Raw genomic sequence first — 72,089 nt, 5'->3', positions numbered from 1 at the left:
AGTAATATTCCATTGTATATATGTGCCACATCTTCTTTATCCATTCGTCTGTCGATGGACATTTAGGTTGCTTCCAGGTCCTGGCTATTGTAAATAGAGCTGCAATGAACATTGTGGTACATGACACTTTTTGACCTATGGTTTTCTCAGGGTATATGCCCAGTAGTGGGATTGCTGGGTCGTATGGTAGTTCTATTTTTAGTTTTAGTGTATAGAAATGCAAGCGATTTCTGTGCATTAATTTTGTATCCTGCTACTTTACCAAATTCATTGATTAGCTCTAGGAGTTTTCTGGTAGCCTCTTTAGGATTCTCTATGTATAGTATCATGTTATCTGCAAATAGTGACAGCTTTACTTCTTCTTTTCCGATTTGGATTCCTTTTATTTCTTTTTCTTCTCTGATTGCTGTGGCTAACACTTCCAAAACTATGTTGAATAATAGTGGTGAGAGTGGGCAACCTTGTCTTGTTCCTGATCTTAGTGGAAATGGTTTCAGTTTTTCACCATTGAGGACAATGTTGGCTGTGGGTTTGTCATATATGGCCTTTATTATGTTGAGGAAAGTTCCCTCTATGCCTACTTTCTGCAGGGCTTTTATCATAAATGGGTGTTGAATTTTGTCGAAAGCTTTCTCTGCATCTATTGAGATGATCATATGGTTTTTCTCCTTCAATTTGTTAATATGGTGTATCACATTGATTGATTTGCGTATATTGAAGAATCCTTGCATTCCTGGGATAAACCCCACTTGATCATGGTGTATGATCCTTTTAATGTGCTGTTGGATTCTGTTTGCTAGTATTTTGTTGAGGATTTTTGCATCTATGTTCATCAGTGATATTGGCCTGTAGTTTTCTTTCTTTGTGACATCTTTGTCTGGTTTTGGTATCAGGGTGATGGTGGCCTCGTAGAATGAGTTTGGGAGTGTTCCTCCCTCTGCAATATTTTGGAAGAGTTTGAGAAGGATAGGTGTTAGCTCTTCTCTAAATGTTTGATAGAATTCACCTGTGAAGCCATCTGGTCCTGGGCTTTTGTTTGTTGGAAGGTTTTTAATCACAGTTTCAATTTCAGTGCTTGTGATTGGTCTGTTCATATTTTCTATTTCTTCCTGGTTCAGTCTCTGCAGTTTGTGCATTTCTAAGAATCTGTCCATTTCTTCCAGGTTGTCCATTTTATAGGCATAGAGTTGCTTGTAGTAATCTCTCATGATCTTTTGTACTTCTGCAGTGTCAGTGGTTATTTCTCCTTTTTCATTTCTAATTCTATTGATCTGAGTCTTCTCCCTTTTTCTCTTGATGAGTCTGGCTAATGGTTTATCAATTTTGTTTATCTTCTCAAAGAACCAGCTTTTAGTTTCATTGATTTTTGCTATTGTTTCCTTCATTTCTTTTTCATTTATTTCTGACCTGATCTTTATGATTTCTTTCCTTCTGCTGGCTTTGGGGTTTTTTTGTTCTTCTTTCTCTAATTGCTTTAGGTGCAAGGTTAGGTTGTTTATTCGAGATGTTTCCTGTTTCTTGAGGTAGGCTTGTATTGCTATAAACTTCCCTCTTAGCACTGCTTTTGCTGCGTCCCATAGGTTTTGGGTCGTCGTATCTCCATTGTCATTTATTTCTAGGTATTTTTTGATTTCCCCTTTGATTTCTTCAGTAATCACTTCATTATTAAGTAATGTATTGTGTAGCCTCCATGTGTTTGTATTTTTTACAGATCTTTTCCTGTAATTGATATCTAGTCTCATAGCGTTGTGGTTGGAAAAGATACTTGATACGATTTCAATTTTCTTAAATTTACCAAGGTTTGATTTGTGACCCAAGATATGATCTATCCTGGAGAATGTTCCATGAGCACTTGAGAAAAATGTGTATTCTGTTTTTTTTGGGTGGAATGTCCTATAAATATCAATTAAGTCCATCTTGTTTAATGTATCATTTAAAGCTTGTGTTTCCTTATTTATTTTCATTTTGGATGATCTGTCCATTGGTGAAAGTGGGGTGTTAAAGTCCCCTACTATGATTGTGTTGCTGTCGATTTCCCCTTTTATGGCTGTTTGTTTACTGTTTTTGACATCATCTATTACATCTTTTTGTTTTGTGCATCCCTTAACCACTTGTGAATATAGATTATTTTACTACTTTTGTCTTTTACCCTTTTACTACCTTTACTGTATATTTGCCTTTACCAATGATCTTTTGCCTTTTGTAATTTTCATGTTTCTAGTTGTAGCCTTTTCTTCTTCATTTAGAGAAGCCCTTTAACATTTCTTATAAAGCTGGTTTGGTGGTGCTGAACTCTTTTAGCTTTTGCTGTTGATAAAACTTTTATTTTATCCACAAATCTGAATTAAAGCTTTGCTGGGTAGAGTATTCTTGGTTGTAGGTTTTTGACCTCACCATCTTAAATACCTCATGCCTCTCTCTTCTGGCCTGCAGTTTCTGCTGAAGAGTCAGCCATATGGGATTTCCCTTGTATGTAATTTGTTGCTTTCCCTTGCTGTTTTTAAAATTCTCTTTATTTTTAAATTTTTGCCATTTTAATTACAATGTGTCTTGGTGTGATCCTCTTTGGGTTGATACTGTATGGGACTCTCTGTGTTTTCTGGACTTAGATGGGTGTTACCATTCCCAGGTTAGGGAACTTTTCAGCTATTATGTCTTCAATTATATTCTCAGCCCCTTTTCCTCTCTCTTCTTCTGGGACCCCCGTAACGTGAATATTAGTACACTTAATGGTATCTCTGAGTTCTCTTAAGCTGTCTTCATTTCTGTTTATTCTTTTTTTCCCCCCTGTTCAGCCTCAGCGATTTCCCCTCTCTCTTCTAGCTCACTGATCATTTCTCTGCATTATCTAATCTACTGTTGATTCTTTCTAGTGTATTTTTTATTTCACTTATTGTATTCTTCATCTCTGTTTGGTTCTTCTTTACATTTTCTAACTCTTTGTTAAAAACTTCTAACTTCTTACTCTGTTCATTCAATCGTCTCCTGAGTTCTTTGAACATCTTTTTGACCATTACCTTTAATCTGTATCAGGAAGATTGCTTACCTCCACTTCAGGTAGTTCTTCTCCTGGAGTTTGATCTTGTTCTTTTGTTTGAAACATATTCCTCTGTTGTCTCATTTTGCCTAATTTGCTGTTTTTATTTCTATGTATTTGGTAGGTTGTTTATGTTTCCTGACCTTGGATAAGTGGGCTTTTGTAGATGTCCTATGTGTCTCAGTAACACACTCCCATCTGTCATCAGAGCTATATGCTATGGGGGTGCTCCCAATGTGGGTTCTGTTGTTCCATCTGTTGTGATGGGCTGACTACTGTGGGCACTATGGTCCAGTTGGTTGTCAGGCTGTGCTTTCTGCAGAGGCTGCAGGCTCATGAGGTGTCTGGCAACAGGGCCATGTGTGGGCCCTGGGGCTAGTGCTGGCTCACTGGTGGGAAGAGCCAGGTTCTAGCATAGGTAGTTGCAGGGCTGAGGGTCCTGGATCTAGTCTTGGCCTGCTGGTGGGTCAGGCCGTTTCCTGACTTGACTGGCTGCAGGTTTCAGGATGTCTCAAAGCTGGTGTTGGTCCCACGGTGAATGGAGCTGGATCCTGGGGTGGCTGGCTGAGGGTTCCATGGTGGCTCAGAGCTGGTGTGGGCCTGCTGGTGGGTGGGGCTAGGGCCCATTGGGTCCTGAGGCTAGTTCTGGCCCCTGATGGGTGGAACCAGGACATGAGGCCTCTGACTGCAGGGCACTGGGTGTCCCAGAGCTGGTGTTGGCCTGATCATGGCGGGGGCTGAATCCCAGGGTGTCTGACTGAGGGTCACAGTGTGTCCACAAGACTGTGTTTGCCTGCTGGTGAGTATAGCTGGGGCCCAGGTGGTCCTGGGTCTGGTGCCAACCTGCTGGTGGGTGGTCTGGGTTTGACATGGCAGACTGTGGTGCTGTGGTGGTTCTGGAGCTGCTGTCCACGCATTGGTGAGCAGCACCAGGGCTCAGGAAATCCCAGGGCTGGTGCCCACCTGCTGGATTGTGAGGGAGGGTACTGGGGCTAGTGCTGGCCCATTGGTGGGCAAAGCTGTATCTTGTGTTCTCTGGCTGAAGTGCCCAAGTGTCCTGGAGCTGTTGTGCCCTTACTGATAAGCAGGGCTGGGCAGAGGGGGTCATGGGGTTGGTGACTGCCTACTGGCAGGTGAGGATGGTTTCAGGTCTCAGGCAGGCCCACTCATGGGTGAGGCTGGTTTCCAATGGCTGGCTGTGGGGGCCCAGGGTATCTGTGGGCCAGTGCTGGAGCACTTATGGGTGGGACTGGGTCCTGGACCCTTTGGTGGGTAAGGTCAGGTCCTGGGTAGCTGTGGGCTCAGGGCATCTTAAGGCAGCTGGCTTGCTGGTAGGTGGCACTGTGTTACCCACTTGGCTAGTGCTTGGTCTGAGGTGTCCTAGTACTGGTGCTAACAGGCTGGTGGGTGGGGCCTGGGCTGGGTCTCAAGCCTAGTAATCTAAATGGAAGATTCCAAAGTGGCACTTGCAAGCACTAGTGTCCTAATGGTAGAACAAGCTCCCCAAAATGGCTGCCATCAGTGTCTGTGTCCCCAGAGTGAGCTCCAGTCTCCTCCTGTCTCTCCAGGAGCCTCTCCAACATCAGCAGGTGGGTCTGACCCAGGCTCCTTTCAAATTACTGCTTCTGCCCTGGGTCCTGGAGTGTGTGAGATTTTGTGTTCACACTTTAAGAGTGGAGTCTCTCTTTCCCACAGCCTTCTGGCTCTCCTGAAAGGAAGTCCCATAGGCCTTCAAAACCAAAATTTCTGAGGACTCAACTTTCTGGTGCAGGGCCCCCAGGCTGGGGAGCTTGTTGTGGGACTCAGACACCTCATTTTGGGGGAGAATCTCTGTATTGTAATTATCCTCCACCTTTTGTATGTAGCCCACTTTGTATACAAGTGGGTACAATATACCTTGTCTCCATCCATCCTACCCATCTCACTGTGTTTCCTTCTTTATATCTTTAGTTGTAGAAGATCTTTTCTGCTAGTCTTCCAGTCTTACTCATCAATAATTGCTCTGTAAATAGCTGTAATTTTGGTTTGCCCATGGGAGGAGGTGAGCTCAGAGTCTTCCTACTCCACCGTCTTGGCAACGCTCCCTAAATGGAAAGTATTGATTAAGAGAAGTGAGGTTGGAGAATATTTTTGTTCCTTAGGTTTCAAGTAGTACTCTTGGGTGCTTGTTATTTGCATTGCTCTTTACCAAAATCCCTAAGGGGGTCTTTTCAGAGGTGCTCTGTGGTCTTCCCTTAGTAACAAGCCCTTTGGTTAAGTAAAAAAGAAAGAGAAAGCTTCTCTTCTGTCTTTGAGGAGTGTATAAATGGTTAGAGAAGAAATACCCCCAAAATTCAAGCACAATTAGAAAGCAGCAAGGAAATATGGCAAGATAATCTGGCAAAGTAGCATCTATGGATTATGGAATCATACATTGTGGAGAGAGCAGAGTACACTGTTTTAGATCATGGGATGTGGACTACTTGGGTTTGAATCTCATGGTTGTTATTTATATTTAATGTGTGACTTTAGGAAAGTTACTTAATTTCTAGGCAAAATCAGATTAAATAGAAAGTGATTATCATGTTACCTAGAACATAGTACATGCTCAAAAATGTTAGCTATTGTTATTAATATCATAGGCAATATTGTTGATCAGGGTATTATCTCACTTAGAGGGGGTAATTTTCTACCCACTTTAAATTGCTATCCTTCTCTCTTCTTTTTTCTTATTTTGTTTCCAAACAGCATTTTCTATACCATTTAAAAATTTATCAAAGTTGATTAATGTTAATACTCATCAAAATAATGTATCAGTCAAGTAGAGTGTCTTAAATGTATTACCTATTTAATCTTCCCAACAACTTATAAAGTAGGCACTACATACAGACTACTATATATAACCACACAAATGAGTGTTTGTATATTTTGTTTCATGTATCAATCTAAAGAACCTGAATAAAAATCTATCCATGATCCAGGTTTTCCTTGTAATTTCAATGGAGAGTAGTAGTAATATTTGGAAATAAAATCACAATGATTACTATATAATAATATAAATATAAATATATAATAATAGCTAATACTTGTATAGCTGTTGCCAAACATTCTTCTAACATGTGTATTCATTTAGCACAATTTCAGAAAGTCTATACTAACACAAGGACCACCAATGATGTATTCTTTTAGCCACTTCACAGTGTTTTGTATTGAGTTTGGGCACATTTAACCCAATTTAAAAACTTTTTTTCTAGAACTCCTTAATTACTAGCATTTGTATCTCTGGGTCACCTTAATGGTTAAAAAGAAAAACTAAATTATTATTTCTCAGTAACATGTCTTCTTATTGTGCCAGAAAATCCACAATAATATCAATAGCAATGATAGAGCCTTATAACTTTAGCAAAATGGGTGTCAACTCTTTGAAATAAAATGCCAGAGAAAATGCTGGAGGTCCATTAAAACAATTTTATTTTGAAATTATTTCAGACTTTTAGAAAAATAGTATAAAGAATTCCTATATAAGCTTGATCCTGATTCCAAAAAGGTTAACATTTTACCACATTTGTTTTACCATTCTATCTCTAAGTAATTATATATATCTTTCTTTAAGTAATTTGGTATATATGTGTGTTTGTGTGTACACATATCTCAAAGGTCATTCTTTTATATAACTACAATATAGCTATCAAAATAAGTCAATTAGCATTGATAAAATACTCTAAAGATATTTACATTTTGTCAATAGTTCCACTGATGTCCTTTATAGCAAAATAAATCGTAATTCTGGTTCAGGATACAGACCAAGATCACATACTGTGTTTAAATTTACTCTCTTTTAACCTGAAAAACTCTTCAGTTTTTCCTTGTAGTTCATGACTTGACATTTTTGAAGATGACAGGCCCGTTATTTTGTAGAATATACCTTAATTTGAGTTAGTTCTGATGTTTTTTCATGATTAGATTTAAGCTAATCTTTTCTTTTTCTTTCTTTCTTTTTTTGGCAGAAATATCACAGATATTCCTTTCCAGTGTATCAAGGAGTTACCTGTCTCATTACTGATGCTAACTTTGATCACTTAGTGAAGGTACTGTCACCGGGTTCCTGCATCATGGTAACTATTTCCCCATTTGTAATTAGCACATACCATGTAGGAAGAAATTTTGTGATGATGTAAATATCCTTTCTCGCATCATAATTTCTCAGTAGAGCACTCTTTTAAACCATAGGAACAAAATGGTTGTGGGGAAGAGGTATGGAAAGTGGTGAGTCACATGTTTGCTACACTCTTGAAATGCGAGTCGAAGGTGTGCCAACTCTACATAATCTCAAGGCAATACAGAGCCTTGTGCCAATGGCTTTGGTTCTTTGGTGGGTTATTTCATGAAACGCTGCATCACCAGTGCAGTTGATGGAATGGAGGATGAGATTATGTAGAAAAAATATGAAAGCACAGACATTGGTGAATCTGAGCCCAAAAGACTTTGAATGTAGAAAATTTGTAGGAAAAAAATGTAACCAATTTGTTTTGGTGTATGCACAAAAATGATGTGTAATAAAAATTTACATATAATCAAGTCCAAAAGAGCTCTTTTAATAAGAATAAATAAATTAATTAGTGTTTAAAAAACTTTCTGTCATTGTTTAATTGGCAGTTTTTTTTTCATTCTTATTAGTATGTAATGCTGTGTTTTTCAATTCATGGTGTCTTAGATTCCGTATAGTAGAGGTTTTGAAATTACAGGACAAGGACTTTGCTCATCTATTCCTTCTATTTTATTCTTTACTGTTATTCCTCTCTAAATTGTATTCTTATATGTCCTAAAAGAAACTCAGATAAAAAAAATTTACAATGTACCATCAGCATGATAAGCCCTAGTTAAAACTGATGTATAACCAATTCTTTGCTATTCTCAACCTGAATTTAGAAAATGCCCTTGGTCATATCTAACCATTTCTTTTGTCTCTCTTTTAATTACTCACTTCCCAACATTTAACATAAAGCTGCTCTTAGGAAAAAACGTCTGATCAACTAAATTAAAGTGAATTGAGTTAGGAAAAACAGTGCCCTCTCTCAGCATATTTGCATTTTTATGGGAACAAAACCATTGGTTAGCTTGACAAAAAAAAAAAGAGAGAGAAAGAAAAGAAAAGAAAAAAGAAACTTGATTGAAGACTTTCTCGCATCTTGGCACTTGGTGGGGTATTGTTTTTAAAGAGCTGGAAAGATTTTTCTGATTCTGCCACATAGTCAACTACCTACTGTGTCTGGGACTGAGAGCTGACTTTCTGGGGTCCCCTGGATGTTGTAACCCCAGAGGACTGTTTTATTCACAGTATCTCTATAGTATCTCTTTTGCGTGATAAATATAACAGGGGTAGTAGCATAACTAGAGACATTTAGTCACAAAATTGCCTATTCATCTTCATGAGTTACATATATATAACTTCTGAAGTCAACAACTTTAGGAAGATGCAGGCTGGAGAAGATTCTGCAGACATCAGTTAGCATAAGCATAGATTAAAGGACTGTATCATGAAAAGTGAAAAGATTTGGGAATACTATATTTACTCTGCAAAAGAAAAGATTAAGGGAAAATGTTTTTGGTGCTGTAAAAATATGAACTAGGAATAAGAAGTTCTTTAACAAAACTACTCTTGGGTTTCTATTTTTCTCTCAACACCACCATCACCCTGGACATGAGATATTACATTGTTCAATTCAGGAAATGAAAGGGCCAAAAGTCATTAGCATTGGATTATAGCAATACAAATCATTCCATATTTGGCTAGTACATCTTTACACCAATAAAACATCTATTGTTTTGAATACTGGTTCTCATTTACAGGTGAATGTAGAAAAAAAATTTAGTGACTACTTCAGCAGCTGCAGTGAACAGAGGATTATTGTTTTCTTCCCATTTTTGGCTCTTTTGAGTTCTCAGGAGGTAGAGCAGAAAAATCAACACCAGATGGCTCTAAAGGAGATTACATGGAATTTTAATTTATGCCCTATTTCTAAAAAGAATTTGAGGAAGCTCAAAGTCTCAAATAATTTTCAGAGTAGAAACTTCTAATTGTTCTGGATCTAAGTCTCCCTAGGGGGAAGTATTATTTCCATTGGTTTACAAAGTAAATCTCTTGGTTCAGTGGTTTACAGATATTGTTTGGTCTTTGCATGACCAGGCCCTATGACTTTAATTGCTGTGCCAGGGACCCACCTTAGTCCTGCTCCAGACAACCTAGAAAATAGAAATTATTGAAAGAAAAGCATCCATATCTGATCTAGATTATCCTCTAATTTCTTAGATAAGTCTGAATATATCCATTAGTATTTTAACAACTTGCGTTATTGAAAGGTATTCATTGAAAGAGATGAAGAGAATGAACTATTGGCAAATGTGTTAGCCTTTCCACTCCAACAGAACCAATTTATTGTCTCATGTTTTCTTTCTAATGTTTGCACAAAAAATATGTATGATAAAAATCAGTATCTCACAAGCAGGGTTAGTCATATAATTTGCAGGATCCAATGAGAAATGAAAATGCAGACTCCTTGTTCCAAAAGAAGGAAAAATACATTTATTTCCTCCAAGATTTCTTTCTCTATATGTCATATCTTCTGTATTTGCTATTTAGTAACTTGCTCCTTTGCCAAAGAGTTACTTGTAGGGCAAGTGCAGACCCTCACAGGAGCCCACGGCCCTGCCCTCTGACTTGGCAAGCAGGGCATTTGTATCTGACCCCAAACCATGCCCAGGCTCAATGGGGGGGGGTGGGGGTGGAAAGCAACAGTGGTTACTGGTCGGTGAAGAGAACATCCTTGAGAACTCACCCTGGGGATGTGGATAGGCAGGACCCCATGTGGGCTTCCAAGACTCCAGTGCCTACTCCATTGTTCCATAAGAACTCACATACATAATTCAAAATAAAAGTAATAAGAATTTCAAGACAGTGACCACAAAGCACTAAATTGAAAACATAAAGCCCATTTGAGTGTGGAACCTTGTGCTTCTCTGTGGGTTGCAAGGCCCTGCTCATAAGTCCTTTTGAGGTAGGTTTTATTATTCTTAGATAAGACAGGGACCACGCCAACACATCTTGTTGGTTACTCTCTACTGGAATCCCTTCAGGGCACCCAGAACAGTTCACTCCACCTTTGCAATGTGACTTCTTACTTGAGGGGAATGTCACACAGTATTAAGGTTCGAATATCTTTATCACAAGCTGAAATAATTGCATTTCCACTATCACAAGTGATACTTTCTATAAATCTTTATATCATAAATACCTGGAAGAGAAATATGATTCTTGCCTCTTTTTCTAGAGCCATTTTGAGGACTCTTTTCCTATTTAAAAAAAAAATTTTTGTTTTTACATCTTTATTGGAGTATAATTGCTTTACAATGTTGTGTTAGCTTCTGCTGTATAAAAAAGTGAATAAGCTATACGTATACATATATTGCCATATCTCCTCCCTCTTGCATCTCCTTCCCACCCTCCTTATCCCACCCCTCTAGGTGGTCACAAAGCACGCAGCTGATCTCCCTGTGCTATGTGGCTTCTTCCCACTAGCTATCTATTTTAGGTTTGGTAGTGTATATATGTCAATGCCACTCTCTCACTTAGTCCCAGCTTCCCCTTCCCCTTCCCTCTGTCCTCAAGTCGATTCTCTTCGTCTACGTCATTATTCCTGTCCTGTCCCTAGGTTCTTCAGAACCTTTTCTTTTAGATTCCATATATATGTGTTAGCATACGGTATTTGTTTATCTCTGACATACATCACTCTGTATGAGAGACTCTAGGTCCATCCACCTCACTACCAATAACTCAATTCCATTTCTTTTTATGGCTGAGTAATATTCCATTGTACATATGTGCCACATCTTCTTTATCCATTCATCTGTCGATGGACATTTAGGTTGCTTCCATGTCCTGGCTACTGTAAATAGTGCTGCAATGAACATTGTGGTACATGACTTTTTTTGAATTATGGTTTTCTCAGGGTATATGCCCAGTAGTGGGATTGCTGGGTCATATGGTAGTTCTCTTTCCAGTTTTCTAGGGAACCTCTGTACTGTTCTCCATAGTGGCTGTATCAATTTACATTCGCACCAACAGTGCAGGAGGGTTCCCTTTTCTCCACACCCTCTCCAGCATTTATTGTTTGTAGATTTGTTTATGATGGCCATTCTGACTGGTGTGAGGTGACACCTCATTTTGGTTTTGATTTGCATTTCTCTAATGATTAGTGATGTTGAGCATATTGTCATGTATTTGTTGGCAATCTGTATATCTTTGGAGAAATGTCTATTTAGGTCTTCTGCCCATTTTAGGATTGGGTTATTTGTTTTTAGGATATTGAGCTGCATGAGCTGCTTGTGTATTTTGGAGATTAATCCTACGTCAGTTGCTTCCTTTGCAAATATTTTCTCCCATTCTGAGGGTTGTCTTGTTTATGATTTCCTTTGCTGTGCAAAAGCTTTTAAGTTTCATTAGGTTCCATTTGTTTATTTTTGTTTTTATTCCCATTTCTCTAGGAAGGGGGTCAAAAAGGATCTTGCTGTGATTTATGTCAAGGAGTGTTCTGCCTATATTTTCCTCTAAGAGCTATATAGTCTGTGGCCTTACACTTAGGTCTTTAATCCATTTTGAGGTTATTTTTGTAGGATGTTGGGGAGTGTTCTAATTTCATTCTTTTACATGTAGCTGTCCAATTTTCCCAGCGCCACTTATTGAAGAGGCTGTCTTTTCTCCAGTTTATATTCCTGACACCTTTAGCAGAGATAAGGTGACCATATGTGCGTGGGTTTATCTTTGAGCTTTCTATCCTGCTCCATTGATCTATATTTCTGTTTTTGTGCCAGTACCATACTGTCTAGATTACTGTAGCTGTGTAGTAGAGTCTGAAGTCAGGGAGCCTCATTCCTCCAGCTCCGTTTTTCTTTCTCAAGATTGCTTTGGCTATTCGGGTGTTTTGTGTTTCCATACAAATGGTGACATTTTCCTTTCTAGTTCTGTGGAAAATGCTATTGGTAAGTTGATAGGGATTGCATTGAATCTGTAGATTGCTTTGGGTAGTAGAGTCATTTTCACAATGTTGATTCTTCCAATCCAAGAACATGGTATATCTCTCCATCTGTTGGTATCATCTTTAATTTCATTCCTCACTGTCTTATAGTTTTCTGCATACAGGTCTGTTGTCTCCTTGGGTAGGTTTATTCCTAGGTATTTTATTCTTTTTGTTGCAATGGTAAATGGGAGTGTTTTCTTAATTTCTCTTTCAGATTTTTCATCATTAGTGTATAGGAATGCAAGAGATTTCTGTGCATTAATTTTGTATCCTGCTACTTTACCAAATTCATTGATTAGCTCTGGTAGTTTTCTGGTAGCATTTTTAGGATTCTCTATGTATAATATCATGACATCTGCAAACAGTGAGAGTTTTACTTCTTCTTTTCTGATTTGTATTCCTTTTATTTCTTTTTCTTCTCTGATTGCTGTGGCTAAAACTTCCAAAGCTATGTTGAATAATAGTGGTAAGAGTGGTAAGAGTGGGCAACTCTTAGTGGATCTTAGTGATCTTAGTGGAAATGGTTTCATGTTTTCACCATTGAGAATGATGTTGGCTGTGGGTTTGTCATATATGGTCTTTATTATGTTAAGGTAAATTCCCTCTATGCCTTCTTTCTGGAGGGTTTTTAGCATAAATGTGTGTTGAATTTTGTTTTAAGCTTTTTCTGCCTCTACTGAGATTATCATATGGTTTTTATCTTTCAGTTTGTTAATATGGCGTATCACCTTGATTGATTTGCGTATATTGAAGAATCCTTGCATTCCTGGGATAAACCCCAGTTGATGATGGTGTATGGCCCTTTTAATGTGCTGGTGGATTCTGTTAGCTAGTATTTTGTTGAGGGTTTTTGCATCTATGTTCATCAGTGATATTAGCCTCTAGTTTTCTTTTTTTGTGACATCTCTCTCGGGTTTGGTATCAGGGTGATGGTGGCCTTGTAGAATTAGTTTGGGAGTGTTCCTTCCTCTACTATATTTTGGAAGAGTTTGAGAAGGATAGGTGTTAGCTCTTCTCTAAATGTTTGATAGAATTTGCCTTTGAAGCCATCTGGTCCTTGGCTTTTGTTTGTTGGAAGAATTTTAATCACAGTTTCAATTTCAATGCTTGTGATTGGTCTGTTTATATTTTCTATTTCTTCGTGGTTCAGTCTCAGAATGTTGTGTTTTTCTAAGAATTTGTCCATTTCTTCCAGATTGTCCATTTTATTGGCATAGAGTTGCTTCTAGTAATCTCTAATGATCCTTTGTATTTCTGCAGGGTCAGTTGTTACTTCTCCTTTTTCTTTTATAATTCTGTTGATTTGAGTCTTTTCCCTTTTTTCCTTGATGAGTCTGGCTAATGGTTTATAAATTTTGTTTATCTTCTCAAAGAATCAGCTTTTAGTTTTATTGAGCTTTACTATCATTGCCTTCATTTCTTTTCCTTTATTTCTGATGTGATCTTTATGATTTCTTTCCTTCTGCTGACTTTGTGTTTTTGTTGTTGTTGCTCTTCTTCTTTCTCTAATTGCTTTAGGGGTAGGGTGAGGTTGTTTATTTGAGATGTTTCTTGTTTCTAGAGGTAGGATTGTATTGCTATAAACTTCCCTCTTAGAACTGCCTTTGCTGCTTTCCATAGGTTTTGAGCATCGAGTTTTCATTGCCATTTGTTTCCAGGTATTTTTTGATTTCCTCTTTGATTTCTTCAATGGTCTCTTGGTTATTTATTAGTGTATTGTTTAGCCTCCATTTCTTTGCATATTTTACAGTTTTTTTTCCTGTAATTGATATTTAGTCTCATAGTTTTGTTGTTGGAAAAGATACTTGATATGATTTCAATTTTCTTAAATTTACCAAGGCTTCATTTGTGACCCAAGGTGTGATCTATCCTGCAGAGTGTTCCATGAGCACTTGAGAAGAAATTGTATTCTTTTCTTTTTGTATGGAATGTCCTATAAATTTCAATTAAGTCCATCTTATTTAATGTATCATTTAAAACTTGTGTTTCCTTATTTATTTTCATTTTGGTTGATCTGTCCATTGGTGAAAGTTGGGTGTTAAAATCCCCTACTATGATTGTGTTACTGTTGATTTCCCCTTTTATGGCTGTTAGCATTTGCCTTATGTATTGAGGTTCTCCTATGTTGCGTGCATAAATATTTACACTTGCTATATCTTCTTTGATTCATCCCTTGATCATTATGTAGTGTCCCTCTTTGTTTCTTGTAACAGTCTTTACTTTAAAATCTATGTTGTCTGATATGAGAATTGCTACTCCAGCTTCCTTTTGATTTCCATTTGCATAGAATACCTTTTCTATTCCCTCACTTTTTGTCTGTATGTGTCTCTAGGTCTGAAGTCATTCCCTTGTAGACAGCATATATATGCATCTTGTTTGTGTATCCATTCAGCCAGTCTATGTCTTTTGGTTGGAGCATTTAATCCATTTACATTTAAGGTAGTTATCAATATGTATGTTTCTATTCCCATTTTCTTAAATGTTTTGGGTTTGTTATTGTAGGTGTTTTCTTTCTCTTCTGTTTCCCGCCTATAGAATTTCCTTTAATATTTGTTGTAAAGCTCGTTTGATGGTGCTGAATTCTCTTAGGTTTTGATTGTCTGTAAAGGTTTTATTTTCTCCATCAAATCTGAATGAGATCCTTGCTGGGTAGAGTAATCTTGGTTGTAGGTTTTTTCCTTTCATCACTTTAAATATGTCCTGCCACTCCCTTCTGGCCTGCAGAGTTTCTGCTGAAAGATCAGCTGTTAACCTTATGGGGATTCCCTTGTATGTTATTTGTTGCTTTTCCTTGCTGCTTTTAATTTTTTTTTTTTGTATTTAATTTTTGATGGTTTCATTAACATGTGTCTTGGTGTGTTTCTCCTTGGATTTATCATATATGGGACTCTCTGCGCTTCCTGGACTTGACCAACTATTTCCTTTCCCATGCTAGGGAAGTTTTCAACTATAATGTCTTCAAATATTTTCTCAGACCCTTTCTTTTTCTCTTCTTCTTCTGGGACCTCTATAATGCGAATGTTGGTGTGTTTAATGTCATCCCAGAGGTCTCTGAGACTGTACTCAATTCTTTTCATTCTTTTTTCTTTATTCTGCTCTGAGGTAGTTATTTCCACTCTTTTATCTTCCAGGTCACTTATCCGTTCTTCTGCCTCAGTTATTCTGCTATTGATTCCTTCTAGAGAATTTTAAATTTTATTTATTGTCTTGTTCATCATTGTTTGTTTGCTCTGTAGTTCTTCTAGGTCCTTGTTAATCGTTTCTTGTATTTTCTCCATTCTATTTCCAAGATTTTGGATCATCTTAATATCATTACTCTGAATTCTTTTTCAGGTAGACTGCCTATTTCCTCTTCATTTGTTTGGTCTGATGGGTTTTTACCTTGCTCTTTCATCTGCTTCATATGTCTGTGTTTTCTCATTTTGTTTAACTTACTGTGTTTGGGATCTTCTTTTTGCAGGATGCAGGTTCATAGTTCCTGTTGTTTTTCATGTCTGTCTGCAGTGGGTAAGGTTGGTTCAATGGGTTATGTAGGCTTCCTGGTGGAGGGAACTGGTGCATGTGTTCTGGTGGATGAATCTGGATCTGTCTTTCTTGTGGGCAGAACCACATCCAGTGGTGTGTGTTGGGTGTCTGTGAAGTTATTATGATTTTAGGTGGCCTCTCTGCTAATGGGTGGGGTTGTATTCCTGTCTTGCTCATTGTTTGGCATGAGGTGTCCAGCACTGGAGCTTGCTGGTCGTTGACTGGAGCTGGGTCATTTAACGTTGAGATGGAGATCTCTGGGAGAGCTCTCATTGATTGATATTATGTGGTGCCAGGAGGTCTCTGGTGGTCCAATGTCCTGAATTCGGCTCTCCCACTTCAGAGGCTCGGACCTGACACCCGGCTGGAGCACCAAGACCCTGTCAGACTGGTACGTGGGGAGTTTCTTGCCTTTTGGGAAGTCTGAGGTCTTCTGCCAGTGTTCAGTAGGTGTTCTGTTGGAGTTGTTCCACATGTAGATGTATTTTCGATATATTTGTGAGGTGGTTGGTAATGTCCACATCTTACTCCTCTGCCATCTTAAAGGTCCTCTTCTTTTCCTATTAATGTTACTAAAGAGTTTCACTTACCTGACATGCAGCAAACCTAATGTTGAGATGCTGGAGGTTTGCAGCAGAAAAAGAGTTTATTCACAAGGCAACTGAGAGGGGAGATGCGAGAACAAATCTCAAGTCTACCTCTGCAAAAGTGGGAAGTGGGGATATTTATAGATGAAGAGCATAGGGTGGCCAGAGGTTAGGGAAGGTGACTGGAGGGAGGGAAATGTGCAGCAATTGTCAGTCTGCACAGGACGGACACGCTTCCTCATGGGACACATGTGCAAAGTCCAGGAGGGTTGGTATGAAACATGCAGGGGAATTTGGGTCCATGATGTCCAAATGTCACCTACTGGACAAGCAAGTCCATTCTGAGCAGACCCCAATCAGCCATGTTGGTTCCATGCAGTCTCAGCCAGTTTTGTTTTGTTACAAGCAGAGGGGTTTTTAACAAGCTGTTCCCTTATCTGGTCTTTTGTAAGATAATCTCAAGACTTTCTGTTAGTTTCCAGTTTCTGTTAACCTTGTGGGGCATGGTTTCAGGATGGGTTTTTTTTTTAACTCTATGGGGTATGGTTTCATTAGGACAGTGCACTTCTGGAATAATTCTGTAAACTCAATACACATGTTCTTTAACTTATGATGAGCTTATGTCCCAGTAAACCCGTTGTAATTTGAAAAGTTAATACACCCCTTGTAAGATGAAATGTAATGCACCTAACCTACTAAACATCATAGCTTAGCCTCGCCTACCTTAAATGTGCTCAGAACACTTACATTAGCCTACAGTTGGCCAAAATCATGTAACACAAGGTCTGGTTTATAGTAAAGTGTTGAATATCTCAGGTAATTTATTGAATACTGTACTGAAAGTGAAAAACAGAATGGTTGTCTGGGTACTGAATGGTTGTAAGTTGTTACCCTCATGATTGTGTGGCTGACTGGGAGATGTGGCTCACTGCCATGGCCCAGCATCATGAGAGAGAGGATTGTACAGCATAGCACTAGCCTGGGAAAAGATCAAAATTCAAAATTCCAAGCATGGTTTCTACTGGTGTTGCTTTTGTACTATCATAAAATGGAAAAACCATAAACCAAACCATTGTGAGTCAGGGACCATCTGTGTACACTTTCCTTGGTCATTTCTTAGAGGATATTGAGTTATTTTACTGCATTAGATCTTCACCTACCTCCACATTAGAATCACCTAGGAAGCTTAAGAAACTATTGGCCCCATCTTTCACTATTTAAAGCAGAATTCTGGAGGGGTGAGGACTAGGCAGCAGTGCTTACAAATCTTCCCAGGTGATTTTAATTTGAGTCTAGAAGCACTGCTCCACCTACAATTCTGAGTATCCTGACAGGGACTACATTCTTGTACAATAGGAACCTTTTTATTATCAGAGTAAATTTCAAGTCACCTAACATTGTTTCCATCTAATATTTAATATCTGCATATGAATGCAGCCAAGCTAATGCAGAATTATTTCTCCTGTATGTATTTATTAATCATAATGGACTTCTACCTACATTTGAAAAGGTAGCACATATATGGGCAAGTCACATGACTTATTCCATCAAGATCATGCTGAGTGTTTGGTGGAATAACTGTAGGAACTTCCTGGGCCAAGTTCTCCAGGTTTTATCTGTATATGAGTTAGTTCATCATAAAATAGCACACCTGAACAGGTCTCCCCTTCCTTAAGATAAAGATTTAAAGACATTCTCACTATTTATAAAGAGAAATATGAGCAACATCAATTTCAAGGAATGTCTCTAAATTGCCTACGACTGTCATTGAAGAGACAGTGTCAATGTTCAGATGTGGCCCACCTGGGAAAAGTTGACGGCTTGCAGTCAACTCTCCTTTAACACAAATAGACGGTCTGCAGATTATGTTTAAACGATCATTCTTTAAACACATACTTATTTTGTGCCAGGCATGCTTCTCACTCCAGGGAACATAGCAGTAAAAAACAAAAGGATAAAAATCTTTGTCTTCATGGAGTTTATGTTTCAATATGAAGAAGCAGACAATGAACAAAATCTGTGAGTTAAAAAATTGATGGTTATATATATTTTGGAGAAAAATATGCAGGGAAGGGGAATAAGGACAGTTGAAGTGGCAGAGGGTTAATTTTAAATGGGTAGACCAGAAAAGACTTACAGAGAGAAGGTGACATTTTAGGAAAGACTTGGAAGTGAAGCACCTAGCCAGGAAGGTATTATCTGGAGAGCAGCAAGTGCAGAGCCTGGTGTTTTCCGGGAAAAGCAGCAGGACTGTATTTTTGGAACAGAGGGAGCAAGGGTGAAAGAAGTTCCTGTGGATGGTGGGTTTGGGGGGATTGTGAACTTCTGTTGCTGATGGTGTTGCCAAACAAGTTAGTGCCATTTGAAGGAGAGTCTATAAAGTGTTCCCCATCCAATGAATACTTGGAACAGTTAAGTTTATGGGTCCTCATGAGACCTCATGATTCTTGATAGCTGCAAAGACACACTTTACTCTTACTGGGCAGGTGTCTTCAATTTCCAAACCAGTGGGGGAGAAACAGTGAAAAGTCAAATTCAGTTCCCCCTTCTTGAAATATAAACTCCATGAAGGCAAAGAGTTTTACATTTTTTATTCCCTTTTTCCCCAGGAGCTAGAAGTGTGCAAAATGAATAGTTGCTACAAAATGAATATTTGTTTAGAGAATCATCATTTAAGCTTACAATCAATCAGTATCCCCTCTATTCTTGCTAAGGATGAGTTAAAGGAAAATGAATCAATTTGTTTAGAGTTAAAAAAGAATGATTTTGGATTGTGATGTTAATACGCCTTTCTTTATAATCATGAAAATATTTTAAAGAGTGAAGACAATTGGTTGTATTACAATTTTCGCACTTAAAAGTCATGTATTTTCAGGAGCAGATATCTCTTCTCTCAGTTATCTGCATGCCCCAATTCCTCAGTTCTCTGTTCAGATTTTACTTTCTCTATTCAAATGTCATTTTTCTTGACTACCTTATCTCAGTGTGCCTTCCCTCCCCTTGCCTGTTACTCTCTATTTCCTTTACTCTGCTTCAGTTTTTCATAATATGGGTTATGAGTTAAATTTTGCCCCCCCCCCAAAATATATTTTGAAGCTCTAACCTCCAGTACTTCAGACTGTGACCTTATTTGTAAATAGGTTCTTTGCAGACGTAGCTAAGTTAAGATGAGTTTATTGGGGTGGGTCCTAGTCCAGTCTGACTGGTGTTCTTATAAAAAGGAGAAATTTGGACACAAACATAGACATATATAAAGGAGTCTGTGAAGAGACACGGAGAATGCCATGTGAAGATGGAGGATTGGAGTGACACATCTATCAATACAAGCCAAGCATTCCTGGCAAAGCCCCAGAAGCTAAGAAAAGGCAAGGGAGATTTCCCTACAGGTTTCAGAGGGATCATGGCCCTGCAGATACCTCAATTTTGGATTTCTAGCCTCCACAACTATGAGATAATAAATTTCTGTTGTTTTATGTCACGCAGTTTGTGGCACTTTGTTGTGGCAGCTCTAGAAAACAAATACACCACTTGACATGTGATATACCATTTCTTTGTTCAGTTTCTGCCTGCTCCTACCAGACTCTTTAAGTTCCATGAGGAAAAGGATGTAATGTATTTTGTTTACTTTTGTACCCGAGTACTTAGAACAGTGTCTGATACTCAAAAATTTTTGTTGAAAGATGTAGAGCTAAACTATTTTATTTTTCCCATTCTTTTTTTGTTGTTGTTGGGGGGGGGGGTAGATGTTATTTGTTCTTTCTAAAGATTGATCCACATCCAGAATTGGAGAGGTAGGAAAAATTTCAATAACTGTAAAAGCATATAGTGGAAATTTTCACTCTATATTTTATTATGGTTCCCTAAATATATACTCTTTGGTAGGAACTAATTCTCTCTGCAGAGAGTCTTAAACATCTCTGAGCATGTCCAGGAAAGCACTGTGACCAGGATAGAGCCACTGCTTGCCCAGGAGATCCTATTGGGTACTTAGGATTAGGTTATCCTTCGTTTGTGTCAGCCTCTTGCCTGCTGATTGTCAAAGAAAGTGGGAGCAGGTTCTGGCTGGATGGCTCCATCCCCTTCCCTTTTTCTCTTAGTGACCTCTGCTGTTGTAAAGGCAACACTGCTGCTCGCCAGCAGAGCTGCTCTCTGATTTCTGACCAGGAAAACCGTCAATAATAAATCTCATCATTCTGGAAAATAAAAATACCCCCAGGCATCAAAGTCCACAGTGACTTCCATGGTTTTCTTAGGTTTGAAAGTGGTTTGTGAGAATGTCTTCAGACTTCAGCGTTACTAACAGAGGCAGGTGGGGGCTGTATGAGCTCAAAAGAGAAAAGGAAACTTGATAGATGCATCTTGCACCTTCCCTTGACCACCAGATGTGCCTCCTGCCGCAGCTTGCTGCAACTCCAATTATTGAGGTCACGTCAGAGATTTATTTATTTGTTACTTTTCATTAAAGAAGGTATCCGTGGTTCCATTAATCCTCATCCGTATCTAATTCAACCACCTCATCCGGCCAACTCATATGAGGAAAAACAATACTGTTCCTTTGTTTAGATGAGCAATCTAATGTGACTCACAAATAAAACATTTTTTAGGTTAATGATCTTAGTGAAGTCCTTCTAATAAGGTAGAAGCATGATATTGTAAAATAGGAAGCATAAAAACAAAATGTGTATGTGCATAAATATCTTTTCTAATACATGAGTTTTGGAAAGTCCCATATTTCATGAATCATTAGCCTGATTTATATTGATGTTATATAATCCTTTCAAAAACAAGACTGTGTAGATGTTGCCATCTACTGTTTGCCTAGATACATACTAGTACATATAATTCACTTTATGTAACAATATTCTTCCCTCTAACTGCATTTCTTTTTCTGCAAAGATCATTTTAACCTCAATGCCTTCTTCTTTTGAAGTGATTTATTTACTTACTTACTTTTAAATACTCTACCCAAAGGGTCATTACAAGAAATTCTTCCACTGATATTGGAAAAATCCTGAGAAAGTGACCTAATGTTCCTTAAATCTTCTCCAATATGTTGACATCATTTTGAAGTCTGAAAAGAGATAGAGTATCTATAATTGAAACCCCACTTTAATAATGCTTTAGTGTCTAATCTAATTCAAAGAGGTTAAGATTACTGGACTGCTGTTATTTTATTTTCAGATTCAAATTCAAGACATGTATAAAATAAATATCTGGTTGTTGTTTTTTTTTTTTTTTCTGTAAATACATTTAGATGTCAGTGATTGTGTCAGATTCTTTTTATTACGATAAAATACCAATTAGTTTACTTAACAATTGGTTTTTTGAATTGTTTACTTTGTAGTTTTTTGATGTGTATGCAGCACTTTTTAAGTATGCTGTTGATTCAATCTGGAAATAAAGAAAAATTTTTAAAATCTGTGCACTTACAGTTCAGACTAATTTTAGTGCTCTGAGATAATCTATGGTCTTCAAACCTATAACTATGACTAGACCCAGTAACAATCATAAGTAAAATCTGTGAACTGTTTTACAGTTTATAAATTTCTTCAAATATTTTAGTTAATTTGGTACTAGTAATAATACTGTGAAGTAATTAGTACAGTAATTGGTTTTTTATAGGTATATTCAGCTTTATGAAGAAAACATATTGAAATATTAGGGGAAAACAGAATTATTTTTCTGACTCCATTAAATACTATAAAAACCATTAATCCTTTTACAGAAAATAATGCTTTTTTTGAAAACAGAAATATTTTTTCTGACTCCACTAAATACTATAAAATCTGTTGATACTTTTACAGAAACTAATCCTTTTTTTCAGGAGAATATCCAAGGAAAAAAACCATTATCATTCTTTTCAATGCCATAATGACTGGGAAAGAAAAGCCATGAACATATGTAAGCTAGTATTTAGATGCTGAACTTGCACAAGGACCCCAAGTGGGAATAGAAGCATTGTGTTTAATGCAGGCCAATAATCTTTTATATAGAATTGTTCCATGATACTCTTTTTTATTTTAATTTTATTTTTTTTAGGTTCAGATGTACAGTGTAGTGATTCAATAGTTTTATAAATTATACTCTATTTAAAGTTGTATTAAAATAATGGCTATATTTCCCTGTGTTTCTTCTCTATTTTATACATAATAGTTTGTACCTCTTAATCCCATACCCTTATCTCACTCCTCTCACCTTACCTCTCCCCATTGGTAACCACTTCTTTGCTCTGTCTGTGACTTTGTTTCTGTTTTGTTATATAGAATTTTTTGCTTCAGTTTTTTAGATTCTTCATATAACTTATAACATACAGTATTTGTCTTTCTGTCTGACTTATTTCACTAAGCATAATACTCTCTAGGTCCAATCACATTGCAGCAAATGGCAGAATTTCATTCTTTTTTATGGCTGAGTAATATATATATATATATATATATATATATATATATATATATACCACATCTTCTTTATCCATTTATCTGTTTATGGACACTTGGGTTGCTTCAATATCTTGGTTATGGTAAATAAGCTGCTGTGAAAATTGGGGTGCTTGTCTCTTTTTGAATTAGTGTTTTCAGTTTCTTTGGATGTATACCAGCAGTGGAACTGGTATCATATGGTACTTCTATTTTTAGTTTTGAGGAATTGCCATACTGCTTTCCATAGTAGCTGCAACAATCCCACCTACAGTGTACAAGGGTTCCCTTTTCTTCACATCCTCACCAACATTTGTTATTTATGGACTTTTTGATGACAGCCATTTTGACAGGTGTGAGGCGATATCTCATTGTGATATTGACTTGCTGTCTCTGATGATTAGCAATGTTGAGCACTTTTTCATGTCTCTGTTGGCCATCTGTATATCTTCCTTGGGAGAATGTCTATGCTTGCCTTCTGTTCATTTATTAATTGGGTTGTTGGTTTTTGTGATTTTGGATTGTATGAACAGTTTATATATTTGGATAGTAATCCCTTATCAGACATATCATTTGCAAAGCCTTGGTTGTACAGGAGTCTTTCTGCTAGTCTCCAGTTAGTTTTCAGGGAGAATTGTTCCATGTGTAGATGTATCTTTTTTTTTTTTTTAACATCTTTATTGAAGTATAATTGCTTTACAATGGTGTGTTAGTTTCTGCTTTAAAACAAAGTGAATCAGTTATACATATACATATGTTCCCATTTCTCTTCCCTCTTGCATCTCCCTCCCTCCCACTTTCCCCATCCCACCCCTCTAGGTGGTCACAAAGCACCGAGCTGATCTCCCTGTGCTATTCGGCTGCTTCCCACTAGCTATCTATTTTACATTTGGTAGTGTATATATGTCCATGACACTCTCTCACCCTGTCACATCTTACCCCTCCCCCTCCACATATCCTCAAGTCCATTCTTTAGTAGGTCTGTGTCTTTATTCCCATCTTGCCCCTAGGTTCTTCATGTCTTTTTTTTTTTTTTTCTTAGATTCCATATATATGTGTTAGCATACTGTATTTGTTTTGCTCTTTCTGACTTACTTCACTCTGTATGACAGACTCTAACTCCACCACCTCATTACAAATGCCTCCATTTCATTTCTTTTTATGGCTGAGTAATATTCCATTGTATATATGTGCCACATCTTCTTTATCCATTCATCCGATGATGGACACTTTGGTTGCTTCCATGTCCTGGCTATTGTAAATAGAGCTGCAATGAACATTTTGGTACATGACTCTTTTTGAATTATGGTTTTCTCAGGGTATATGCCCAGTAGTGGGATTGCTGGGTCATATGGTAGTTCTATTTTTAGTTTTTTAAGGAACCTCCATACTGTTGTCCATAGTGGCTGTATCAATTTACATTCCCACCAACAGTGCAAGAGTGTTCCCTTTTCTCCACACCCTCTCCAGCATTTATTGTTTCTAGATTTTTTGATGATGGCCATTCTGACCGGTGTGAGATGATACCTCATTGTAGTTTTGATTTGCATTTCTCTAATGATTAAGGATATTGGGCATTCTTTCATGTGTCTGTTGGCCATCTGTATATCTTCTTTGGAGAAATGTCTGTTCAGGTCTTCTGCCCATTTTTGGATTGGGTTGTTTGTTTTTTTGTTATTGAGCTGCATGAGCTGCTTGTAAATCTTGGAGATTAATCCTTTGTCAGTTGCTTCATTTGCAACTATTTTCTCCCATTCTGAGGGTTGTCTTTTGGTCTTGTTTATGGTTTCCCTTGCTGTGCAAAAGCTTTTAAGTTTCATTAGTTCCCATTTGTTTCTTTGTGTTTTTATTTCCATTTCTCTAGGAGCTGGGTCAAAAAGGATCTTGCTGCGATTTATGTCATAGAGTGTTCTGCCTATGTTTTCCTCTAAGAGTTTGATAGTGTCTGGCTTAAAATTTAGGTCTTTAATCCATTTTGAGTTTATTTTTGTGTATGGTGTCAGGGAGTGTTCTAGTTTCATACTTTTACATGTACCTGTCCAATTTTCCCAGCACCACTTATTGAAGAGACTGTCTTTTCTCCACTGTATATGCTTGCCTCCTTTATCAAAGATAAGGTGACCATATGTGCGTGGGCTTATCTCTGGGCTTTCTATCCTGTTCCATTGATGTATGTTTCTGTTTCTGTGCCAGTACCAAACTGTCTTGATTACTGTAGCTTTGTAATATAGTCTGAAGTCAGGGAGCCTGATTACTCCAGCTCCATTTTTCGTTCTCAAGATTGCTTTGGCTATTCGGGGTCTTTTGTGTCTCCATACAAATTGTGAATTTTTTTGTTCTAGTTCTGTGAAAAATGCCAGTGGTAGTTTGATAGGGATTGCATTGAATCTGTAGATTGCTTTGGGTAGTAGAGTCATTTTCACAATGTTGATTCTTCCAATCCAAGAACATGGTATATCCCTCCATCTATTTGTATCATCTTTAATTTCTTTCATCAGTGTCTTATAATTTTCTGCATACAGGTCTTTTGTCTCCTTAGGTAGGTTTATTCCTAGATATTTTATTCTTTTTGTTGCAATGGTAAACGGGAGTGTTTTCTTAATTTCACTTTCAGATTTTTCATCATTAGTATATAGGAATGCAAGAGATTTCTGTGCATTAATTTTGTATCCTGCTACTTTACCAAATTCATTGATTAGCTCTAGTAGTTTTCTAGTGGCAGTTTTAGGATTCTCTATGTATAGTGTCATGTCATCTGCAAACAGTGACAGCTTTACTTCTTTTCCGGTTTGGATTCCTTTTATTTCTTTTTCTTCTCTGATTGCTGTGGCTAACACTTCCAAAACTATGTTGAATAATAGTGGTGAGAGTGGGCAACCTTGTCTTGTTCCTGATCTTAGTGGAAATGGTTTCAGTTTTTCACCATTGAGGACAATGTTGGCTGTGGGTTTGTCATATATGGCCTTTATTATGTTGAGGAAAGTTCCCTCTATGCCTACTTTCTGCAGGGCTTTTATCATAAATGGGTGTTGAATTTTGTCGAAAGCTTTCTCTGCATCTATTGAGATGATCATATGGTTTTTCTCCTTCAGTTTTTTAATATGATGTATCACGTTGATTGATTTGCGTATATTGAAGAATCCTTGCATTCCCGGAATAAATCCCAGTTGATCATGGTGTATAATCCTTTTAATATGCTGTTGGATCCTGTTTGCTAGTATTTTGTTGAGGATTTTGCATCTATGTTCATCAGTGATATTGGTCTGTAGTTTTCTTTCTTTGTGACATCTTTGTCTGGTTTTGGTATCAGGGTGATGGTGGCTTCGTAGAATGAGTTGGGAAGTGTTCCTCCCTCTGCAATATTTTGGAAGAGCTTGAGAAAGATAGGTGTTAGCTCTTCTCTTAATGTTTGATAGAATTCGCCTGTGAAGCCATCTGGTCCTGGGCTTTTGTTCCTTGGAAGATTTTTAATCACAGTTTCAATTTCAGTGCTTGTGATTGGTCTGTTCATATTTTCTATTTCTTCCTGGTTCAGTCTCGGTAGGTTGTGCATTTCTAAGAATCTGTCCATTTCTTCCAAGTTGTCCATTTTATTGCCATAGAGTTGCTTGTAGTAATCTCTCATGATCCTTTGTATTTCTGCAGTGTCAGTGGTTACGTCTCCTTTTTCATTTCTAATTCTGTTGATTTGAGTCTTCTCCCTTTTTCTCTTGATGAGTCTGGCTAATGGTTTGTCAATTTTGTTTATCTTCTCGAAGAACCAGCTTTTAGTTTCATTGATTTTTGCTATTGTTTCCTTCATTTCTTTTTCATTTATTTCTGATCTGATCTTTATGATTTCTTTCCTTCTGCTAGCTTTGGGGTTTTTATGCTCTTCTTTCTCTAATTGCTTTAGGTGCAAGGTTAGGTTGTTTATTCGAGATGTTTCCTGTTTCTTGAGGTAGGCTTGTATTGCTATAAACTTCCCTCTTACCACTGCTTTTGCTGCATCCCATATGTTTTGGGTCGTCGTGTCTCCATTGTCATTTGTTTCTAGGTATTTTTTGATTTCCCCTTTGATTTCTTCAGTGATCACTTCGTTATTAAGTAGTGTATTGTGTAGCCTCCATGTGTTTGTATTTTTTACAGATCTTTTCCTGTAATTGATATCTAGTCTCATAGCGTTGTGGTTGGAAAAGATACCTGATACGATTTCAATTTTCTTAAATTTACCAAGGCTTGATTTGTGACCCAAGATATGATCTATCCTGGAGAACGTTCCATGAGCACTTGAGAAAAAAGTGTATTCTCTTGTTTTTGGGTGGAATGTCCTATAAATATCAATTAAGTCCATCTTGTTTAATGTATCATTTAAAGCTTGTGTTTCCTTATTTATTTTCATTTTGGATGATCTGTCCATTGGTGAAAGTGGGGTGTTAAAGTCCCCTACTATGATTGTGTTGCTGTCGATTTCCCCTTTTATGGCTGTTAGTTTTTGCCTTATGTATTGAGGTGCTCCTATGTTGGGTGCATAAATATTTACAATTGTTATACCTTCCTCTTGGATCGATTGCTTGATCATTATATAGTGTCCTTCTTTGTCTCTTGTAATAGTCTTTATTTTAAAGTCTATTTTGTCTGATATGAGAATTGCTACTCCAGCTTTCTTTTGATTTCCATTTGCATGGAATATCTTTTTCCATCCCCTCACTTTCAGTCTGTATGTGTCTCTAGGTCTGAAGTGGGTCTCTTGTAGACAGCATATATATGGGTCTTGTTTTTGTATCCATTCAGCCAGCCTGTGTCTTTTGGTGGGAGCATTTAATCCATTTACATTTAAGGTAATTATTGATATGTATGTTCCTATTCCCATTTTCTTAAATGTTTTGGGTTGGTTGTTGTAGGTCTTTTCCTTCTCTTGTGTTTCTTGCCTAGAGAAGTTCCTTTAGCATTTGTTGCAAAGCTGGTTTGGTGGTGCTGAACTCTCTCAAGTTTTGCTTGTCTGTAAAGGTTTTAATTTCTCCATCAAATCTGAATGAGATCCTTGCTGGGTAGAGTAACCTTGGTTGTAGGTTTTTCTCCTTCATCACTTTAAGTATATCCTGCCACTCCCTTCTGGCTTGCAGAGTTTCTGCTGAAAGGTCAGCTGTTAACCTTATGGGGATTCCCTTGTGTGTTATTTGCTGTTTTTCCCTTGCTGGTTTTAATATGTTTTCTTTATATTTAATTTTTGATAGTTTGATTAATATGTGTCTTGGCATGTTTCTCCTAGGATTTATCCTGTATGGGACTCTCTGTGCTTCCAGGACTTGATTAACTATTTCCTTTCCCATATTAGAGAAGTTTTCAACTATAATCTCTTCAAATATTTTCTCAGTCCCTTTCTTTTTCTCTTCTTCTTCTGGGATCCCTATAATTCGAATGTTGGTGCGTTTAATGTTGTCCCAGAGGTCTCTGAGACTGTCCTCAGTTCTTTTCATTCTTTTTTCTTTATTCTGCTCTGCAGTAGTTATTTCCACTATTTTATCTTCCAGGTCACTTATCCGTTCTTCTGCCTCAGTTATTCTGCTATTGATCCCATCTAGAGTATTTTTAATTTCATTTATTGTGTTTTTCATCGTTGCTTGGTTCCTCTTTAGTTCTTCTACATCCTTGTTAAATGTTTCTTGCATTTTGTCTATTCTATTTCCAAGATTTTGGATCATCTTTACTATCATTATTCTGAATTCTTTTTCAGGTAGATTGCCTATTTCCTCTTCATTTGTTAGGTCTGCTGTGTTTTGACCCTGCTCCTTCACCTGCTGTGTGTTTTTTTGTCTTCTCATTTTGCTTATCTTACTGTGTTTGGGGTCTCCTTTTCACAGGCTGGAGGTTCGAAGTTCCCGTTGTTTTTGGTATCTGTCCCCAGTGGCTAAGGTTCGTTCAGTGGGTTTTGTAGGCTTCCTGGTGGAGGGGACTAGTGCCTGTGTTCTGGTGGATGAGGTTGGATCTTGTTTTTCTGGTGGGCACGTCCACATCTGGTGGTGTGTTTTGGGGTGTCTGTGGCCTTATTATGATTTTAGGCAGCCTCTTTGCTAATGGATGGGGCTATGTTCCTGTCTTGCTAGTTGTTTGGCATAGGGTGTCCAGCCCTGTAGCTTGCTGGTCATTGTGTGAAGCTGGGTCTTGATGTTGAGATGGTGATCTCTGAGAGATTTTCACCGTTTGGTATCACATGGAGCTGGGAGGTCTCTTGTGGACCAGTGTCCTGAAGTTGGCTCTCCCACCTCAGAGGCACAGCCCTGATGCCTGGCTGGAGCACCAAGAGCCTTTCATCCACACAGCTCAGAGTATAAGGGAGAAAAAAATAGAAAGAAAGAAAGAAAGAGGATAAAATAAAGCTATTATAATAAAAAATAAGAAAAAAAATTATTAAGAGTAAATGTATTCAGAAAATTTTTTTTTTAATTTTTAAAGATAGATTTATTAATTTTTTATAATAAAAAATAAGAAAAAAAATATTAAGAAAAAAATTATTAGGGGAAAAATTTTTTTAATTTTTTAAAATAAAAAATATGAAAAAACTTATTAAAATTTTTTTTAATTTCTAAAAATAGAAAATAAGGAAAAAATTATTAAGAAAAGAGTTATTAGGAAAAAAACATTTTTTTTAAGTAAAAAAAAAACAAAAAACAAAAACGGACGGGCCTAACCCTAGCACTAATGGTGAAAGCAAAGCTATATAGACAAAATCTCACCAAGAAGCATACACATATCCACTCACAAAAAAAGGAAAAGGGGAAAAATTAATATATCCTGCTCCCAGAGTCCACCTTTTGAATTTGGGATGATTCGTTGTCTATTCAGGTATTTAACAGATCCAGGCACATCAAGTTGTTTGTGGAGCTTTAATCCGCTGCTTCTGAGGCCCCTGGGAGAGATTTCCCTTTCTCTTCTTTGTTCGTACAGCTCCCGGGGTTCAGCTTTGGATTTGGACCCGCCTCTGCGTGTAGGTCACCTGAGGGCGTCTGTTTCCCGCCCAGACAGAACGGGGTTAAAGGAGCAGCTGCTTCGGGGGCTCTGGCTCACTCAGGATGGGGGGAGGGAGGGGTACGGATGTGGGGCGAGCCTGCTGCAGCAGAGGCCGGCGTGACGTTGCAGCAGCCTGAGGTGCGCCATGCGTTCTCCAGGGGAAGTTGTCCCCGGACCACGGGAGCCCGGCAGCGGCGGGCTGCACCGGCTCCCGGGAGGGGTGGTGTGGAGAGTGACCTGCGCTTGCACACAAGCTTCTTGGTGGCAGCAGCAGCAGCCCTAGCGTCTCCTGCCTGTCTCTGGGGTCCGTGCTGATAACCACGGCTTGCGCCCACCTCTGGGGTCCATGCTGTTAGCCGCGGCTCGCGCCCACCTCTGGGGTCCGTGCTGATAGATGCAGCTCACGCCCACCTCTGGGGTCCGCACTGATAGCCGCAGCTCGTGCCAGTCTCTGGAGTTCATTTAGGCGGCGCTCTGAATCCCCTCTCCTTGCGCGCCGTGAAACAAAGAGGCAAGAAAAAGTCTCTTGCCTCTTCAGCAGCTGCAGACTTTTTCTCGGGCTCCCTCCCGGCTAGCTGTGGCACACTAACCCCTTCAGGCTGTGTTCACGCCACCAGCCCCAGTCCTCTCCCTGCGATCCGACCGAAGCCCGAGCCTCGGCTCCCAGCCCCCGCCCGCCCCGGCGGGTGAGCAGACAAGCCTCTCGGGCTGGTGAGCGCCGCTCAGCGCCGAGCCTCTGTGCGGGAATCTCTCCGTTTTTCCCTCTGCGCCCCTGTTGCTGTGGGATCCGCGCTGATAGCCGCGGCTCGTGCCAGTCTCTGGAGTTCGTTAAGGCTGCACTCTGAATCCCCTCTCCTTGCGCACCACGAAACAAAGAGGCAAGAAAAAGTCTCTTGCCTCTTCAGAAGCTGCAGACTTTTTCCCGGACTCCCTCCCGGCTAGCACCGAAGCCCAAGCCTCAGCTCCCAGCCCCGCCCGCCCCGGCGGGTGAGCAGACAAGCCTCTCAGGCTGGTGAGTGCTACTCAGCACCGATACTCCATGCGGGAATCTCTCCGCTTTGCCCTCCGCACCCCTGTGGCTGCGCTCTCCTCCGTGGCTCCGAAGCTTCCCCCCTCTGCCACCCGCAGTCTCTGCCCACGAAGGGGCTTCCTAGTGTGTGGAAACCTTTCCTCCTTCACAGCTCCCTCCCACTGGTGCAGGTCCCATCCCTATTCTTTTGTCTCTGTTATTTCTTTTTTCTTTTGCCCTACCCAAGTACGTGGGGATTTTCTTGCCTTTTGGGAGGTCTGACGTCTTCTGCCAGCGTTCAGTAGGTGTTCTGTAGGAGCAGTTCCACGTGTAGATGTGTTTCTACTGTATCTGTGGGAAGGAAAGTGATCTCTGCGTCTTACTCTTCCGCCATCTTGCTCCTCCCCTGAAATTGAAACTGTGATTAAAAATCTTCCAAGGAACAAAAGCCCAGGACCAGACGGCTTCACAGGCGAATTCTATCAAACATTTAGAGAAGAGCTAATACCTATCCTTCTCAAACTCTTCCAAAATATTGCAGAAGGAGGAACACTCCCCAACTCATTCTACAAGGCCACCATCACCCTAATACCAAAACCAGACAAAGATGTCACAAAGAAAGAAAACTACAGGCCAATATCACGGATGAACATAGATGCAAAAGTCCTCAACAAAATACTAGCAAACAGAATCCAACAGCACATTAAAAGGATCATACACCATGATCAAGTGGGGTTTATTCCAGGAATGCAAGAATTCTTCAATATACGCAAATCAATCAATGTGATACATCATATTAACAAATTGAAGGAGAAAAACCATATGATCATCTCAATAGATGCAGAGAAAGCTTTCGACAAAATTCAACACCCATTTATGATAAAAGCCCTGCAGAAAGTAGGCAAAGAGGGAACTTTCCTCAACATACTAAAGGCCATATATGACAAACCCACAGCCAACATTGTCCTCAATGGTGAAAAACTGAAACCATTTCCACTAAGATCAGGAACAAGACAAGGTTGCCCACTCTCACCACTATTATTCAACATAGTTTTGGAAGTGTTAGCCACAGCAATCAGAGAAGAAAAAGAAATAAAAGGAATCCAAATCGGAAAAGAAGAAGTAAAGCTGTCACTATTTGCAGATGACATGATACTATACATAGAGAATCCTAAAGAGGCTACCAGAAAACTCCTAGAGCTAATCAATGAATTTGGTAAAGTAGCAGGATATAAAACTAATGCACAGAAATCTCCTGCATTCCTATACACTAATGATGAAAAATCTGAAAGTGAAATTAAGAAAACACTCCCGTTTACCATTGCAACAAAAAGAATAAAATATCTAGGAATAAACCCACCTAAGGAGACAAAAGACCTGTATGCAGAAAATTATAGGACACTGATGAAAGAAATTAAAGATGATACAAATAGATAGAGAGATATACCATGTTCTTGGATTGGAAGAATCAACATTATGAAAATGACTCTACTACCCAAAGTAATCTACAGATTCAATGCAATCCCTATCAAACTACCACTGGCATTTTTCACAGAACTAGAACAAAAAATTTCACAATTTGTATGGAGACACAAAAGACCCCAAATAGCCAAAGCAATCTTGAGAACGAAAAATGGAGCTGGAGGAATCAGGCTCCCTGACTTCAGACTATATTACAAAGCTACAGTAATCAAGACAGTTTGGTACTGGCACAAAAACAGAAACATACATCAATGGAACAGGATAGAAAGCCCAGAGAGAAACCCATGCACACATGGTCACCTTTTCTTTGATAAAGGAGGCAAGCATATACAGGGGAGAAATGACAGCCTTTTCAATAAGTCATGCTGGGAAAACTGGACAGGTACATGTAAAAGTATGAAATTAGAACACTCCCTGACACCATACACAAAAATAAACTCAGAATGGATTAAAGACCTAAATGTAAGGCCAGACACTATCAAACTCTTAGAGGAAAACATAGGCAGAACACTCTATGACATAAATCACAGCAAGATCCTTTTTGACCCAACTCCTAGAGAAATGGAAATAAAAACACAAATAAACAAACGGGACCTAATGAAACTTAAAAGCTTTTGCACAGCAAGGGAAACCATAAACAAGACCAAAAGACAACCCTCAGAATGGGAGAAAATAGTTGCAAATGAAGCAACTGTCAAAGGATTAATCTCCAAAATTTACAAGCAGCTCATGCAGCTAAATAACAAAAAAACAAACAACCCAATCCAAAAATGGGCAGAAGACCTAAATAGACATTTCTCCAAAGAAGATATACAGATTGCCAACAGACACATGAAAGAATGTTCAACATCATTAATCATTAGAGAAATGCAAATCAAAACTACAATGAGATATCATCTCACATTGGTCAGAATGGCCATCATCAAAAAACCTAGAAACAATAAATGCTGGAGAGGGTGTGGAGAAAAGGGAACACTCTTGCACTGTTGGTAGGGATGTAAATTGATACAGCCACTATGGACAACAGTATGGAGGTTCCTTAAAAAACTAAAAATAGAACTACCATATGACCCAGCAATCTCACTACTGGGCATATACCCTGAGAAAACCATAATTCAAAAAGAGTCATGTACCAAAATGTTCATTGCAGCTCTATTTACAATAGCTAGAACATGGAAACAACCTAAGTGTCCATCATCGGATGAATGGATAAAGAAGATGTGGCACATATATGCAATGGAATATTACTCAGCCATAAAAAGAAACGAAATGGAGTTATTTGCAGTGAGGTGGATGGAGTTAGAGTCTGTCATACAGAGTGAAATAAGTCAGAAAGAGAAAAACAAATACAGTATGCTAATACATATATATGGAATCTAAAAAAAAAATGTCATGAAGAATCTAGTGCCAAGACGGGAATAAAGACACAGAATTACTAGAGAATGGACTTGAGGATATGGGGAGGGGGAAGGGTAAGATGTGACAGGGTGAGAGAGTGGCATGGACATATATACACTACCAAATGTAAAATAGATAGCTAGTGGAAAGCAGCTGCATAGCACAGGGAGATCAGCTTGGTGCTTTGTGACCACCTAGATGGGTGGGATAGGGAGGGTGGGAGGGAGGGAGATGCAAGAGAGAAGAGTTGTGTGAATATGTATATGTATAACTGATTCACTTTGTTATAATTCAGAAACTAACACACCATTGTAAAGCAATTATACTCCAATAAAGATGTTTAAAAATAAAGAAAAATTAAAAAAACCTAAAAATAGAATTACCATATTCTCCAGCAATCCCACTACTGGGCATATACCCAGAGAAAACCGTAATTCAAGAAGAGACATGCACCCCAATGTTCATTGCAGCACTATTTACAATAGCCAGGTCATGGAAGCAACCTAATTGCCCACCGACAGATGAATGGATAGAGAAGTTGTGGTACATATATACATTAGAATATTACTCAGCTATAAAAAGGAACGAAATTGAGTCATTTGTTGAGACGTGGATGGATCTAGAGACTGTCATACAGGGTGAAATAAGTCAGAAAGAGAAAAACAAATATCCTATATTAACGCATGTATGTGGAACCTAGAAAAATGGTACAGATGAACAGGTTTACAGGGCAGAAGTTGAGACACAGATGTAGAGAACAAACGTATGGACACCAAGGGGGGAAAACCGCAGTGGGGTGGGGATGGTGGTGTGCTGAATTGGGCGATTGGGATTGACATGTATGCACTGATGTGTATAAAATTGATGATTGATTAAAAAAAAATAGTCTAAGAAAACTGTCCTTTAAACAGATGAGAGAACTAAATTTTCATGTGAACTTGAAAAATTTGGGGGTTACTTTTTGTATTTCTGAGGGAATCTGTAATTTATGTAAGTGTTTATTTTTCTTTAAGCCAATTAAATAGAGCTCTTTTACAGATTAATTTTGGTAATACCATCTGGTGGTAAAAAAAAAAATCACACATTTGTAACATGTGTATGTTGCCATACAGAAACATACAGACGGATACAAACAGAAATCTTATAGTTTTTGTGTAAACATTTTAGCTATGAGACAGGTACCATAATATAAAACTCACTGGTTTATAAAAAGAACATTTGAGTCCAAATTGTGTTTCTGGTGGTGGTAATAAAAATTAAAATTTCCCACTAAAAAAAAAAAAAAAAAGAAGAATATAAGATTTTTTGGTTTTTTATTTGTTTTTTGGATGCTAGATCTTAAAAACCATTGTAAGACAATCTGAAAGAGAATTCTAAATTTAACAAATTGTCTTAATTTTTTTTTACATTTGTATTACCCAAATGGAATTCAATAATTTGTATTTGACATATCCTGCTATGAACTGATCTCTCATAAATTGGATTAGTGCCCTTATGAAAGAGACTTCAGAGAGCTCCCTCACCCTTTCTGCAAAGTTAGGACACAGTGAGAAGACAGCCGTCTATGAATCAGGAAGCTGCCCTCCCCAGACGTTGAATTTGTTCTTGATCTTGAACTCTCCAGACTCCAGAACTGTGAGAAATAAATTTCTATTGTTTATAAGCTACCCATTCTATGGTATTTTTGTTATAGAAGCCCAAACTAAGACATGTATTATTTTCAAGTCTTTCTAAAACATTCAGCTTAGATTTGAAGAAATGTTAAATATCTTTCTTCATATTAGTTTAAATAATATTTAATTAAATTGCATGTATGCAATAACCAGCACAACTAGGATAAACAATTGTGAAAATCACCACAGTCAGTATACAACTAGCCTGGTGGGAGAAGAAACCTGGGTTGTGGGGGAACTGTTAAAACAGTTAATCTTGAGGTTTAGTGCAGGAAGAGTCCAATTATAATGAGGAGGAGCTAAAGATAATTTGATTAGTAGGTTAGATGATGGCATACAGGCCCAATGAGTACAACAGAGTTGGAAGGATGCTCATTGAGTAGGTTGTCACTAGAAATGAGAATCTCTGAATTAAGATCTCTCTGACTTAACGATGTGCAGTTTATGCCTCTATTGGGCAGATAAGACAGCTCTTCATGACATGAAAAATCTTATAAATGAAGAATAACTAAGTTCTAACAACTTAGTAAGATCTAATGGTTTATCTGATTTATTTGTCAGAAATGTACCAACTCCGTGTTTTATGACGCAACAATTTTTCCATTTTATCTCAAATATTAGAATTAGGATTAGTTATTAATTTGGAGGGTTAGGAAAAAGTTGTGGCTGTGGATGCAAACCGTATTTAGATTGTTGTGTTTTATGTAAATAATATTGATTATCTGGCAACTTCAGCTATAAGTTTTTACTTCATCTTGATTCTACAAAATAAATACATGCACTATTAAATTTTATAAAGAGAACCAGCATTTAGATTTGGATGAAAAACAACCAAGTGAACAGGTAAATAGGTTAATTTTAAGCTTTTTAAGTTTTAAAAGAGAAATGAAAACCCTTTCAAATACTCATTTTTGTAATTAAGAACAGAGATAAAAATTTCTCAGCAATATAGCAACTGTTGTACACAGTATGTTTGAATTTTATATTGCAGTTTGATTAGAAAGAAACAAAGAGGGTAAATGGAGAAGATATTGACATTCATAAGGTAGGAAAGAGAGACAACTGGAAAGATGATCAAAGAAATAAAGGAAAAGGTAGAGTTGATTACAACAAACATAAAATAATGACTATGCAATTGCAGAGATAGAACAAGAGAGTCAGGCCCAGCTGACCAGCTGGAGCTGGGCCTGGACTTTCTTGGGCCTAGACGCCCTGGAAAGGAGTGATCAGCTGTGGAGACTATACATCACACAAGGAGGAGGGTACAGAGGGTTTGACTGGATTCAGAAAAAGCCTCCTACCATCCCCCATCAACTAGACTTGAAGTTGTGGTTGAAGGCAGCAAACTCCCTTTGAGAAAGCATTTCCTATTTCCTCTGACTGAGTTAGGACTGTTTCTGGGACCATGTAGAGCAGCTTGTAGATGATTTCTGTGCTCATTGTGGACAGATGGAATGGCTGGGGTTCTCCAGAGACTGACATTTGGAGAATTGAAAAGGCTAAAGAAAGATGACAGTAGTTATACAGCAAAGGACCAGAATTAATTTAGAGACTAGAAGTGATGCTAGAAAGGGAAATTAAACATAGAAATTACAAATAAGTAGATCTTTGCCATCGGTAAAAATCTGGGTCACTTACAGGTGTATTTTTCCAATTGTGTTTTTGTCTGTGGCCTTCGATAGCATAGTTGTCTAATAAATATTTCATTATCTCAGTCTAACAATAAATTTCATTCCAGAATACAACTGTTATATAACAAAACCACTACATTGCAGAAAATGTTGATCAACACAGTTTTAAGCTTTGTATGTCCTTTGTTTGTAGGGACTCAGGCATAAATGAACATTTGTCATTAGACTTTTCTAGTGCATTTCTAGTGTATTGTGCCTTCGGCATGACACATCAGAGTCTGGTGCTTCACTTTTGTTATCTATCAGACCCCTCTGGAAAGAGCCTCTATGCAATTCATCATCTGCAGTGTTTGTTTTGGGTATACATATAAATACATGTTGAATGCGTTTGTTGGGGATACTGTGGTTTCCAAAGCCAACTTGAGTAAAAATGTGTGAGATGAATGATGAAGGGGACCTTCTGAAGGAGGTATGAAGTTAATAATTAAAATGTTATTTATCAAAATACTGACAGCAAAGCTTTTAATATTCTATGTCAACTGTTTGAGTGCCAGAATGAATAAGGACAATGTGATTATACTTGTTTTATGTCTACACTGGGGAAGTTTCTGAAGAAACTCTCTACTACACATTGAGTTTATAAATGTAATAAAAACTAAATTCAGAATTTGCATTAGGAAAGCATATTTAGTTTGATGAATCATTTAAAATAACTTCATTAGGCACTGAGTTTGAAGCATAAGTATGATATAAAAAATTTTATGCCTATTTTGGTTGTTATTGAGAGAACAATCTTTGTTTTCTCAAAGTTTTTCTTTCATTCAAACAAAAATGCTTTGAGGTTAAATGACTAAAGGTAAGAAGCCATTTTCAAATTATATTTGAAATGAACGTCATTTTAAATAGTGATAGCCACTCATCTGTTTTAGAATATATTTAAACAACTCAGTTGTCAACATGTAGCATTTCTCATTACTTCTTAATGTGTATGTACCCAACTTTGACTCCTGTTATTCTCACAGACCATTCTGAAAGTCTAGAATGTAGACTGGGAGGTATGTTGTGGTCAAGTCTGGGAGTATGTAGGTTTTCATTAGTTGAAGTTAAGAAAATACAGTGTAAGAAGCATGCCTACTCTGTGTGAGGCACAGTGGTAGACCAATGCATTGTGCTTGAAATAGTGGTAAATAGAGAATAGACTCCTCCATCTAGTCGGGAAGACAGCTAAAAACCTAAGGAAGCGGGACTTCCCTGATGGCGCAGTGGTTGAGACTCCGCTTGCCGACGCGGGGGACACCGGTTCGAGCTCCTGGTCCGGGAGGATCCCACATGCCGTGGAGCAACTAGGCCCGTGTGCCACAACTACTGAGGCTGCGTGCTACAGTTACTGAGGCCCGTGTGCCTGGAGCCCATGCTCCACAGCGAGAGAGGCCACCGCAGTGAGAAGCCCGTGCACCGCAGCAAAGACCCCACTCGCCGCAACTAGAGAAAGCCTGCGTGCAGCAATGAAGACCCAATGCAGCCAAATAAATAAATAAATAAATTTATTTAAAAAAAAAAACACACACAAAAAAAAAAAAACCAGAGGAAAAATGGAGCAACTGCTGTGTATAATGAGCATAAGCAGTGTGCTTTGGGATGGAGACAAGTGCTTTCCACAAGGGGACCTGGTTACACTGTGTGAAGAAGGGACCCACTGTGGAGTGGCTGTGGCTTATCAAGTAGTGTCCTGTCATTATCAGAGGCGTCAAATGGTAGACATGTGTAAGAGAACAAATTAGTCTGAAAGTAACTTGTAGCTGCAAATGATGGCTTAGAGAAAGAAAGTAATTAGTATACACATAATTAGCTTTTTGAAATTTTGATTTCTAACTATTTAACTTCTTCTTGGATTAGGTTTTACTACTCCTGAGCCTATGGCAGAACTATGTTTTCTCCCCCACCTTCCACAATTTTAAGGATTCCAGGTGACCCAGATTTTCTGAAAATATGTAAGAGTCACAATCTCCCCAAGACCAGTCTAGACCAAGTGTTGATAGTTCACTCTTAGGAGAATACAAAAACCAAAAATATGATTTTAAAGTACACAGTTTTTACAACAAAAGACATATTCTGCCTTTTAGGAAAAAGTTCATTGCTAACTGGGGTGGACATTATATTTAATAGATGTAGTAAAGGTGAGTCTTGGTGTCCACTTGACCCAACTCTTCATTGAATAACCTCCTCTGTGCTTTCCTGCCTAGGGTCATATTTCAGAGAGAGAATGAATATGGGAGGAGCGAGGGAGATGGTGTGTGATATCCTTTTCCTGTTAACTGATGTCTAGAAATGGACAATGATTGTGTGCTGTAGCAGACACTCTGGTAAAGTGAGCAGCAGCAGCACGAGGTTAACAAAGGCCTGATGGATTCAGGAGGGTGGATTAGATGAATGAAGAAAATCCGCAGGATGATCATGTACCCAATCTGAACAAATACTTTGTCAGAATCTTCAGTAAAAATGAACTGTTATTAACCTTAGATACGGTATGTCCCTAAAGAATATTTTACTGACATTCCCTATTCCAATGTCATGAAGTCATGCGTTCAGCCAAATTCTTATCAGCGGTGAAAAGAAAATAGATCAAAAACACTTTCTTGTTCCTCAATATACACCCTATGTGTGTATGACATTGTGAAATTGAGGAAAATAGCAGCACATCAAGTTATCAAAATTAAAATCTATCTATCAAAAACCTTGAGTGCGGCACTGAGTTGCGTGATATGCCAAGAGACCTGGGTAAGATCTACTCTCTGCCCTGTAGATGCTTATGGCTCAATACAGAAAACATCCACCCAGGTGGACACAAAAGGCTGAGCCTTCCACATTGAAATGTGGAAGAGAAATGGGTGCCAGCTGGGGTGAGACCAGAGGCTTCTCATCCTCTGCAGCCTCTGTATGTGTCAGCAGCAAGCGTGGCACCGGGGGAGGCCGCACTCAAGGCTAGAGATTTACCTACCCCAACTTACCCTACTTTTCCTGCTCTATGCTACTGTGTGTGCAAGTTTATAAAGACTTCTTGATTCTATTTTTATATTTTAAATGTGTTTTGTCTTTTAGAATTCAAAGTCTTGTTTTCAGATTTCAAGGTTTTTAGCTCATTTTACACTTATTTTCATTTGCCTCAAATGTACCTTCTTCCAGTTCATTAAGTGCCTCTCTCAATGTCAAAAATTAGGTTTGTGTTTCACATGCAGTGGCTAAGAGTACATTCCCTGAAGCCAAAACGTCTGTGTTTTAATCTCAGCTCTACTACTTACTATTGGTGTCACATGGGGCAAATTATTGGACTTCTCTGTGCTTCATTTGGACATTAATATTACCAAATGGAAGAGGTATTGTGGACGGATTAAATATCTTAATACATGCCAAGTGCTTAGAATAGTGCTTACAACACAGTGAGCACTCATGAAACAGGAGTTAGTTATCATACATACTTTAGTATATTTTAGACTGACTAGTAATATCTTCCCTAAGTTTTCATTTTTATAGCCTTAAAGAGTTTTACACTTTTTCTTTACATGGTAGAACTTCATTTGCTTTTCTATGTCATAATGAAAAAATTATATGTGGTATACATTTATATAAACACACATCTATTCACTTCTAGCCCATTAAGTCTTTCCTAAGGTATAGTGATGAGAACTATATTTAGTATTCTAGTTATAGGCACATCATATTTTTAAAAAGATAGAATGCCTTCTCCTGTCATATTTAAAATATTTTTGATGAGACCCAGTATTTTTATCTACTGCAGCCTATCAGTTGATATTTTCACCAACAGTTCTATAATGTTCTTGGATCTTATTTCAACCGTATTACAAGAATCCATTATCATAAATATTATATATATTGTATTATATGCTAAATATACATTAATAATTTTCTACAAGTCTTTTCTTACTACTGAAGTATATTTGTTGCTTTTCTGCCTATCCACAAAGCCTTCAAAAATTACTTTCATCCTATCTACACAGATAAATATATCTTTAGGTGAAAATCTTAATTTCTCTGGAAAACGTGGAGATTTCTTTTTTGGTTCACTTATAAAAAAGCAAAGTAAGACTGGTATACTAGCACCAAGCCCAGAGAATTGACCGAACGTTTTGCTTCCTTTATTATTTCAGCTTCCTTTGTTATTTAGTTTCATGTGATGAAAATAACATGGTGTTAGACCTTTATAAGATCATATTTTCCCTTCTCTGAAACTACTGATTAGGCTTTTTTTTCTTGTATAGAATGTACTGTTGCAGATTTTGCTTTGCCCCCAGAGTTGCGATTTGCTCTGGGCTTGGTGCTGATGTTGCTTATTTGTCATCTTGCTGGGAATGGAAGCAAGATCCAGAACTCTTCATATGAGGAACAGCCATATCATTTATACTGTGACAATTGCTTCACACAGAGGCTTTTTATAATGATAGTTTCTCTATAATTCTTGGGCGGATGTGGATATATATTATGTTCCACCTAATCTACCAACTAGTATATAGATTATTTTATTGCAAAGGTGGTGAGCATCTGTGGTGGTAGAACTGGAAATGATCTGGTTCATCTCTGACATTTGACTCTCTAACCTCTCCACAAATGAGTTTGAGGATAAGAAGCTTGACACTTTTCCAAATAGCCCATCCCATTTTAGCCCATTATATTAAGTAAAATTTGGATTCTCTGTAACTTCCAAAAAATTTGTTTGTATTTTTTGTCGATGCATAGTTTCACTTCAAAGGATGGAGATGGCACTCTTAGGTTGGAATGTGAAGTTTAAAAAAAAGACTCAAATTTCTTATTGCTTTTCATGTATTCAGATGAAGGCTCCTAAAATGCAACACAGTTTAAGGATGAAAATTCTTTAAAATACATAGATGAAGGTCTAGTTTTTAGAATAAGTAGATGTGTGGATAGTGTCTTTGTAAGAATATCTTATTTTCTATAAGTTGAGTCCTTGTGTATAATGATCTCAGGGACTCTCTAATTTAGTGTAAGACTAAAGTGACTTTGCAGAAACAACTTGATGGAAGGAGTGAATTACTCACTAGGCCATAAAGAAGTGTTGAAGTTTTTCTTTTTCTATTTAATTATTTATTGCCATGTGGGATCTTAGCTCCCCCACAGGGATTGAACCTGTGTCCCCTGCAGTGGAAGCTCGGATTCTTAACCATTGGACAGCCAGGGAAATCCCTGAAGTTTTTAAATAAACTACAAATGATGTTTATTTATCTGGGGAGCCAGACAACTTAAAAGGAGAATAATTTGACCAACGTTTTAAATAAGACATGGAACCGAACAGAGTATACAAACATAGTTAACTGCCAGGACTACAGAAAGTGAATATTTTGGTTCTCTTTAATGTTTCTGAGTTTTCTTTATTTTCTTTCATATAGTTCTTTAATGTTTAGAACATTCTTTTGAAATATTAGCATGTTTCAGCTATGCTATAAGGAAGCATTGGAAATAAGATTCTATGTTTTAAAGGGAGTAATCATAACCCTGGAGATAAGGTGTCGTTTTGAGGATAAATACGGTGAAAAAAACCCTGAAAGAAAGGTGAAATTAATGGGGAGAGGGGACAGAGTTGTGGAGCAGCTTGTCACCAGCAGAAGCTTCTCTTTCTCTAAGCCTTTCTCGAGAAAACTTTGAAGGATTCCACATAATATTTTATCTAGAAAAGCTGTTTTGATTATGTCAACCTATTGTATTACTATCAGGTCCTGTTGGACATTCAAAGAAATCTCATTTGGTATTATTTATGAAGGAGAGATCTGAATCAAATGTCCCTTCTGGCCTTGTATTTCAACATGGTAGACCTTGGCTGCCATTCATTCATTCATTTATTAGAAAATACTTAATCAATTTCCATTTTATTCTAGTCAATATATTAAGCTCAAGGGTATATCTAAAATGGCCCCTTCTAGGACTCTCCAATCCCTTGACTAGGTCCTCTTTGTCAGTCTTTCCTGATTTCACTTCCTATGCCATCTGTCTTGGATTTCATGTCTCATTATTTTAGCCTCTTACTTGCCAATATCTTCAACTTATTTTTGTCATTGTCTTCCTGAGTTTGTATCATCACAAAACCTCAACGCTGTGTTTTTCACAACCCCAAAAGAGCTTTGCTGGAGAAAAATAATTTACCTGTGAAGATTGGTGCCTTAAAACTTTAAAGTCTTCAGTTCTTTTAGGCACTAGACATTTTTGTTTCCTGAGTTGGCTTTTTCTCGTTGTCTGCTATGTCTATGTCAAACCACTTCCATTCTTCTTAAACCTTTAGTTTTCCATATCTTTACTGTCTGAGCACACCCAGAATGGATAAGAAAGATCAAAGTTTAAAATTAGTTTTAAATTCAGATTCTGCCACTCATTAGGTGCAATTAATCTTACTGAGGTACAATTATGTCATCTGAAAAGCACTCATTAAACGTTGAGGATTCCCTTCTTTCTCTCCTACTCCTAATTCTCCTCTTCCTCTAGATTTTTCCTCTTCTCCCCTCCTCTAACCTTCTATCTTCTATCTTCTTTACTTCCTCTTATGGAAGGAGATATATTAAAGTTATTCCTTCATTTCAACTCTAGTTTCCATACTTTTTGCCCTTTCAGGGATCTCGCTTTATCCTTTTTCTCCTTTCTTCAACATCTCCTTCTTTATAGACTCCTTTCATTAAGTATTTAAATACAACACATGTAAGTCTTTTCTTCCTAAAAACAACATAAACTTTTCTTGGACCCCTATGCACTCTTCCAGTGGCCATCCTCTCTGTCTTCTTCTCTTGTATTTTTGAGTTGTATTTCCTGCCTGTCTCCACTTGGTAGTAGTGAACATCTCTGGTACACTTACTGTGTGTGGACCCAGGACTAAGCACTTCTCAGTCTTCCTCAGTTTACTGCAGTCTGGCTGCTGCTCACATTCTTCCACTGAAACTGCTCTTACCAAGGCCTCCAGTGACCTGGTTGCAAAAAACAATGGGCAAGTTTTAATACTAACTTTATTTATCATTTCAGTAGCATGGCCTATTGGTGCTCCCTTCTTTTAAATACAGCTTTTATCTTTCGATGTCAATGAAGCCATCCTGTCCCAGTTTTTTCTTTCACATTCTCATCCTTTGTTCTCTGACTACTGTCTGGGATTCAATTTCTATGTTTAATCATTAAATATTGTTGTTCTCATTTTTATCTTAGTCCTTATTTTTTTCAATCTCTGCTCTTTTTTCCTTAATAATTCCAACCACTGTCAGGCCTTTGCTTTTTTCCTTTTGTTTCATCTTTTGGGTTCTGACCCATATGGCTAATATTTGCTGGGTGCCTCCAGATGACACACTTATCTTAGATTCTATATACCCGAAATAGAACCCAGAAACTTGCCTCTCAGGTCTCCTCCTCATTTGAGTTTCCTGGTCAGAAACCTTACTGCTATCTTTAATCCTTCTATCTACTTTATTTCCTATATCCAGTCAATCAACAACCTGCCAAATCTACCTCCCAAATATATGTGTAGTATGCTCATTTTTTGCCTCATCTCCACAGCCATTATCCTAGTTCAGATCACTGTAATCTCTACCCTAGATTGCCCAAGTGGATATTGGGAGGTCTAAGTAGTTCCTTGGTTTATGGTTGCAGAAGTTCTTAATTCTAGAAGGGGCACCTAAATACATACTTGGCACTTAAGGAATCATGATGCTTGGGCTAAACTAATCATTGCCTTAGGGTTTGGAGAAATTGGTAAGGGTGGGTTATACAGGGCCTCAGAGAATACTAATTTGAATTTTTCCTGAAGGAGATAGGAAACTGTGGAAGTATCCTAAGCAGAGAAATAACAAGACCAAAATTGTGATTTAGAGAAGTGATATGCGCAGAAGTCTGGAGGATGGGTAGGAGAATGGTAACACTGAAGGCAAGGAGAAAGTCGGTAATGACTGTGGTAATCTAAGTGAAAAATGTGGGAAATGGAAGCACGTACTTTTAAACGGGGAATTATTGAAGAGAATTACCACACTGTATTTAACTCTTCCTACTTAATGCTGCTTTCAAATTTTCACTATTGTAACAAAGATGGCACTGGACATGCATATAACTTTACATATTTTGAATTATTTTCTTAGACCAAGTTACCGGAAGTAGGAATAGTGTTTAATAGGTATGGATATTTTTAGATAAGCTGATGTAAGTTTACAATGTGTTCTTTGAAACATCTTTTCTGCAAATATTTTGAACACATTTCTTCCCCTTTTCTTTGAAGAATACATTTTAAGGAAACTGAAATTCTTTTCTCTTAGATATATTCTTTTAAATTTGATAATCATTGATCCTTTTTAACATTATTTCTAACACAGGTTAAAACTTGATGTGGCTTTTTTTCCCCTGCGCTGTACAGTAGGTCCTTGTTGCTTATCCATTTTAAATATAACAGTTTGTACATGTCAACCCCAAACTCTGATTTTATTAATGAGGGGAGGTACATGAAAAAGCAAGCAAGCAAATACAAAAACAAAAACAAAAATAAAAAAAGAAACAAAAAATCTTGATGTAGGGATGTGGGTTTTTTTTTTTTTTTTTCTTGCTGGCTGTTTCATGCATCTCCCCTCATCAACAAAATCAGAGTGTATGGTAAATGCATTAATGATTATACCTCAGACTATAGCCAGTATACAGAGGTTAAAACAAAGATTTTTAAAGTATTGACATTGAAAATGTAACTGTTAGAGAAAATTAAAAGTAAATGAACAGAATCAGTGATATCTAGAATTTAAATAACACTGGTTACTTCATTGGAAAGAAACTTATTAGGTCAAATTATGCCTAAATTTAATGCTTGGCAGTAACCGTTTAGGTTAAATCTTTTAGTTAACTTGATCAGCCACAGAGTGGAAATGCAAAATGACAAACATATTAAGCCATATAAACAATTTTCAAAGGAAATGCTGTGATAAGAAAAACATGAATTATAAAAATATCTTGTAATATGAAATATTCTTTAAAGGCCATTCCTGTGTATGAACTGAAGTTATCTGATAGAATGATAGTAGAAACGTATCTGAAGTGTGAAAAGATTCTCTGGTGGAAATGTCAAAAGAAATCAGAGTCAACCTGTTGTAGTAGAATTTTGAGACTGTCCAAATTAAACATAAATAAGATTTGCATGTTCACACATATCTGTGTTTATGCTCATGGTTTTTCCAGCTTTGTTTATTGACTTCTTTCTATCTTTAGTTCAAGTGTCCCCTCTTCTGTTTAAGCTTGGCCTAGTTTCCCTGAAGACTCTCTGAAGACCCTATTTATAAAACAGTTTGCCTGTTTAATAGTAGTGCTGTAGATTACAAGCATGAGTATGTTGGCTCCCCACTGAGAACCCTCGGACTACTTGACATATCCTCACCTCTCTGAGAGGTTCCACTAGTTTACTGTGTTCAGAGTCTAGAGATGCTTAGAAAAGGGAGGGATTAGAGCCTGACTGAATAGAAGTCATCTCTCATGAGTTAAGGGCCCATGAGGTAGCCTAGAAAAAGGTATCTTTGAAGCAGAGATCCTCAATAATGCATGGTGCCTGGGTAAAGATAATTATGACTAACATCTATTTAGTACTTACTACGCATCAAGCACTGCTTGTCCGACTTAACAGTGCAACCAGGAAATTTGTCGGCTGCACCTGTAATGTCAACTACTTGATAAACATTTCTAAACAGGTTGGTAAACAGCTGCTGACAAGAGTCCCTTGAAGGTACCCCAATCCTCTGAACTTCTATAGCTCTCCTACTGTTTCCCTGGGACCCTTATACCTCTCCATAATCCATCTACTAAAGAATTAACACCTGGTCCTGCAGGGACCCTCTAGAATCCTGTCCTGGCTTCCCAGCACCCCAGCAATGATTCTGGGGCATTCTGACTAACCGTATTCATTAACAATGCGTTAAGCACTTGTGCTCTGGAGTCAATTTCCTGGGTTCGAGTCCTAGCTCTACCACTTACAAGATGTGTGGGCTAATTAGTCTTTCTTTGACTCAATTTTACTCATCTCTAAAATGGAGATGACAATGCATATATGTCAAATAGTTGTTCTGAGACGAAACGCAGAGAATTTAGAAGAGAGCTGACACATAGTAGGTAAAATAAAAATATTTGTTATTTTTATTATCTGTACTAATGGTTAAATATCTTGACCATCTGTACTAGCCACCACTGCTGGGGAAAAAATAGGTGGTCTCTGCTGCTATCATTGTGCCCAGGGCCTCTAGCACTGCTGAATATTCTGAACAACATTCCAGTCTTTTTGAGATCTGGCTATATGGGAAATGAGTATCTTTCTTTTCTTCTTTACTACCTACTTTATACTTTAAATTGATTGCCAACATTTAAAAAATCATAAAATTTCAAATGAAAATCCAGATTTCTGGCATTCCTTGGAAATTTGGAAAACTGACATCACTAGGGCCACATTTTGTCATGGCAACTATTGGCTAGAGCCACACGTTGGTTCCTTCCTTGGATGGATGTCAGCTCTGGTGTTCAGCATACAGCCCACTGAGTCTCTGTTACCGGCTCAGCATTGAGTTTGCTGCCTCTGAACTAGGATAGCCTAACTATATCTCTTTCTTTGTAACATGGGAACCTTCAACTTCAATAACAACACTTTATCGCCTATACTAGATTGTAAGAGTCTTTATGAAAGGGACCATGTTTTATTTATTTTTATGTCTTTGACTTTACCTTACCCATAGTCCTCATTGTTTGGACTGATGAAGTTTAAGCTGATAGTGACTTAAGATGGTTTTAACCCTTATTCAGGAAAGAGTTATTAAAACACAATATAATTGTAGAAGAATATGTAACTGAGGGAGTTGAGTGAACAAATTTTTACAAGTCATACAGATAATCTTATAAAATAGAAGTGGAATTTCATCTAGTTCAGCTGTCCTCTATGGTGATTGGGAAGCTCCCCAGATAATTCCCATTCTTCCTTGGCAGTCATATGACCTTGAACAAATCATTTAACCCTGTTAAACCTGTTTCTGCCTTGGCAAAATGTAGGTGATAATAAATGTTCCCTGGAAGTTGTGAGTATTAAATAAGATATAACATATTGTTTGGTTATAAAAATACTTGTAAAATGTTAATATACTTTTGGGAATTGTACTTATAGCAGTGTTTACAGATGAAAATACCAAGGATCCAGAGGACTTGCTACTTAGTGGAAAAGTCAGAATTAGGACTCAAATCACATGAATCTTGACTAGTAGATTTTTTTACTGAAACATCATTCACATTGTAACTAAATGCAGTTAAGAGATTAAAGAGAATAAAAATACTTATTGGAGGTGAGGTAAATCAGGGATCCACTAAATTTGTTTGAACTATTATAGAAATGATCATTTTCATATATAAAGGAAAATCAAAGTACTGAACTAAATGTATTCTTCATTTGAAAAAAAATTGAGCATCTATTTTGGAGTCAGAGGCACATACTATGACAGTTCTAGGATTTTTATTGGTGAAATTCTCAGTTTAGGAACTCGATAAATTGTCCTTGTTTTTCTCTTAATAAACTTTCTCTTTTGGTCTGGTTTATATGAAGGCAGGTGAAAATTACTAAAATAAACATTCTCTGGGTTTGAGTCTCTGAAATTTAGGAAGCAGAATGGCATTTTGGAAACCAGAGGGCCTGTTTGCATCAATACTCTCTACTTTCCTTTCACTTTTGTGGCCTTGGGCAAGTTATTCAGAGTCTCACTTTTCTCATTTGTAGGATGGAGATTCTACCATCTTGAGGGTTATGCTGAAGAAATGTGCCTGACAGAGTGCTCAATTGTAGCACATTGTTATTTGGTTGCAGTTAGAGTTTGAAGCTGGAAGAAATCTTAAAATTTGTTTCATTTGATTCCATCAATCTGTGTATGAGAGGATCCCTAATGAATCAAACTAACACAAATATTAGTCTGCTCAGTTTCCTTTGAAATTTATGTAACTGGCCTAATACGTCATTTTCTAAAGACGACTTCTTAAAAATAACCAGAGACATGAATATGTAAAAACATTTACCAAAATTACAACTATATAATGTATATTTCTGGCAATGCAATCTTAGAAATTGTGAATATATACAATAAGGCTAGTATGTCACTGTCAGAATCCTATCCAAAGTGCATAGGGAAAATTTACACAAATAGTTGAATAAAATTATTAACTACTAGAAAAAAATAAATGACTATAACAATAAATATCACCTGATCCAAATATAAGATTATCTGTAGTGAAAGACCACAATTTTCTAAAAAGTGAAACTTAAAATCACACAAGATGTTAAAAAAAAATTTCGTCCAACTTAAAAATTGCTTCAAAATTTAAAAGGCTAGATCTCACTTTAAGTGTTCTAACCATAATAAAATTTTAAAAAATTAAAGCATAATGTTGGTATTTAGTATACATTAAGTGCTTAATAAATATTAGTTCCTTGAAAAAAAATCACACAAAGATTTAACCTATGAAATATATCTTTTTAAAAAACGTGGTAACAATAAGAACAATGTATCATAACTACATGTAGACACAAAACAGTTAAATTCATGTTTCTTCTTTTAGTCTTCAGAGATTGAATTGATTTAATTGACAAATGGTACAGCTGTACCCCAGCAACCACTCTGGACATGTATTTATAACTTGCCTCCAGGGATGGAAACTTCAGAAATAGCTCTTCAAAAAGAAACTAGCTCAAAACATTTTAGAATATAGTTTTTGACCCTGACCGTCTCACCTCAAACCACAATGAGGAGTTTTTAAAAAAAAAACATTAAAAATACCAGTGTCAGCATAATTCCCTCCAGGTTCATCCAAGTTGTTGCAAATGGCAAAACTTCATTTTTTATGACTGAATAATATTCCATTATATATATATGCCATATTATCCTTAGTGAAATAAGTCAGACAGAGAAAGACAAGTGCTATATATTTTCACTTATATGTGGAATTAAAAAAAAAAGAACAAATACAACAAAACAGAAACAGACTCACAGATACAGAGAACAAACTACCAAAGGGGAGAGGTGTGGGGAGGGATGGGTGAAATAGGGGTAGATGATTAAGAGATACAAACTACTAGGTAGATAATAAATAAGTTACAAAGATGTAATGTGCAGCACAAGAAATATAGTCAATATTTTATAATAAATTTGTATGGAGTATACTCTATAAAAATATTGAATATTGTACACCTGAAACTAATATAATATTGTAAGTCAATTACACTTCATTAAAAAAAAAAACAGAAAAGTTGACTTGGTAGAAGTAATGACCCCTAAACAAAACTTAAAATAGAATCTGTAGTCAGTACATTATGATGTGCATAGAGTATCAAGCCACTTGAGTAGAAAATAATTGATTCTTTTAAAAATTATTTCAGTGAATTAAAAATAAAAGTGGATAATGAAAAAAATCAATGTCAGCTTTTTATTTTAAAAAATTCTTATTTATTTCAGTTGTGACTCAGGACTGCAAGGATGATTCTGTCCACTGATGGGGCAGAGACACCAGAGCTCTCCATCCCCAGCCCCTGCCTCACTGTCCAGCTCCCCGTGGGGAATTGCCCTTGACAGCTCTGTCAAGGGATCCTGTCAAAGATTATAACTAGAGTGTTGAAGTTAGGTTATTTTGTTTTGATATGTTTTTCTTTAGGTTTTCCCAAGCTATAAAACAGTTTGAGCATGACATTGTTTCACATACATAAAATACAGTCACAAAATAGAATTTTATGAAAGCATGTGCTTTTTTGAAGTAAATATTGATGCAATTAGGATGAAGGGTAAGAAGAGGAGAATCTAATTCCTTAGGTATAATACTTATGTCTCTGGTCAAAAACATTAGAGATCCTAAAAAAAGAGAGAGAGAAATTATAAAAGAGGGCTTTTTAAAGCTAAAATGGGCTTGGTAAAATTACTTAAGAATAAATAATGCAAAATATCCCAGAGTAAAAAATATAGAAAATCTTGACTAGGGCAAGATTTTAATTTATTTGGTGATATTTTTTGTACCACATATAAAAGGAGATACAGAAAATCCATCCTGTCAGCAGAATGTTGAGCCTCTTAATTTTGAATTATTCAAGTGGATGTGGAAACAACAAAATTTACGTTGTTTTTAAAGTCAACTAGAGTCATTTTTATATCATCATTTTTTCTTGACCTCCAAATTTCATTGTATGCGTGATCTGTTATTTGACTTTTTGTTTATTAATTATTACAGGACACCAGAGATGAAGGTAATGAGACTAAAGCCAGCAGGATGAGTAAATTAAGAAAGACAAGAAAGGAAGACACTAAACTACATATTTTTCCAACTGAAATAGGAGAAGTGGATATACCCAACTCAAAAGGTATCTTGCTACTATGATCCCTCAAGAATACGTAGTCAAAGACAATCTCCATTTGGTCTTTTCTTCATAAAACATTTTTCTTCTCTTCTATGGGAGAAGCAAAGAAAGAAAGAAAATTTATTCCTACATAGGCAACATAAACGAAGGAAAATATAGGCTTGCAGTATAAATATATAAAAATAATAAGAATTTAAAGGGAGTAGAACTAGGAAAATAGTAGTGTGAACAAAAGAGTACAGAACAGAAGGAACATATATGTAAGAAGAGAAGAATATTTCTGCTCTGAGAATGAGTACAAAGATCATTACTGAGAGAGGCCACAATAAAGATGTGGATCAAGTTTTCATAACACATGTTGGAAGTCCAACTAGACTCCAGTGGATTTGAAACAGTGCTGAAACTAGGAGTTGATTTGGACAACAGTCTCAATTCTAGGAAGAGTGGTGTTCCAAGGCAGGGACAGTACAAATGGCCAGTGCATGGCAACAATAAAATGCAGTTAGGCTTTTGTAAACTTTATTATTGTTTTAAAATTATCTACAGAAAATGCAACCCCATATGGCTTAAAACCAGGGTGAACTACTCCCACTGCCCCTTATTTGGTATGTCACTGCCTAGGAATAAATTATTTTCTCAAGTATTCGTCTTTACATCATATTGAAAGACAGTTGAAAACAGTGCCAACATTTTTAAACATTTTTCTTTCTTTTTTTAAATAGACGTATAGTTGATTTATAATATTGTGTTAGTTTCAGGTGTACAGCAAAGTGATTCAGTTATATACATTTTTTCAGATTATTTTCCATTATAGGTTATTACAAGATATTGAATATTGTTCCCTGTGTTATACAGTAAATCCTTGTTGTTTATGAGTTTTATATATAGTGATGTGTATCTGTCAATCTCATACTCCTAATTTTTTCCCTCCCCACTCTTCCTTTCCCCTTTGGTAACCATAAGTTTGTTCCTATGAAAACAGTTAAATCTACTACAGAAACCGTAAGTCCATTTCTGTTTTGTATATAGATTTGTCTTACTTTTTTAGATTCCACATATAAGTGATTATCATATATTTCTCCTTCTCTGTCTGACTTACTTCACCCAGTATGATAATCTCTAGGTCCATCCATGTTGCTGCAAATAGCAATATTTCATTTTTGGGGCTGAGTAATATTCCATTATATATATATCTATATATATATATCTATATATATATATATATATATATATATATATATAGATAGATAGATAGATAGATAGATATCACACATACCACACCTTCTTAAACCAATCGTCAGTTTATGGACACTTGGGTTGTTCCCATGTCTTGGCTATTGTAAATAGTGCTGCTATGAACATTGGGGTACATGTATCTTTTTGAATTAGAGTTTTCATCTTTTCTGGATATATGCCCAGGAGTGGGATTGTTGGAACATATGGTAGCTCTATTTTTAGTTTTTTAAGGAACCTCCATACTGCTTTCCATAGTGGCTACACCCATTTACATTTCCACCAAAGGTGTAGGAGGGTTCCCTTTTTTAATCTAGCATTTATTTGTAGACTTTATGGTGATAGCCATTCTGACTGGTGTGAGGTGATACCTCATTGTACTTTTGATTTGCATTACTCTAATAATTAGTGATATTGAGCATCCTTTCATGTGCCTGCTGGCCATCTGTATGTATTCTTTGGAGAAATGTCTATTTCATTTTGATAAAATGGCCATACTACCCAAAGCAATCTGCAGATTTAATGTGATCTCTATCAAATTACCTATGACGTTTTTCACAAAACTAGAACAAATAACTCTAATATCTATATGGAACCACGAAAGACCCAGAATTGCCAAAGCAATCCTGAGGAAAAAGAACAAAGCTGGAGGTATAACCGTCCCAGATTTCGGACAATACCACAAAGCTACAATAATCAAAACAGCGTGGTATTGGCACAAAAGCATCATATAGATCAATGGAACAGAATAGAGAGCCCAGAAATAAATCCACACACCTAAGGTCAATTAATATTTGACAAAGAAGGCAAGAATATACAATAGAGAAAAAACAGTCTCTTCAGCAAGCAGTGTTGGTAAAGTTGGACAGCTGCATGTAAATCAATGAAATTAAAGCATTCTCTCACACCATATACAAAAATAAACTCAAAATGACTTAAAGACCTAAATATAAGACATGACACCATGAAACTCCTAGAAGACATGAATTGTAGCAATATTTTCTTACATCAGTCAATATTTTTTTAGGCCAAGGCAAAAGAAATAAAAGCAAAAATTAAAAAATGGTACCTAATCAAATTTAAAAGCTTTTGCACAGCAAAGGAAACCATCAACAAAACGAAAAGACAACATATGGAATGGGAGAAAATATTTGCAAACAATGAGACCAACAAGAGGTTAATATAAAAAATACACAAACAGTTCATAAAATTCCATATCAAGAAAACAAACAACCTAATCAAAAATGGGCAGAAGATCTTAACATTTTTCTTTATTTCTACAGAAAGGATTAGAAACCAAATGGTGTGTCACAAGTTGGGGGATACCAACAAACCAGTCATGGGACCTGGCTCTGCTGAATCTCATTTGCCAGAAGATGACAAGGACTCCAAAGATCAGACAATAGTGATAAAGCCATTGCCCCTCAAAGCATCAGCTAGCACTCCTGGTGGTGAATTTCACCCAAACTCCAGCTATACTGGTAAGGACTCTGGGACAAACTGGCATATGGGTCTAGTTGCTAATCCCAAATTTGTATTTGAATTAGTGATATTGTGTTGTTGGTTGAAGATGCTAGCCTGAAAGTCAGAACACTTAAAATAATTTATACACCTATCATTTATAAAATGCTTTACAGTTTTCTTTCCCCACTAGGTTGCTCATCTGGAAAATGGAGGGGTTGCAATGCATGATCTCTCAAGTTTTTTCTAAAAGTAAAATTGTTATTATTATTATTATTTTTTAGATTCTATTCCCATATAGGTCATTACAGAGTGTTGACTATTCACTGTGTTATACGGAAGATTCTTATTAGTTATCTATTATATATATATAGTATGTATATGTTAATCCTAATTTATCTCTCCCCCCTTTCCCCCTTGGTAAATGTAAGTTTGTTTTCTACATCTGTAACTCAATTTCTGTTTTGTTAATAGGTTCATTTGTACCTTTTTTTTAAGATTCCACATATAAGATGATATTTGTCTTTCTCTGCCCTTCATACTTCCCTCAGTATGACAATCTCTAGGTCCATCCATGTTGCTGCAAATGGCATTATTTTGTTCTTTTTAATGGCTAACATTTCATTGCACATATGTACCACATCTTCTTTAACCATTCCTCTGTTGATGGACATTTAGGTTGCTTCCTTGTCCTGGCTATTGTAAATAGTGCTGCAATGAACATTGGGGTGCATGTATCCTTTTGAATTATGGTCTTCTCTGGATATATGCTCAGGAGTGGGATTTCTGGATCATATGGTAGCTATATTTTTATTTTATTTTATTTTTTATATCTTTATTGGAGTATAGTTGCTTTACAATGTTGTGTTAGTTTCTGTTGTACAACAAAGTGAATCAGCTACAAGTATACATATATCCCCATATCCCCTCCATCTTGAGCCTCCTTCCCACCCTCCCTATGCCACCCCTCTAGGTCATCACAAAGCATCGAGCTGATCTCCCTGGGCTATGCAGCAGTTTCCCACTAGCCATCGATTTTACATTTGGTAGTGTATATATGTCAGTGCTACTCTCTCCCTTCATCCCAGCTTCCTGCTTCTCACCCCCCATGTTCTCAAGTCCATTCTTTACGTCTGTGTCTTTATTACTGCCCTGCCACTAGGTACACCAGTACTGTTTTTTTATATTCCATATATGTGCATTAGCATATGGTACTTGTTTTTCTGTTTCTGACTTACTTCACTCTGTATGACAGACTAGGTCCATCCACCTCATTAGAAATAACTCAATTTCTTTCCTTTTTATGGCTGAGTAGTATTCCATTGTATATATGTGCCACATATTCTTTATCCATTCATCTGTCAATGGACATTTAGGTTGCTTCCATGTCCTGGCAATTGTAAATAGTGCTGCAATGAACATTCTGGTACATGTCTCTTTTTGAATTATGATTTTCTCAGGGTATATGCCCAGTAGTGGGATTGCTGGGTCATATGGTGGTTTTATTTTTAGTATTTAAAGGAATCTCCATACTGTTCTCCATAGTGGCTGTATCAATTTACATTCCCACCAATAGCACAGGAGGGTTCCCTTTTCTCTACACCTTCTCCAGTATTTATTGTTTGTAGGCTTTTTTGACAATAGTCATTTTAACTGGTGTGAGGTGATACCTCATTGTAGTTTTGAGTTGTATTTCTCTAATAATTAGTGATGTTAAGCATCTTTTTATGTGCCTCTTGGACATCTTTATTTCTTCTTTGGAGAAATATCCATTTAGATCGTCCACTCATTTTTGATTGGATTATTTGGTTTTTTGATATTGAGCTGCATGAGCTGTTTGTATATTTTGGAGATTAATCCCTTGTTGGTCACTTCATTTGCAAATATTTTCTCCCAATCTGTGGTTTGTCTTTTCATTTTGCTTATGGTTTCCTTTGCTATGCAAAAGCTTTTAAGTTTAATTAGGTCCTATTTGTTTATTTCTGTTTTTATTTTCATCACTCTCAGAGGTGGATCAAAAAAGATCTTGCTGCAATTTATGTCAGAGAGTGTTCTGCCTATGTTTTCCTCTAAGAGTTTTTCAACATAGTTTTGGAAGTCTTAGCCATGGCAATCAGAGAAGAAAAAGAAGTAAAAGGAATCCAAATTGGAAATGAAGAAGTAAAATTGTCACTGTTTGCAGTTGACATGATACTATATATAGAAAATACTAAAGATGCTGCCAGAAAACTACTAATGCTCATCAATGAGTTCAGTAAAGTTGCAGGATACAAAATTAATATGCCCAAATCTCTTTCATTCCTATACACTAACAATGAAAGATCAGGAGAAATTAAGGAAACAATTCCATTTACATCAAGAATAATAAAATACTTGGGAGTAAACTTACCTAAGGAGGCAAAAGATCTGTACTCAGAAAACCATAAGATACTGATGAAAGAAATTGAAGATGACACAAACAGATAGAGAGATATACCGTGTTCTTGGATTGGAAGAACAAATATTGTCAAAATGACTATAGTACCCAAAGTAATCTATATATTCAAAGCAATCCCTATCAAATTACCAGTAGCATTTTTCACAGAATTAGACAAAAAATTTTACAATGTTATAAAGACACAAAAGACTCTGAATAGCCAAGGCTATCATGAGAAAGAAAAACAGAGGTGGAAAAATCAGGCTCCCTGACTTCAGACTATACTACAAAGCTACAGTAATCAAACAGCATGATACTGGCACAAAAACAGAAATATAGATCAATGGAAGAGGATAGAAACCCCAGTGATAAAGCCATGCACCTACGGTCACCTAATCTATGACAAAGGAGGCAAGAATATACAATGGAGAAAAGACAGTCTCTTCAATAAGTGTTGCTGGGAAAACTGGGTAGCTACATGGAAAAGAATGAAATTAGCACAATCTCCAACACCATACAAAAAAATAAATTCAAAATGAATTAAAGACCTAAATGTAAGACCAGATACTAAAAATTCTGTTATTCTAAATTTATGGGTTATCAATAGTAATATAGCTATTTTGGCCTATGAGTGTATTGGTCAAAAATCTCTGGGATCCAAGTGATAGAAATTAATTTTAAAATTATTTATTCCACATAGGAATCCACGATGAAAAGGTTGAACAAATAAGGTTTGGAAAGGTAGAAATATAGCAGGGTGTAAGGTTAGAGATACAGTGTCTATCAGGCTACTCTCACTTCTGAAACCAATTTCAAGATTGGGAGTTCCCTAAGACTAACCTTAGTTTTGATAATTAACTATAAGAACTCACAGAACTCACCAAAGGCTATTATCCTCAAAGTTATGGTTTATTACAATGAAAAAAATACAGATTAAATTCAATTAAGGAAAGGATTCATGATGAAGAGTCCAAGGAAGTTCTAAGCATGAGACTCCCACTTGTCCTCTGACACTGAAGTCATGGACAACACTATTTTCTTGGCACTGGTGTGTGACAATGTAAATGGAGTATTGCGAACCAGAGAAGCTCACCTGAGTCTTGGTGTGCAGGTCTTTATTGGAGCTCCAGCCATCTGGCCACACGGCTGACCTCACTCTCCAGCTCCACTGGGGTCAAGCTGATACCACATGACTCAATAATAAATGACATTGCTGGACTTTCTAGTGTGGCCAGAGACACAAGGAAAACAAAGGCACTCTTGTCAGGTAGGACATTCTAAGGCCTTAGAGATTACCAGTCAGGGCCAAGGGTAAAGGCCAGAGCTCTCTTTGGGCAAGGTTAAATTCTTTACTACACACAGGGCCTAAGAAGGACATAGAGCCTGAGAGTGAACACTCTCAGGACTCCATATATATTAATTTTCTGTTGCCACCATAACAAATTTAGCATTTTAAAAGAACACAATTCATTATCTTACAGTTCTGTACATTGGAAGTCTAGGTTTGCACAGCTGATTTCTCTGCTTCAGGTATGTCAAGGCCAAAATCAAGGTGTTGGCCATCTTAGTTCTTACCCAGAGATTCTAGGAAACAATACACTTCCAAGATCATTCACATTGTTGGGAGAATCCAGTTCCTTGCAGTCATAGGACTGAGGTTCCTGTTTCCTTGCTGGCTGCCAGCTGGAGTGGCCCTTAGCTCCTGGAAGCCTTTGGTTCTGTATCTCTGAGCCAGTAGTGCCTCCGATATTTCTCATGTTTGGAATTTCTCTGAATTCCTCGTCTTCCACACCTCTTTTCTGCCTACAGCTGGAGAAAGTTCTCTGCTTTTAAGGGCTCACCTGAATAATACAAGACAATGTCCCTGTTTTAAGGTCCATAACCTTAATTACATCTGCAAAGTCCTGTTTGCCCTGCAGTTTAACGTATTCTACATGTTCCACGGTTTAGGGTGTCAACATCCTCGGGGGCAATTCATACCATCTCTCATGTCTGCATTTCTCCGTGGCTTCATGAATGTCTCTTTCTGTGTTTGGCTTCATGAATTTCTCCATGAAGTGAAGAACATGAGCACCAACAGCCTCCAAGCATCAGGGACTATCAATACAAATGCCACAGGGGCCAGGCAGATAATGCCAGTGAGTGAGGTGTGCTGGTGAGAAAGTAGTGAGTGCTACTCACTCAGAGACCACATGGCTTGCAAAGCTGTGAATATTTACTATCTGGCCATTTACAGAAAACATTTGCCAACCCATGAATTAGAAGATGCATACATACCCCATTTGAAGGCCACCTCAGAGTTCCAGCCAATGGTTGCTGCAGAGAAATGTTCACCCAGTGTTGCCAAATCTTTCTCTTTTTTCAAGAGAAGGTTGAACTCAAGATTTTTATACGAAATTTTCTGATATTTAAGTGTTAACTAATTTAAAAAATTTCCAAACACTGGGAAGGCTAATGAGAAAACATCTGCTGATTACACTGGCTCTTTCACAGTTTGTGACCTTTGTTTTATATAGTTTCAGCCATAAAAGAGAAATGGAATTTACCATTATTTAATCTCAAGTCAAAATATCTGAGAAAAGAACTGTGTCATGAGCTCTCTTCTCACCAATCAACTATGACTAGGGGTGTGGGTATAATTATTGATTGATTCAACTTGATTAATTCACAGTCTTCTTCTTTGGCCCAGGGCTAGATTTTTTACAGGCCCCAAGTACCAGAAAGTTTACAACTCCAAACAAACCACCAATAAATAATTTCAAAATAAATATAAAAATAAATCTCCAAAATAAGTGTAAGGAATTTCAATGTGGTATTTTCTTCTCTGTAATAACTACTTTGAATTTATTAAAAATGTATTTTTTCAAAGAATAGCTCCCCCCACCCTCACCTTTTATTGTTTTTGCTTTTGTCCCGGCTTTTATACCAGGTTATTCTGCCACCCGCATTTTCCAATACTGCTGGGCTAATGTGATGTGGCCAAAGGTGGGGTCACATCTGCATTAACAGTGTGGCTCTCAGAGCAGCCAGGTCGATGAAGGAAAGGAATATGGCAAACATCCCTAAGCTGAATGTATTACAGAGTGTACTCTCAAAGGCACTTTTCCTCTTTTGAAATGAGTTTTCTGAAAGCCCAAACACCTATTTAACTTACCTTTTATAAGTGACCATGGCTTGTTCTCTGTAACTGAAACATGTCCTCATTGTCATGGAACATGGATATTTCTCCAAGACTTTCTAGCTGTTATAGAGCTTTGAGATTTGCTTGGTTTTTCATGTTTTCTTATTTTTCACCTTAAAAACTCACAGTCATAAAACTTCCTCTATAAAAGCACATTGATTTAATTTATTAGCTCTCTAAGGAGATGGGAAAGGAGAGCACATCTCAGGAGCCACAGTATAAGAAAAACAAATGAGCCCATGAACTGGCAAATATCTGTCTGCTCTTCTATCATACACGTGTATGCTCTATCATCCACATCTGGGAAGGGATGAACAAAAGGTTTAATTGTAACTAAGAAGTGCAATTTATTTGAAGAAAAGAAAGTCAGAAAATTCAGATTAGTTGATGCTATGAAAATGAAATTTGATTGAATAGGACTCTCATATTTGGTGAAAGAATTAAACTTTTAAATGAAAATTTGATACTTAGGATACATATCAAAATATGTGATGCCAATTTTTACTTTTTAATTAGACAAGGTCAAATCACATGATGTATTAATTACTTAACTAAATAATTAAATCACATTAATTATTAAATTATTAAAGGAATAGCCATTGAGTGCCTATGATATGCCTGTACTGCTTGGAGGTACTGGGGATACAATAGCAAGTAAGTAAATACATAATAAGTAAGCTCTCCTGGAGCTAACATGTAAGTGGTGAAAGACAGTAAACATGTATTACACAACATGGCAGGTGGTGATTAGGACCCTGAAGAAAATGGAAACTGGTCAGTATATTATTATGGGCTGAATTGTGTCTCCCCAGAATTCATATGTTGAAGTTCTAACCCCTAGTACCTCACAATGTGACTGTATTTGAAGACAGAGTTTTAGAAGAGGTAATTAATGTTGAATGAGTTCTGTAGAATGGGCCTTAATCCAATATGACTGGTGTCCCTATAAGAAAAGATTAGGAAACACACACACAGAGGGAAAACCATGTGAAGAAGATGGCCATCTACAAGCCAAGGAGAGAGGTCTTCAGAAGAAAACAATCAATCCTGCTGACACCTTGGTCTTGGACTTCTACTCTCCAGAACTGTAAGAAAATAAATTTCTGTTTAAGCCTCCTGGTCTATGGTATTTGTTATGGCAGCCCTAGCAAACTAATATATACACTCACTGTCCAGCCATAGTGCAACTTGGTGACGTTAGAGAGAATCAGTGGTTGGGCCTGTCCACATTGTGATCAAATATCACAGAAATAATACTTCAGATGATTGTTTTTTTCCCCAGCACTTTCACCATGATAAGTTATCCCACCCTTGCATTTGGTGGCATGTTTATTGTCTATAGTTTCCTCACTCAATAATATAAAGCTCTCTAAGGGTGCCCAGCCTTTTTCTGGCTGCCCCTATATGTGCAGTATAAATAGTATGTGGTAACAAAAAAAAAAAAAAATCTATATTGAGTGGATAAACCTTTTTCTTATTTTAAAATAGCACACATTTATTGTAGTAACTGTAGAAGATACAGATAAGGCAAAGAACTAATGATTACCTGTGATTGTATTATTGGTGAACTAGTAAAATGACTATACCTTTAATAGGAAATGTCTTCTGATTTTTTTATGTTATTAATATATTTATGGTTTACATGTAATTGCTTATTACGTTTAGAATACTGATTATCTAAAATTTTCCATATTTTAAAATGCCTATCAATTTTATTTTCTTTAAGGAGAATTATTCATCTTGGGTAGAACACCCAATACTTCAGAATAAGTTTGGGAACACAGCAACTGCTAATTTGGCATAAAACACTGTAACTGCTACAGCTTAATTGTTTCTGTTAAATGGAAGGTAGTTATAAAGCCTATGGAGCATCAGAGCAGCCAAATTTATCAGTGACGGGACAGCATCCCTAATATATTTGCATAGGTAGAACCAGTCATTTGATTTCCACATACTTCATGTACTTAAAATCTACTTAATCTGTGTTTTTAAACTGTCAATCTTTATGTTTTAAAAGCCTAATTATATCTCAAAAAATGATACTCAAGCATCACTTTAAAATTACAGCTGTTCAACATCACTGATGCGACAGATTGATGGGTATTCAGATTCAGACATGATCATGGTACCATTTACCAGGGTGAGAGTAATTGTGCTTACCTGACGCATTTAAGAAACATTGATATGGTGCTTACTGTCTGCCAAGAACTGTTAAATAACTTGTTTAATCGTCATAACAAGCCTATGAAATAGGTAATATTGTGTCAGTGAGAAAGCTGAGGCACATAAGAAAGCTGAGATAAGAAAAGTTGCAAGGGCAAAGGCAGGATTTGTAGGGAGGCAGATGAGCTTCAGGGTTTGTGCTGAATGACTACAATCTGCTGCGTCTCCTAAAAGTCAGACAGTAGCCAACATCTATAATGTGTACTGTGTTCCTGATCCTTCTCTACACTTTAGATACATTCAGTCATTTTATGGCATTGAGCCACCCACCGAGAATCAAAAGGTCTGGGTTCCAGTTTCAATTTTGTTGATGGACTGAGAGCATGATTCAGGGAACCTGGTTGTACTTCTCTGGGACTTAAGCTACTGAGTTGGTTGAATTAGATGTTATCTCCAGTCTCTTCTAACTCTAGAGTTTTAGAATTTGTAGACTATCTTAAAAGTCTTGAAAAAAACTTTTTAAAAAGTTTTCTAGTTTTTTAAAATAGAGTACTCAGTCTAGATTTTTCATCTCCTATACTCTCATTCTTGAAAAACACTTTTATATGCTCATTTGTACAAATTTTAAATTTGACAGAGATGTAGATGTCTTAGATTCAGATGCCATTATAAAGATATAAAGCCCTTTTGGCAAAGAAAATGAAACAAAAAAGCAAACCCACAGAAAATAAAAACAAGCAAATAATTTTACCTTTAATCATACAGGAACTTTTTATTTGGGTAAAACCAGTTAGTTCAAGAAGCTCAAAGTCTTTTCGATGATACTCATCTGTATACAGCCTTATATGGTGCCAAAGCAGTGATGTAAATATATTCTAATTTCCATAAGCAAAGACATTTTCAGTAAGTGCTTACATATAATATTGCTATTTACTTAAGCAAATAGAGTTAACCTTCACCTCGTCCCAGATGATAATCTCTTAGACTGTTTAGAGACAATGTTCTCAGGAATAAGCCAAAGACATGGAAACATATGATGCTTTTGTTAATGATCATAATGACTAATTCACTATTCTCTAGCCTCATTTTACTTCGCAGTTCATCATGATCTAATGATTTAGACCATTTTTTATTTTACAGATAACACCAGGGACAGCACTCAAATTCCTACTGCACCTCAACTCTCCTCTAGAATGAAACACATTAAAGAAGAGATGACCAAAAACCACCTTCAGTTTGTGCGATTTGAAGCAACAGACCTCCATGGTGTGTCCAGGTCTAAGAGTATCCCTGCACACTTTTTCCAAGTGAGTTTTGCAAGTAGAGTTATGATTGAATATAATTTCATTCAATTCATTTGCAAGCAAATGGTCCTTATTGCTCTTTCTTATTTTATTGTAATCTATACAGCAATTCTAGTTGAAAACCAATCATTCATTTTGTTTCTTCCCTTGCCACTCCCCAGACACATTATTGTTCCCCTAAGAGCTGAATGTGTACTTTCAGCTCCCAAACAGCAATTCATTTACCCAATATAAAACTAATTAAAACTGGTAATTTTCATCCTTCTGCCTTGAATAATTTCACTCCTTTTTTCTCTTATTGCAATTATGAAGATTATAATTTGTTTGATATGAGAAAATTACAACAGAAGACCCAGGAGTAAATACAAAGAGAAAAAAAAAGATTAAATAGAATTTGCTAGATAAAAAGCATATCCCTTTTAGCTTCTAATTCTGATAAGAATATATCCTATTTTTGTTGGATGACAATAAATATTATTAAGTTCTCAAAAATAGTGATATCAAGAAATACAATATTTTTAGATATGTTTTGAGATTTTCTGAGTATTTTTCAGTTTATGTCATGTATTGACTTTAATAACTGACTTACTGTGTTACTGAAACATCATTTCTTAGGAAGGGACATCAGTATTATATACAAAAGTATGAAAATTAAGCATCCTCTAAGATTATTGTTTAAATATATCTTACTTATTACTTCAACATCAAATTGTAATTTTTCTCATTTGCTTTATATTGGGAAAAACTGGGCATCTTCAAAACACTTTTTAAAGAATTCCAAAAGATTCAAATCTGTTTCTTCAAAAATTCTTTAGATCTGACTGCACACACACACACACACACACAAACACACACACACGAAGTTTATGTATATAGGTCCTTGAGTAGGTTGAAAATTAAGCAGGCACTGAATAAACAGTGCTTGACTTACTCAACTTTACTACTGGCAAAAGCAGATTTGGATCATCCAGGTCAAATGGCACTTGGATGCCAGGAGCGAAGCGAAGGAGGAAGTGGCTCACTGGCACCTGCAGAAGAGTCGCTTCTGCAAGCATCAGCCCCTCCTCGTTAGCCACGCTGTTTGAGATTTGGAAGTAATATAACAAACAATTTGGCTTGCAGAATGTGAGTAGGTTTTGTTAACCTCACGGTGTTCACTGACATCATAGGAACCAAACTTTACAGTCAGCTTTTTCTCCACCCATTAATGGAAACGTCAACACATGAAACCTTATTGATATTCCCACTGCACAATTTCTACATTTTTATGTATCTGTTCAACTTTATAACTTCATTATTTCCATGTTGTATGGCTCATAGAAAAGTTAAATAAAAGCTAAATCCATTGAACCCAAGAGGTATTTGACTAGAAAGTGCCTTAGCAATCATCTATTCTAACACTTCTGTTTCACAGATATGGAGGTTGAGGCACATAACATAGTTCTGTGACCTGCTTAACTTCACACAAGGAATTAATGACAGAGGACTGCTGACTTGAAGGCTGCAACATTTTGGAAACTATAACATAGGTCCACATTCACAGGCAAGGTTTCTGGAACTCTGAGCCTGTGAGGTACTTTGTTCGTTAGTGGGTTGTAAAGGTGAGTGAAGAGAGAAGTGCAGTGGTCAGCAGTCCTGGCTCCTCTGTCCTGTGTGTCCCGGGTGTGACAACAGTCAACTCTCTGAGAAAGAGTGAGAATTCTTTACTGTAGACTTTGGAGAGTCAGTTACCTGTGGGGATTACAATAGAATAAGCCAAAATAAAGGCTTATCTGAAGTGTTAGCCACTATGCCACACAATAAAAAGTGCTTTAAAAATACTTTTGGTTATGAGCAGTTCAAATAATTTTGTTAGGTTTTACCTTTGTCATTTGCTATAGATATTTTCTTTATCATTATAGCTTTTCTTTTTTTTTTTTTTTTTCACACACACACACTGTATTTTATTTTTACAAGAGATAAATCGACTGACACCAAGCATTGTACATGGATGACCACAACAAAAGCAACAATGATTGCAATTACGAAACATGAAACACACTCATACTATGTCATAATATTGACATTCAGTCCAGTAATCCTCCACTGTAACAGCTCCTTTACTTTGCAGTGAAAATTGATTTGTATATTCTTTGCCTCTGAGTCCTTGTCGAATTTTTTTTTCTTTTTTAAATTCAGACAGAAAGTCACAAAAATTATACTCATCCTCATCAGTTCACTCAACTCATAAAAGTGCTAACAAAAGATCAAGATGAAAAAAAAAAATTAATTACATGGGACTGAGCTTTTCTTTATGAGTGCTGTTTTCATGAACATGAGCATATAGAGTCTCCAAGGCTAAAGCTATTAAGACTTGTTTATAAATTACCTTTGGGAGTTTTATTTTAAACTATTTAAAATTTATCTGATATTAAGCTAGCTTTAACCAACAGATGTTAAACATTTTTTCTCATTCTCCCACTCCCACCCCCCACCTTTTTGTTTGTTTTCAAGTTTCAAAACTTGATTGCTCTATCCTTTAACTTCTTTAGGAAAAAGTGATCCATGGCGTTTGCATGCCCCGAGGTTATCTTGAATTGATACCAAATCCTAAGGACAAGGAAGTGGATCACATAAGAGCAACATGTTTTAATAGTGACATAGTCCTGATGCCAGAGTTATCGACCTTCAGAGTTTTGCCGTGGGCTGAGAGGACCGCAAGGGTGATCTGTGACACGTTCACTGTGACTGGCGAGCCTCTGCTGACTTCCCCAAGGCACATCGCAAAGAGGCAGCTGAGCCGGCTGCAGGACTCTGGTTTCTCCCTGTTCTCTGCCTTCATCTATGATTTTTGCATTTTTGGTGTACCTGAAATCATCAATTCAAAGACCATATCTCTTCCTGCTTCAGCATTGCTAAATGATCACGACCAGCCCTTCATCCAGGAACTCGTGGATGGTTTGTATCACACTGGGGCCAATGTTGAGAGCTTTTCCTCCTCTACCAGGCCTGGCCAGACGGAAATCTGCTTTCTGCCCGAATTTGGCATCAGTTCAGCTGATAATGCATTTACCTTTAGAACAGCTGTCAAAGAAGTGGCAAGGAAATATAATTACATCACTAGCTTTTTCATCGAGACTGGATTCTGCAATTCAGGAATTTTGTCTCATAGCCTCTGGGATGTCGATGGAAAGAAAAACATGTTCTGTAGCAGTTCTGGAATTGAGCAGCTCACGATCACTGGGAAAAAATGGTTGGCAGGTCTCTTGAAGCACTCTGCTGCTCTCAGCTGCTTGATGGCTCCTGCTGCTAGCTGCCGGAGGCGCTATTTCAAGGAGAGTAAAGACCTGAAGGGGAGTGTGCCGACAACGTGGGCATACAACGATAACAGCTGTGCCTTTAATATCAAGTGCCATGGCGAGAAAGGCGCCAGAATAGAAAATAAACTGGGCTCAGCCACGGCAAACCCTTACCTGGTGCTGGCCGCCACTGTGGCTGCAGGCTTGGATGGACTTCAGAGAAACGATGGTGTTTTGGCTGCTCCACAGGACAGCACAGACCTTCATCCATCCAAACTTTCTGAGATCCCTTTGAAACTAGAAGATGCCCTCATGGCACTGGAGGAAGATCAATGTCTGAGACAGGCTCTAGGGGAAACTTTTATTCGATATTTTGTTGCCATGAAGAAATATGAGTTGGAAACTGAAGAAACAGATGCTGAGAGAAATAAATTCTTAGAGTATTTTATTTAGTGTGAAACCCTTAACTATTCCTTTAGCGATGTGAGTTTTACTTAAGTAGTTGATCTGTCAGGAAGAAAAGATTGGATTTTTGCAACAACAACAAGACTACAAATGCTTTCTCTCTTTTTTGTCCCCATGGAGTATTTGACAGATGAAGTGGGGTTGCTGAGAGGATTCTGATTCAGAAACAAACAATAAAGTTGTGGTGCAGCTGTGACATGAAAACCCACCAAACCTTGTCACTTGGTGGTCATTGCCTCTGCGTATGTTGACCTAGATACGAATATTCAGTTTTGTGGGAGCAACAAATATATTCACACAATTAAAAAGACTTAAGAATTAGAATGCAAAATTTAAATGACTAAAAAAAACGAAATAATTTCAATTATACACATCGGTTGTGACTGCCAGGAAAATAAAGATATTCGCTAATATAATCTCACTCATCAAGGCATTCTGAGGGCCTATTTTGCAAGCATCATTGTAATGCCTCTAAAGGATTTAATTAAGTTTTACAAAAATTTGTCATGATGACAAGTTAGCAGAAGTTTTCACATATGTCCCTTCTCTTTCTACCCTTTGTCACCAGATCCTAAAAGGCCAAGGAATTTCAAGGCTGTAATGTCCACAAGAAACAAATGCACAAGAAATAGATTTTGAGCTGGGAACAATGAGGTCAAATATTTAAAAGGAGTGAAAATGTTTCTTTCAACAGTATCTCATATAGAAGCAGAATTCATAAAATACAGATGGAATGAGGATGGGTCGCGGTGGCTGGGATCTTCCTGGTTTATACCAGTCTTTGAAACTGGAGATTTCAAAGATACCTCTAGTGCTTTGTGGAGCGTGAGAACAACTGCCTTGATAACCAGGGCAATGCTTTCAGCTAAAATTGTCTTTAAATTACTGAGTGTCCTGCCCACAGAAGTTGGTATCTCCCCAGAGAATCTTAAATGTTCTAGACGTTTGTGTGAATGAGATACTATTGTAACTATCACCAAAGTTTAGCTTCCTTTGGGAGGAAATTCAAAATCCACTTACTAGCAAATAAAAACCCTATTCCACTGCTTAGAATCAAATAGGAGATTTTATGTTCAATTAAAACCAACTGTGGTCTCAGTTGAGAGAGCAAACACACAGGCACAGGATTAGAATATGGCTCAGATCCTCCTAATTCAAATCCATGGTACTCAGTAGCTTTAATACTGAAAGTCAGCCCGTCTTCTTCTAATTGCTCACCCTCTTTCCTTTGAGCAGGAGAAGTATGTTTGGATACATAAGAATAAGATTTTTTGGGTGGATTAAGAGGTAGAGAGAATGGTAGTGTAGGGTGTGTGGAGAAGGAAAGGAAAATGCAAGAACACTCCAGAGAATGAAACCCCATGCATTCTATGGGGGAGGAGCTTACTGATTGTCTCCCTGTCTTTATTCTCCCCTCCATTCTCAATAGTGACATATAAACATGTCTGGGGTTTCATTGTGGCTGAGTGTGGTCGTGTTATTAGGTTCAGGCCAAAGAAATGCAAGTTGAAGTGTTGTATGGAAGCTCTAGGAAACTTCCTTCAAGGACAATTCTCCGTTCCCCGTCCTTTCCCCATCCTTCTGCCCTCACCTTCCTGCCGACTAACCTGCAGGTGATATGGCTAGAGTGACACACTGAGGAATGGAGCTGCACAGGGTAGTAATGGGGTGGATGTTTTGTCCTGTGGGCAGAGCATGCTTTGCCCACATTCAGATTTTTACTTCTATCTCCTTTAAGGCACTGTGAGTTTGGGTCTTTGTTACTTGGACAAAAGTGTGAGTGTGATTGTATGTGTGTGTGTGCATGTGTGTGTGTGTGTCTAAGTGTGTGGGGGGAAAATTTGAGGGATTTGGGGATGAAAGAATAAAGGTAAAAGAACCAGTGAAAGATCACCTCCTCAACCTTTCTAGTCTAGGAGAATCTGAATTAGAGGGATTCACACATGCAAAAAAGTTACATTGTCACCCATCCTAACAGAGCTGTATAGACCTGTACAACAAAGAGTGTTGCCCACCCTTCAGTTCTACAAGGATTGAGTCTTTAGCCACTGCAGTCACCGACCAACAGTGTACCCCAGAAGGAATTCAGGATGAAAAACAGGATGAAACGTGCTTTGGAAAAACAGGCCTTTAGACAGTTAGATGCATATCTGAGGAAGAATTTTAATGAACCCAGATTCTTGTATCTTCCCATGCATAGAAAAGCACTAAAATCATTAACTGAACTACCTGTTCATTGTGACTAGAGGTAATCTTTTACTGAGATGTATGCTTGGTTGACTGCACTTATTCCTTAGCCCAAAGTCATGTATATCCTGGCTCCTTCCCTACCTCTTTGGAGCACTTCCCCAGAGCTGTCTGAGAGGCTGTCTCCCAGGCTATAGTCCACAGTAAGACCCTGAATAAAACTTAAACTCACAGATGTTGCATTGTGCCTTTTTCTTTCAGACCCCTTATGCAGCTCATGGGCCTTCATGAAACATATCTAGTACTTTGGCTTAGTTTTACCACAATGTGTAAAAGATAGCATAAAAACTCTGTTAATCAAGGTGTTTGTAGCCTTTTTTTCTCCTAGAATATGATATTAGCACAATAACTTAAAAAAAACACAATATTCAGGATGGCAGCGTGAGGGAATTATGTAACTGGGAACATTATCATCGGTGTTCAGTATACAGTAGTGAGTTGACAGAAAATATTCAGCCATGTGTTACCAATCGGTTTATAATATAAATCGGTGTGGCAGTCTTCACAGAGATTTCCTTTAGAGTGTGCTGATGTATATATTCTTGTTTTTTAAGGCAAACCAAAAATAAACATTGGCTAAGAAACTTCAGAGCTAAAGAAAAATTGGAGTAGACATACAAATTCTGTTGTATGTTTCTTTCCTATTTATCTGTTCACAGGCTTTTTATTTTTGAAGGGACTTTCTCTGATGCTTCTACTGTCTTAGTCTAGGTTAAGAGGGCCAGGCAGTCATTCAACAGCATTTATTGGACATCTGTTGTGTGCTAAGCCTTCTGCTGGAACTCACAGTTCCAGGGGAGACCAAGACAAATATGAGCAGACAATGAAAGGGTTTTGGATCTGTGTATGTTAAACAGAACAGCAAGAATTTTTTGTAGCCCTAATACTGAAAAAACTACTTAGAAGGCTGCGCTTTGGCTTGAAAAGGATGCTTTATGAATCTCTTCACGAAATTACTCCTTTGTTTTCAATTACTATAATTGTTCTAATCAAAGATTAGGGGAAAATGTGATTACTGAATTTAAGGCTGGTTATTAAGTGAGTACACATAAGAAGTATAAATTAAAGACTATAATAAGGCAAGAAAAGAAATATCAGTATCATAGTAGGAAGCTTCTGTTTTCAAGGACATTTTATGATCTAAAATTTCATTTTACAGTGATTGTCTGAATAACAACGAAGCTTGAAATAATTACTTGAGGGCAATGAGAGATTTAAAGACTTTAATATGAATAAAAATTGAAAGCACACAGTAAAGTCTGAACTTATCAGGGACACATAACAGTCTACTGACATATCTTCAGTCAACTGTTTGACAAAATAGGTTACCAATATATTTGTAATATGGGTATTATGGGGCAATACCTTTAATCTTGGGTTTCCTATTACAGGTGTTAAAACTTGTATCTCTAAATGTTACATATGTGCACTGTGTCTTGTATCTTCCCTGTTAAAGCTCTTCTCATGTTGCCTATAATTAGTAGTTTACATGACAGATTTTCTAATTAGAATGTGAGTTCCAAAAAGGAAAGGCACAGATCTTATTCATATTTATATCTTGTATTCCTTGCAGATATTCTGAAATTCAATAACTGTTTAACCAATCGATTGATCAAGCAGCTTATATGCTATAGGCATAATACAGTTCTATAGTATAGTATAATACTCTCACACACATGCACATGCCCAGAGAGAGTGAGAAATAAAGATGGGGACCACTGAAAGAATCAGTGATTTGTGGTTTGTTATTGGCCCTAAAATTTCTGCAATTAAATGAACTTCTTTAGCTTCCTCTGTTGTCAGAAACTCATGTGTAAACACTATTTGATCAGCTTGATGGGGATCATAAAAAACAGAGATCAGGGTGGAATAGTCATGCTTATTTGCCGAGCAGAACCCTTCAATGGCTTCCTTATGTTTGTGGAATTTCCCTCCTTTTGTCTCCTGTCTTGCAAGGTAGAAGTCAGAACCTCACCTTTCCAGTTTCTCTCACAGCTATGGTGCAAAGACTGTCAATCAGATGCAATCATTCAACCTTTGTGGACTCCATTCTGGGTAAGCCTGAGGGAAGCCACAGTGGCAAGAGTCCCAGGGGCAGCATCCTTGGACTCTTGTCACTCTGGCCTCCCTCAGGCTTACCCAGGGGTAATGTTTCCATAATGTTACAGAAACATTAACTGCATTATGTGATGCGTGAAATTAATCCAGGTTTTTTTTTTAACATCTTCATTGTAGTATAATTGCTTTACAATGGTGTGTTAGTTTCTGCTTTATAACAAAGTGAATCAGCTATACATATACATATATCCCCATATCTCCTCCCTCTTGCGTCTCCATCTCCCTCCCACCCTCCCTATCCCACCCCTCTAGGTGGTCACAAAGCACCGAGCTGGATTACTCTGCCCGTGGTGGTCGCTTAGGGCCTCTCGGAGAAGTCAGACTTACCCTCCAAACCTGATTTTCTGACCTTCCCAGATTCTGTGAATTATCTAATATCTTTTAATACATTCCTTTTCTGCTTAAGCTAGCTAGAATTTGCAAAAAGAATCCTGACTGAAAACAGTTTATAAAAGGACACAGAAAGAGCAAGACACTTTGATATGGGGGAAGGGGGAAAGCAGGGAGTGCTCTTTGATCAGAAAAGTAGGAACAAGTTAATGTTTATATTAGATGTAGATTTGTACCGGTTTATTAAGCTATATCACACTGGTGCTTTCTCACTCGCTGCCTTATTTGATGCTCCCTACAATTTCATGAGAATAGTATGCTCATTATTTTAATAGGAAGAGATGTAAGACTCAAAGAATTTAAGTGTGGAGACAATTGGCAGGTGAATCCAGGCCCCAGCCTTTGAGTCTCACGGTCTCCGTGCTACCCACCAAAACACCATTCACTGTAGAGTTCCAGCAGAGTCACTAAAAAGAATGTTATGTTTCAATTTCAATTTTAAGGCTCCTGGGCACCAACAGGTAGGTGCTTTTGCTAGATAACTAAATAATTGGACCTTTTCTTTTTTGTTAATATGTACTTCAATTTAAAGTAGTTTCACCAAGTTTTATTCAATGTGTTTGACTACAAACAAATCTCAGCAAACCAGATGTGGGATTGTTCAAGTAATAGCTATCTGCCAGCTACTCCACACAGGCCAGAAAAT

The 72,089-nt window shown here is 37.3% G+C and overlaps 1 protein-coding gene across 2 annotated transcripts; it reads left to right on the top strand.

Moving 5' to 3' along the window:
- The first annotated feature begins 20,549 nt into the window (after positions 1–20,549).
- Positions 20,550–68,458, top strand: LGSN (lengsin, lens protein with glutamine synthetase domain). Of its 2 annotated transcripts, none has more exons than XM_082405140.1 (5): positions 20,550–20,626; positions 51,061–51,190; positions 53,704–53,901; positions 62,782–62,948; positions 65,477–68,458. In XM_082405140.1, the coding sequence occupies exons 1-5, from the start codon at positions 20,555–20,557 to the stop codon at positions 66,674–66,676; spliced, it is 1,767 nt and encodes a 588-aa protein (XP_082261266.1). In that variant the 5' UTR covers positions 20,550–20,554; the 3' UTR covers positions 66,677–68,458. The 2 variants fall into 2 exon arrangements, with proteins under 2 accessions (XP_082261266.1, XP_082261265.1); XM_082405139.1 differs by lacking the exon at positions 20,550–20,626 and adding an exon at positions 32,473–37,160.
- The last annotated feature ends 3,631 nt before the right edge of the window (positions 68,459–72,089 follow it).

The sequence above is a fragment of the Balaenoptera borealis genome (genome assembly GCF_965194805.1).
Source record: "Balaenoptera borealis genome assembly, chromosome: 9".
Taxonomy (NCBI): Eukaryota; Metazoa; Chordata; class Mammalia; order Artiodactyla; family Balaenopteridae; genus Balaenoptera; species Balaenoptera borealis.
The sequence above is the reverse complement of the archived record's forward strand: the minus strand, read 5'-3'. Positions and strand labels throughout refer to the sequence as shown.

Coding starts and splice junctions, on each gene's coding strand:
- LGSN (XM_082405139.1), top strand. CDS start 36,978: ATGTCCTTTGTTTGTAGGGACTCAGGCATAAATGAACATTTGTCATTA. Junction 53,902..62,781: donor CCCAAACTCCAGCTATACTG/GTAAGGACTCTG, acceptor TTTATTTTACAG/ATAACACCAGGGACAGCACT. Junction 62,949..65,476: donor TCCCTGCACACTTTTTCCAA/GTGAGTTTTGCA, acceptor TAACTTCTTTAG/GAAAAAGTGATCCATGGCGT.